Below are 70,526 nucleotides of genomic sequence, written 5' to 3' on the forward strand. Positions count from 1 at the left end.
ATTATTTGAAATATATAGTATTAGAGCTTAAATTAAATTTTGAATTGTATATTATAAAATTTATTCAAAAATAAAACTTTCAATAATTTTTATTTTTCATATTTAAAATTTGATTCTAAAATTTCTAATTAAGAATGAAATAATTTTACTTATCGCTTAATAATTCCTGTACTGGTAATGTGCTGTTGTTCTATTCTTATGAAAAATTTGATAGGGAATAGGCATATGTGACGATTGGTCTGTTTTGGGTATTTATCTCCTCAAAATTAATTAGGAAGTGATTGTTCACTCTTAACTCAAAATATAGTACGTATTTTGTTTGAAAACGAAATTTATGTGTGCCTCCCTCTCTCTATTTTAATTACGATATGATAGATCGAGTTTATATGTTAAAAATAATAAATAAAAATTTATTTTTGAAATAACAATCAAGTAAAAATGAACGAAAATGTTATTATTCTGTTATAATATTTAACACACTTTTCTATTTTAGTTTTGTCTTTAAAAAAATATTACGAATCAATTTAACTAGTTTTGATACACAAAATTTTCTAATATCTGTTATTAGTGAGAAATAACATATATCTCATATCCAGGCAAAAGCTATTTCGAACACCACAAACATCAAAAAGAAAAAAACAATTCAAATTTTAAAAATTTTCTTTATCCTTAATCATAATGAAATGATCATAACTATACAAATTGTATTGTCAAAATTTATTTTGAACTACAATTGTTGCTACTATGTGTCGTGTTTAATAACATCACATAAATTAAAAGAGAAAGAAAATACTATCTTTGTTTTAATTTATATAACACGTTTCATTTTTCGAGAGCGAAACAATTAATTACAATCGAAAATTTGCATATGCTATCTTCAAATTTTTGGAATGAAATTTATTTTATAAACTATGTAAAAGTACTATAAATTACAGTGATCAATAATTAAAAACGTTAAAAAAATCTATAAAAAAATTACTATCAAAAATAATTTTTTTTTGAATATCGAAATCTGAAAAATGTCATTTACGAACTAAATGAATATATTATTTCCCTATATAAAGCATATATCACTTGCAACTTTCCATACCACCAAACACATCTATCTTATTTCTGCATTATTTCTTTGGAATTAATTTCATTTGTTCATCACCATGACCATACCTGAAAAAATTGAGAAGCCTCACGTAGCCTTCCTCCCAAGCCCCGGCATGGGACACATTACTCCGTTATTCGAATTCGCCAAACGCCTCGTCATACACCATGGCTTCCACGTCAGCTTCTTCGTCATCACCACCGCAGCTTCCGCTGCTCAGAACGAACTTTTCCGACCGGAGAATCTCCCGGCCGATTTCACCGCCGTTGAAATCCCGCCGGTGGAAAATATCTCCTCGTTTCTCACCGACGATATGAAAGTAGTCACGCAACTGTGTATCATGGTCCGCGAGTCACTTAAACATCTCCCTTCACTCTTAATGAAGAACCGCCCAAAAGCGTTAATCATCGATTTGTTCTGTACTGACGCTTTTGAGATTTGCGAAAAGCTTTCGATTCCTGTTTACTCTTTTTTCACTGCTTCAACTATTTTAATGGCGTTCTCTTTGTACTTACCAACGCTTGATAGTGAAGTTGAAGGCGAATTTGTTGATCTTACTGAAACTATTCAAACTCCCGGATGTAGCCCAATTTACCCACACGATATCCTCGATCAGGTAAAGTTGTCTATGAAAACGATTAGTTTCACGTGAATACATAACACTAATAAGTTTTGAACTTGTACTTCTAATAAATTCAAGTATTAAGTTGAATTCATCAAGTTTAAATTTGAATTCGTATTTTACAGGTGAAAGATAGGAAGAACGAAGAGTACAATTGGTATTTGCTTAACGTGAGCAGGTTGCCATTAGCAGTGGGGATATTTGTGAACAGTTGGGATGATCTCGAACCTGTATCTCTTAAAGCTCTTAGAGAAAATTTGTTTTTCCAAAATATACCTCTTCCTCCTGTTTACACAATCGGGCCTTTGATCAAACAAGATGAAGTTGTTACAGAAAAAGATGCAGAGATTTTGGCATGGCTGGATGATCAGCCACCTGATTCTGTTCTTTTTGTGGTCTTTGGTAGTGGCGGCACCTTGACGAGTGAACAACTCACTGAGTTAGCTTGGGGTCTCGAAATGAGTCAACAAAGGTGATATTTTATTCGTTTTATTATGTGATTGAATCATTTCAAAATAAAATTAAATTATTATTAAATATAAATATATATTATTTATTTTTAAATGAATTAAAAAGATAGAGAATCGAATAAATTCGGACAGAGAAAATTTCATTTATCAATTCAATTGGAACATAATACATAAATGTATTATTTAACTTGATCTCATCGATATTTATGCCCTCCAATTTTTGATTGGTACAAGTAGACAATTATATTAACTAACCAAATTTAATTAAGTAGACGCATGTGTCTTATATGTCGTTCTATCAACATGCATGTATTATGTCCAGGGGCGGATTCACTCTTCCTCGAAAAGTTACATTGTAAATAGAGGTTGACGGTTGATTTAATATATATATATATATATATATATATTTATTTATTTATTTATTTATTTTCATGCGATATTGTATATTTTTTTTAACTATAATTGTATTATCATATAATAGGTTCATTTTAGTGGCGCGCAAACCAAGTGACGCAAGTGCCTCAGCAGCATTTTTCAACGTGGGAAGCGATGAAAATGACCCATTACTGTACTTGCCTGAAGGATTCGTTAGCAGAACAGAAGGGAGAGGCTTAGTGGTCCCATCATGGGCCCCACAAACATTAATTCTCAATCACCGATCTACCGGAGCATTTTTATCTCACTGTGGATGGAATTCAACTTTAGAAAGCGTAACTAATGGTGTGCCTATTATAGCATGGCCACTTTACGCGGAGCAGAGGATGAACGCCACCTTCTTAGCGGAGGAGGCTGGCGTCGCTTTAAAGTTCTCGAAAAATCCCGGGGAAGAGCTCGTTGATCGGAATGAAATTGAGAAAAATGTGAGGATTGTTATGGAAGGAGAAAAAGGGAAAGACATGAGAAGGAGAGCTAAAGAGCTAAAAGAAAGTGCAAAAATTGCACTTAACAGTGGTGGGTCTTCTTATGAGTCGCTTTGTAGTGTTGTTGAGTTTTGGAAATCTCAGTGATTCATGTGTTTGCTGAAACGAATTTCGAAAATATGAACTCATAAGCTCCCAAGCAGTGAAAGGAGTCGAGGCTTTGACGATGTGCCTATGTTGTACGTGTCTTAAATAAATCAAATAAATAAATTTTTATTGTTTAATTTTATTTTCATATTTCTCGAATAGATTTCACGAGTGTGGAGTTAAAAGGGTAAAAAAGATTGTCAAAAATTCCAAAAGGGCATATTAATTTTTTTTTAAAACCAAAACGGTAAAATCGCTAGCGACTTGTACCTTTTGAAAAAGCGAAATCGCTCCACACGGAGCGATTTTCAAAATAAAAAAAAAATTCTACAAGTCGCTGCAGAAGCAGCGACTTCCATCAAATTTTTTTTTTATATTTTTTTTATTTATTTTTTGCTTTATTTAAAAGAAAAATTGATTCAATTTTTTTTTTAAAAAAAAATCATTGGCAACGATTTTTAATTAGTTTTTTTTTAAAAAAATCAAATCGCTGTAAAGGCAGCGATTTACACTAAATTTATATTTTTTTTAAAAAAAAATCAATTAAACGCTGCAAAAAAATTAGCCGATTAAATTAAGTTTTCAAAAAAAATTAAAATTTAAGTGTAAAGCAAAAAATGTGTTAATTAAGAATTCATAACATAAAATGAATTCTTAATTAACACATTTTTTGCTTTACACTTAAATTTTTATTTTTTTTTTGAAAACTTAATTTAATCGGCTAATTTTTTTTGTAGCGATTTAATTGATTTTTTTTAAAAAAAATATAAATTTAGTGTAAATCGCTGCCTTTACAGCGATTTGATTTTTTTTTAAAAAAAACTAATTAAAAATCGCTGCCAATGATTTTTTTTTAAAAAAAAATTAATCAATTTTTCTTTTAAATAAAGCAAAAAAAAAAAATTAAAAAAAAAACAAAAAATTTGATGGAAGTCGCTGCAGAAGCAGCGACTTATAGAAAAAAATAATATTTTTTTTTAAATTTTGAAAATCGCTCCGTGTGGAGCGATTTGTTTAATTTTTTTTTTTAAAAAAGAAAGGCAATTTTAAGAAATCGCTGCTATGGCAGCGATTTCGCTTTTTCAGAAGGTACAAGTCGCTAGCGTTTTTACCGTTTTAGTTTTAAAAGAAATTGATATGCCCTTTTGGAATTTTTGACAATTTTTTTTACCCTTTTAACTCCGCACTCTAGATTTCACTTGGAGGGTGTATAGGTATGATTTTTCAAATTATTTTTTCAAAATTGAACTTCGAAAAGCACCATAATCATCATATTTCAGAATTTTCAGAAATCAAAAAATACCAAAAACGTTTTCATGATTACTTACCTTTGGAAACAAAAGTGTTTTTTTCCTACTTTATAATGAATAATTTATTCGTGTTAAGTAGGTGTTTGGGCGATATCATATCATGATATGGTCTTGGGAAATAAAATTAGTGTTTGGATATACGATTTTACGTTGATTCCATCTCATGATTTCATATCATGAGATGTGATTCCATATTCTCCAAAAATCATGATATAGAATCATATGAGAATACCATATCACGATTTGAGTTATTTAAATACAAAATTTGATCAACGAGTTTATATTTTGTTAAAATAACCACACATTTATACTTACTAACCTTTTATTTCACATGTAATTAAAATTTATAATCACATCATTACCTTTTAACATTTATTATTCTCACCGACATAAAATTTATCATTCTCACCAACATATAGTCACTTTAACTCATACTTCATGATGGTTGAGTATAAAATCTTAAAGAGCTCGTGAAAGGTGTTTCATTTTAACTCAAATGTATTGATGAAACAATTAGTTAAGTGGAGAACAAATAACTTTGTAATAATTTATTTATACGATTTTATAATTATTTATTTATTTGATAAGATTGAATAAACAATTGATTATTTTAATAGTTTTAAAACTTATGAGATTTCTATATTTATGAGAAAATATACATTACTAAAATTTTATATCGCACGTCCAAAAAATTTCAATTTCATTTTATAATTCCATATTATGATATTATAATTTTATATCATGATATCATATTCATGATCAAACGGGCCCTAAAATCCCGACTCCATAGAGAATATTAATTTGTCCTTGTTCCTTTACTGGCTTCAATTGCATGGAACTTAAATAAGAAAAATATCAGAAATCTAAAATGATTCCATGCATAATAAATTGATTTTACCATTACAATTGCTCTTGAAATAATCGAATTTTTTGTATTATTTGACAACTTTATTCGGATTCCATCTATGAGAGATTACAACTTTAAACCCATTTTAAAAAATCTCAATTAAATGAGTCAAATACTAGTGGCAGAATAAAATTTTAAAGTTAAATAATGGATATTCGATTTTTCAATTCGATTTTCTTATATTTATTTTTTTTGTTTTTGGATTGATTCTTCAGTAATGTATGTGGAATCAACTTTTTTATTTGACTCAATTGATCTAATTCATTCGATTCAATCTTTTTTTATTTGATTCTTTAAAAGTGAGTTTGATATAATTAGTTTTTTTTCGGTTTTAAAATAGACTACTTTTTTTTTTTTTAAAAAAAAGGGCTGATTTGTGCTTTATATAGAAACTAACTACTAGCTTATGAAAATACATTACGATTAAAATTTCATCAATTATAATTTTTTACATTAAAATTAAACCAAATAGCAACATGTTAGAAGTTGAAAGTGATTTAAAGTGGAGGTGGAATCAGAAAGTTTAAAAATTAAATTTTGGGTCACAAAATGAAATTTCCGCTAATTAAAGAATCCGATTCCAAAATTAAAAATTTAACTTAAATCAATTTCGATTCGAAAAATCAAAATAGAATTAGTGCGATTCAGTATGATATTTCATATTTTTTTTAGTAATTATGCCTATCTTTACTTTCCATCACATGAAAAATATATATATTACCATTTAAATCTATCTAATTATTGCTATAAAAGATATCTTACAATTTTTTTGCATCATAATTCAAATCATTTTCGTTATCTATAGTTCTTCTATTCATCAAAACAAAATATTTCTTGATAGACTAAATTTATGTCAATTTAAAATAAATATAAAATATGTTATTTTATAAAAAGATATTATAAATCATAAAATAGATATCTTAGCATTTATATATTATACAAAAAGTATTGAGAATTTCTTTGCTATAAAATATATTAAAGAGAAGTAAAAGTTACACAAGCTTTTCCAAAAAAATTGTATAGAATTTATTTTTAAAAACAAAATGTTTATAGATTTGATCATGACTGAAATTGTGAAACTATAGAAGAACTCTTTTTATTCTAAAAGCTTGATGCTATTTAATTGAAGTAAGTTTATTTTTTCTCAAAATTTTAGAAAATGAATATTTTCTTATTAAAGTTTAGAAATCTTAACTATATTTTTTTAGATCGTGATTTATTGATATACTTATTTAATTAAGAAAACTAATTTAATTTAGATCTTTAATATCAATTAACATAGATGTCATACCTATATCTTTAATATTGAAGTAACACAGGTGTTATCCTTCTAAGTATGAACTTGAAGAAAATGAAAAGAAGCCGAATTCGCACGTGTCTAATTTCTTTTTTTCCTTTCGAATTTTTTTTTAATATCTAGTCCTTTATTTCCAAGGTCTTCCATATACTACCCTTAGCCTATCTTGTGATTTTAATTCTTAAACATATCACATAGAATAAAAAAATTAGCAAAGAAGAAAATAATTTCTTTTTAAAATGGCGGTTAATAAGACAAACAAATTAAAGCGAAAAGGGACGTAAATGGCATACTATAAACTTTAGGGACATAATTATAGTTATAATAAAAGAAGTGATGAGAAAATGTTATTAATTTAAACTTTTAATACTTCTATTGAAATTGTTTCTTTTTTATTTTTTTTTTCTGTAGAGAAAAAAATTATAGAGTTACCCAGATCTACGAACAAATTGCTTTTTCTGGAATAAAGCATTAACAACAATGGCTATCCAATAGAGAAGAATAAGAAGATAAAAGCATCCCGTTGAGAATCAATCACCGGGCACCGGGAAAAATGGAGTCCGAACTCCAGAAATTACCGCAACCCGAAACAACCCGACCATCACAACCCGAATCTATTGATGAAGGATCCACTAAAGATGATCGACCGCTTTTGAAACCCGACCCGACTAACCCTCAACTCCAAGTTCAATCGCAGTCATCTAGCCCTAGTATTGAGGAATTAGAGAAGAAGTACGCGCCATACGTGAGGCATGATGTGTACGGGGTAATGGGTCAGGGCGAACTGCCATGGACAGAGAAGGTGCTTTTGGGTATTGCATTGGTGACGATTGTTCCGATGAGAGTTATTGGGGCAACGACTGTTTTGGTGGTGTATTATTTGATTTGTAAGATTTGTACAGCGTTTTGGGCTCCGAATCGCGAGGATGAGCAGGAGGATTATGCACATACGGGTGGGTGGAGAAGGACTGTTATGATGCAGAGTGGGATGTTTCTTTCAAGAGTTATGCTTTTCGTTTTTGGATTCTATTGGATACAGGAAACTTATCAGCCTATTAATCTCAATGGCAACTCAAATAATGAGGTATATTAAATTTTGATGTTTAACTTTTAGGCGTAAATTTCCAAGTAGTTTGTCTTGCCCTTGTGTTTATTTACTCATTGGAAAACTCATTTATCTCCATGTATTAGATCAGGGAAGTCAAGGAGCTTACTTTGGTACTCCCTAGTATTTTTCAATTTATTTGTCTAGTTTTGATTTGCACAAATTTACCAAAGTGTGCTTTAATCTCGTAGGCTTAAACATGCATGGAAAATTGGAATTGAAAGAGTTACAAAAAAAGAGGAAAAATACATTCTTCTTTTTTGAACATATTAGAAAGGAAAGTAAGAAGTATAAATTGAAACATAAGGAGAACTTTTAAAAATTATGATTACTGCTTAGGTGCTGTTTTTTCTTCTTCTACTGAGTGTTGACCAAAGAAAAGGGGTGGGGGTGGGTGAAGGGTTTCCTAATGGAATGGATGTTGATCCATAAAGGCTACCCCACTAGTTTAAGGTTTGTATGTACTGATTTAGTTGTAGTTATTGAATGTTGATTTTTGTACTTCAATCTTGTGGTACATCACTTAAGTTGGGCATGCATAAGTTGAAACTGCTTGCTCCTGCTAAAAGTTTCTTTTTTTTGGGAACAGACCTAAAAGTTTTGGTATTTATTTTGGTTGCCCAGATATTTGGGATGGATGTGTGTGTTGAGGTGAGGGAGGGAGGGTTGCATAGTGTTGGCTTTGGGTAAGTGCTGCAGAAGAATTACTAGGGCACCTCTATATTACCAATATGCAATTGAATAACAAGTAGAAAAAAAGGAGAAGCCATAAACAATTGGTTATTGATGATCTTACCCTTACTTTTGGGTTGAGTAAAATAGTTGAACCAGTAGTACTTTGCAGTTTTACATGATTAAGTGCCTTTACTGGTTCATAAAGTAATACTGCCCTGTACCCTTATTTTCTGCTTATTCACACTAAAATATGGATGATTAGTAGATAAGCTTGATTCGTCTGATCTGTAGATTTGTAAACACATATTTTTCTTAGTTTTTCTTTTAACCAACAACAGTTGGACTGGTTAAATAAGGAACTTCTAGCAATTTTACATGAACTTACTCTTGTTCATAATAAAACAATGTTATAACCTAATTATGCTTATACACACGAACCTATAGAAGTTTGGTTCAATTGATCTGTATTGTCGATTGACTCAAGGTCAGCCTCTCTACCCCACCAAGGGTAGGGTTAAAGTCCGCGTAGATCCTACCCTCCCCAAATCCCACTTATGGGATTACACTGGTTATGTTGTTGGCTCATTTGATCGGTGGTTTTGTGAACAAATTTTCTTCTTAAATTGTTGTTTAACTAATATTCCTGGTTTTCACCTGCTTTGACATGTGACGTGATACATTTTTTTCTCTTTGTCAGGATGGATCAAAACAGCAGGCTGAAGAACTTGAAAGACCAGGGGCAATTGTGTCAAACCACATTTCGTACCTGGATATATTGTATCACATGTCTTGCTCATTTCCTAGCTTTGTTGCTAAGGTCTGTGACTTCTTTTACAATCTTGGTAAAATGAGATTGAGACAACTATTTTTTGTTTCGATGGAGCCACTTTTGGCACACTTTGCTTAATCTCCTGACCTTGCTTCTTTTTCTTTTTATTGCTGAAGAGATCAGTGGCTAAGCTTCCTCTGGTTGGTCTAATCAGGTTAGTTATAGTATTTATTAATATATGCAATGTACTTATTAGTGGTTATTACATATTCCTTTATCTGCTAGTATCAAATTGTTGAAAGAAAGAGAAAACATTAAAGAAGATATAGAGGGAATGTTTGAAGTCAAATGTCTTAAATCTAAGACTTTTTATTCATACCATTCAACGTATCTAGATACATCTACTAGATGTGGAGTACTTTTATACACTATTTATGATAGTACATCTAAGTAGAATTTTTATTCACTTACCCTCTCGAACAATACGTGAATCTGATATATTGAACTTTTCACATATGCTCGCATGTCATATATATGCTTGGTGTGCAAGAGTTGATTATTAATCACAAACTCCATATAATTGTTAGTGATTGTTGATTTTTTTTTTCAGCAAGTGCCTTGGCTGTGTCTATGTCCAGAGGGAATCTAAATCACCCGATTTTAAAGGTGTCTCAGGTAATAAAGATATTGCACTAGATTTGGTACAATAATATAGCTCGTTTGTTTGAGGAATAAGAGAAAGTAGTCTTGTATAGAACTCTGCATTATTGATTTGTCTAAGTCACACAATGAATGCAGAAATTTAGAATGATAATTTAGTTTCACTTTACATCATGCAAGCTTTTGCAGCCTTCTTGTCTTAGAAGATGGGGGAAGGATACCTTTTTACACCTTCGGTTATATGTATGACACTTTTGTATTTCTTGATGTTTGACAACGTATTAGTTATGATACAATTTTTACTTGGTTTTGAGGATTCAAATTGGTGACTTTTTACATTTTAACTGATATTTGTTTCATTAAACTACCTATTAAACCATTTAGGTAATTCCTTTGCAAACTTCTAAACCATTGGCTTAATTCCATCACTCCTATATGGTATACAAGAGAAAACAATAGTATCTTAAACATCAGGCTTACTGAAAAGAAGTTAGATAAAATGTGATAGAGGGAGTCGTTTCCAATCAAGGCGGTTGAATTTCTTTTACAAAATTATTTTGGAGTCATGGAAACGTTTATTTCTATATATAGATTTGGTGTGTCCGGAAACCTCAAGGTAAAATCTTCTGCACCATGACACTTCCAAGTAGAACCCTCTTCTTAATGGTATTTAACTTCAGTGTTAGGCTTTACACTTAGGTGACTAAAAGCAGTACGGATTTTATCTTCAGTGTCTTTTCTATAGTGGTTGTAAGCAAGCTGAATAGGGCAAAAATATAGCCTTTTCTCTTGTATTGGAATGTACAGTAGGATATTCTTTGATCATATAGTTTTTACCTCTTTCCAGCTTTCCCCTTTTCCTTTACCCTCTTCTCCTTTTCATATGAAATGCAGCTTTAATTTTTGCCATATCCTTGGTATTAAACTTATACAATTGCAGGTGTTGTAAATGAAAGGATTCGTGAAGCTCACCAGAACAAATCTGCACCAATCATGCTGCTTTTTCCAGGTCAATGTTGCTTTTAGTGCACCAACTGACTGACTTGCGCCTCACATTTTACTGCACATTTCTTCTACCAATATTTTTCTGCTAAACACTGATCAGTAAATAGATGAGCAATGGTTCTTTTGCACAGTGAAAGAGAGGTAGATAGAGAGGGATATCACATCTTTGGCATTTATTTAATGTTATGAGTATACCTAAAATTGTTCTACTGTTTGTACTTCACCGGACTTTATTCTTTTTGTCATGGACGTGATCTTCTTCTACTAATTTTTTTTTGGTAAAAGCTTTTACTAATTTGAATGATGTGAAGTTGTTCATTGAGTTGATAGATCAAGAATCTATTAGACTTGTTTAATGAATTCAAACATTCTTTAGTCAAATTATTTTTGGTCTTCTATTATATCTAAACCTTGGGTATAGTTGTAATATGATACTTCTTTAATACACTTAAAAATCTCTACCTGTATAGACTTGATCTGTGATTGACGTCCAGCATTTCAAGAACTCGTGTCAAAAACTTGATTTTGTTTTTTTTTTTTGCTTCAAAGAATGAAATGAATCAGCATTCATAACATTATGATTCGGTGTACATTTGAAAGAGAAGCTGAAGGATATTTTGGGGTTGTAAAAATGTTAAGGGATAATAAAGTAAACATTTGGTCAAACTTAAAGAGCTTTTATACTGAAGAGCCATAAGTTAGAGGTGTTTATATAATATATTTTGGCTTGTTTTAGTTTAAAAGCACTTGGCTTAAAGACCAAACACCAAAATAAGCCAAAAAGTGGTTTAAAGCTAGTTTGATGACCAGCTTTTAAGCTAGAGCTTTTAATTTATTTCTTAGATTCTCTTGCAAAAATCGACTTCTCATGGTTTACTACTGTTTTGATCTGTTATATTTTTCCTTGTAGAGGGCACAACCACAAATGGTGATTTTCTCCTTCCATTCAAGAGTGGCGCATTTCTCTCAGGGGCTCCAGTGCAACCTGTGATACTAAGATATCCGTACCAGAGATTAAGTCTTGCATGGGACTCTATATCTGGGGTAAGTATTTGGTGATTTGAAGCTTGCTTTGTCGTTTTAGGGACACTCTGTCATATGGTAGTACTCCATCTTCAGTGGATGATTCAGTTTCATAATACTGTGCTTTGTTACATATACAGGCTAATATTTATGCTCCCTCCTAACACCAATGATTGTCTTTTTTGTTCATCTTAAAACATGTTATGTTTCTTGTTTTGGTTTTAAGAATTATCATTTTCTTGCATTCAGGCATGTATTAATTGTTTTCCTGCTTTTGTGCAAATGTATACTACATTATAATTTTCCTGTTCTGACAGTTAGTGTAACAGAATACTGCTACGGATCATAGAATTGTACTACTTTGTCGGGATCTTGATTTCTTTACCACAAAATAGACAAATGATAGATTTTTAGATGAACTTTATGGCACCAAGTTAGCGTTACAGCAAGGAAAATTTAGTATCCAATACCTGAATATTTGTTCTGATAGATGAATATACAGCTGATTGCACAAAAGTTCTTGTATGCATCTAATTATGTGGTCAATTGGTTACATTTATAATAATTGTTCATAGTAATCAGTGTTATACTGTTAAATGAAGTCATGAATTCTATGAGACTGGTTCTTATTCTTAGGATGAAAATGCAATTCCTTTTGCAGGCTCGGCATGTGATTCTCCTTCTCTGTCAATTTGTAAATTACGTGGAGGCAACCTGGTTACCTGTTTACTACCCTTCTCAGCAAGAAAAGGATGACCCTAGACTTTATGCTGAGAATGTTCGGAGGTTGATGGCTCATGAGGTATGTTTTGGATGCAATTTTACCTTAATGACAAGCTCAATCTTCATATTTGAATAGTAGGAACATGAAGTAAATCTGGAGACCTGTTAGAAATATGATTTGCTAGTTTTATGCCCCTCTCCCCCACTACAATTAGAGGAACATACTTCATAGTTCATTGACCATTTTGTAAGAATGAAATTTCATTCAATCTTCCTGCTCATAAGATGTGGTTCTGTAGTAAGTGACTATTGAGCTTACGTTGAAATTTTCTGTAGAAATGTTGTTTAGAAAATAGGAGTCCTTCACAACCCATTATTTCTGTGCTCTTATGTTTGTATTCCTTGAAAGTAAGAGCGAAGTATCATGATCTTTGCACTGCAAACAACAGATGCTTATCTTTATAAAAGTAGTATTCTTTTTACCTCCCCTTGTGTTCTCCCTACGCATGCAAAGTAAATAAATGAATCTAGTACAGGGTAATTTCAATCCTCTGTATACTTGTGTGCGGATTGATGATCTCATTCCTCTGGTCTTGCAGGGTAATTTGTTACTTTCAGATATTGGTTTGGCAGAGAAGCGAGTATATCATGCTGCTCTCAATGGTAATAATAGCATGCCTACTGTTTTCCATCAGAAAGACGATTGATAATTTCATCGCCTGGGCACTGAAAAAGATATCTAATCCAAGTGTGATGCTAGTTATGTTGTTTCTGAATATAATGACAGTGCGGTTGTCTAAAATAAGAAAATTTGGGTGTTCTGTCTTTGTTGATAATCCTGGGTGGACATTTGTTGTTCAGGTTTCCAGTTTGAGAGGTTGTATGTGTTGTGTATATCATGTGTTACATGAAAATTAGGCAATGTTTTAACAAGCATCTTTGGACATTTGTTTATCTGAAGAATCTCTTTGGTGTTCCTGCAGGTTTGTTTTGTCAACAATAATTCGGGTTCGCCATCTGTATATTCATTCTGTGATTCTATTATTTGCAAAAGTTATATGAAGATAGCTTATCCAGATGAAGCATTCTTTGTGTCTATATCAATGAAAATGGACCTATGGACAACATTCTTTGGCCACAGCCAGTGGTTACATGCTCAATTATCTATGTTTCCTATTCATTTTACCTTCCGTTTTGACACCCGAAAAGGTGAATTCAGTGTAGCAGCTAGTGCTGCTGGCTGGGTTGAATGTAACTCCCAAGGTTAGGTTAGTGTCTTCCCTCTTTTCTGGTATGTGAATAGACTCCCCACTAATTTTCCTTGACGATTGCTCCTGAGCTAGACACTAAAGCCGCCTCTTCACCTGCTACTTGGTTTCAGGAGTACTAAAGGTTCTTGTTCATTTTTGTTTTTTTGGCTAAATGTATTCAAAGATCAGAAAATCAAGTATGTTGGAGGCACATCAACACTATCTCAAATATCATTTCTCACATCTTCAAGTGTTTATTTCTCTTTTTGTGTCTCTTTTCTGTATGCCTTGTATGCTACTGAAGATTGTCACTGGTGGGAGACGCGGTTGCTGGGTGGGTGGGTGGGTGGGTGTTGTGAAGATGCAATGCCATTAATATATTTTATATGCTGTTGAAGATTGTCATTCAGAGATGCCATTGATGTTATCATCTCATGTTCTGTAAATTTGGTCCAGTAATTCTTAGCATCACATTTTTCTTGGGTTTCTCCCTATGATGAACTAATTTGATCAAATATATTATGCCAAAGTTCATAACACAAAAACGTGAGCTTATGTGGGTAAGGAGTGCACGAGTAACAAGCTGTTTATAACACGATTTCATCACGGTAACTAGAAAATATAACGCGATAATGTAAAGCTTTGTCTTTCTCCGCGAAATAATGAGCAACGATAAGGTAAAACTTATATGATCTCACATATTGCCTTACAATGTTTGAACATTTTTCAACATGTTGCATCTCTTAGTGAAACGGCGTGTAAAGTGGATTGTTATTTTATGTGGATGCATACTCGTGTGATCAATCGATGAATGAACCAGAAAATTAGTCAAGATAAAAGGGACCAAACAAGGGACGCCCAAATTGTATATACTGGCAATGCCACATTACACATAGTATACCTTCTTAAACAATGTTAATTTTATCATTCTATAGTTTTCTCAAAATACCATATAGGGTAGCCTTCACAATTTTGAGAGTAAATTATGTTTACTTTTCCTTTGAAGTGCATTTGGTAGACTTTCTCAACTCCAAAGAAGGTAAGCAACCTTTAACGGGTGACTGTAGAAATAACGAAGACGTAGATAGCTTCTGTTGTCTCGTTGAAATCGAAGAAAAACAACTGAAAGCACTTCTCAGCCTTCTCTTCTCACTATCATACTCTGGGCCATTTGGTTCGTCTTCGACAGCAGCAACTTTCAAAGCCTCAGGTAACATGCAGTTGAATGCTGAACCTATGCAGACAAAAAAGAGCAGCACCATATCATGCACAATACTCCTTTCATTTTATTTAAACCGCGGTGTTTATTAGGGAACAAGTATAAGATAAAATTATAGAAATAAAGACTTCTGTCACATACCAAAAGTACTTTTGTAACGCATGGTCAGCTACGACACTTTTATGGCTACAAGAGCATGCCATTAGGGGTAAAGAGTTCTCAATAAAAATGTGTCATTCTTAGATGCCTAAAGCTTTTAGTTTTGATCATTTGACGTTGAGTAAAACTGTTCCTCACTAGATAAACCAAAATTTTACTACAACCAAGGAAAAAGATAGATAACATCTTGGGAACAGACTAAAAAGGAAAATATGCAAACACGAAATGGAATAGGAGTAGTTAATAAGCTTTTCTAGAAAATATGATCACTGAATCGATGTTTTTTCTTTTCAAATTAGGACATCAAAAAGGAGCATATATCTGTACATTTAGGAGGTGAGACTCATCCACAATGGCTAAATGGCAATATCATCTCAAGTAGCATCATCATAAGCAGATAATGTGCTTGAGATTGCGCAAGTATATAAGACAGTTTTTCTCAAGGTCTGATTAGGTCCAGTGACATATAAATCTCATAGCTACTGTTGACAAACTTATGGAAACAAAATTGTATAATGCTTTTAGCTATACTTTCCATGAAAGGAAAACCAAAATATGGACAAAGATATACCTATTTAAAGAGATGTAAATGTTCTATTTCAGGAAAGTTGTGTTCTAAAAATGAAGAGTTCTATCTCTAAAATGGAAATTCGAGATTAATTACTTGCCCTACATATGCAATAGTATCATATAGAGCAAGAGAAGCCACCAAATTTGTGTACTATAACTGAACCAATGGAAAATGGAACCTTTGATATGTAATTAATACTGCATGTACCGACTTGAGTGCCAAGATGGCAGGAAAATGGATTTTTGTTGTGGAACACAGAAAGAAACAAAAGATGGGATTTATTTCTCTATGAACCACAGATATTGATGATAATTAAAAGCTAGAACGCATTCTGGGCAATATTAACTGTAGACACAGCAAAATAAAGAGGGGTGGGGAATGGCAAAGGTTACCTAATTTTGCAAGCCTGTTCACCCATTTTGGAATCTTTTTCCCTGTCAGCTTGTGGCATATATCCTTGCAAAAATGGTTGCAGTTCTTCACAATCAAGTGATAGGAGTCACCATTGTAGGCAGCAGCTTGATGCTCAATGAACTCTCTAACCTGATTCGGATCCAGCTTTGTAGTCCCAACAAATATTGACTTCCTAAACTTAAATCCTGGACATTTTCGCGGTTCAACTTCAAAGACACCACTGGTTGGGTAATCATGAGCTCCAAATGCGTACTCTACACCATGGACTGTTGTAAAATAAATGTTACATTAGTTGAAGTTCAAAAATACGAGGCATAGAAGAAAATTGTTGATGCGTCCAAGATTTGAGTTAGAGACGTGTCTTTTCTTAGCAGTAGCACGAAATTATTTTCATCTCAAGTTTCACATGCTAGTGTAATATTAGGAGAACCTTGAGGGTTCATCCCAATCGACTCAAAGAACTTGCAGAAACTGCATTTTTTCAATGAGAAACAGATTGCAGGTACCAAGTAAACACTCTAGATGATAGGAGGTGATTAGTCTATTTGCTATCTATAGCACCAAAACTGCTAAGTATCTTCTTCAGGAAGCATTCAAAGATGAACCCACAGGTGTCAAATGCTATATCACGTCAAAAGTAGAAATCTACTAACAAACTGTGATGCAAACCAAATATTTATTAGACATGAAAATGTTACGAATAAGCTCCAATGCATGCTCATATATTTACCAATCATAAAGAGATTCAAACTGAGAATGAAACAGTTCTAGGGTATACTACATGAACATACCCTAGACAGTACGTGACGCACCTGCAACTTGCCGAGGACATGATCCAAGATAGGAGGATATGGAGGTCGATTATTATGGTAAAAGGTTAGTAGGTAGTAAAGTATTATCTAGTTCCCCTATCAATATTATTACTCTCCTACTGTCTCATTCTTCGATTTTATTGTTACATGTTGTTTCCTTTGCTTCTTATCGTACATTTTGTTGTTGCTACTTGTTCTCTTCTAAAATATGTTTAGCATGGCTGATACGTTACTATATTTGTTTTACTCACTTGTCTTCTTGAATCTGCTTTTACTTGAGTCAAGGGTCTAAAGGAAACAATCTCTTCACCTTCATAAGATAGGGGTAAGGCTGTGTACACACTACCCTTCCCAAACCCCATTTGTGAGATTACAATGGTAAGTTGTTGTTTTCGTTACATGAATAACCCTAGAGGCAAGTTTCAGATCCTGAATTTAAGCATCACAAACATTTTTGATCTCATTAAAGTTAAATGAAATTTATGACAGATAAACATATGATAATGTGGTAGATATCATCTTGTAGATGCAATTCTCTCATTAATCGATTAGTAAAATCGAGGTTTAGAATAGGAAAACAAATCCATATAGAACCATATATTTACAAGGAAAGGATAATTTCCCTAGGTGCACACTTAAATAATAACTCTTACCTTCCACACCAGAATGGAAGATGCCAAAACCAGCCCAGTAGACATAGTTGTTCATCGGTGTCAAGTCATAAACATTGAGACAAACTGGTGTCTCACCAGGAGCAAAACGATCCGACTTCGTTTTGGGGAGCAAACAAAAATGTGCTGATGATTTGGTCTTCAGACGGAGGGGCACGACTGATTTCCATCCTTTCTTTGATTGTAATGACATTTTCCTTTTACTATGCAAAATAAGATTCACTCAAAGCCCACCAGCGTCTTGTACATCTGCATTAACAGAAATGCATAAGGCTTCATACTAAAGTTTAAGAAGTCAGTCTTCAGAACAAGAAAAGAAAAAATGCAAAGGGAAAATTAGTAATGTACCAAAGAAAGAATCTTGCACCAAGATAAATAATCATAGCTCTTTTCTCACAATACAATTCCAACAATTTAATAGAAAACCAGATGAAGTTTAATCATGCCAATGTTTCTATGTATCAACCAATGATATCAGTTAAATATGAGACCAGCAAAGCAAAAGGATAAATCACTAGGGCATGTTTTCCATCTAAAAGAACATATCATTCTAGTTTTTCACCTCCATAAATCGAGTTAAAATACAGATTCTGATCATATACAAGTCCGTCTCAAATTAGAACTAGTAACCATATGATAATGGTAAGTACGAAAACTAGTTATTTTCATGTGAGCCAGTACACTAGTACAAAAACAAGACCAACCCATTTGAAGAAAACATTAGCCTTGTGCTTTCAAGAAATTTCCTTATTTAAACTACTATGCTTAACAAAATCACTGGGTTTCTATAAAATGATTTAGAGGGAAACATGAAATGTTTCATAGTTGACCACGTATAACATGGCACATACTGCTTGCTAACCTGAAAGCTGTCTTCTGAGAGATCTAATGATTATATATGAAACCAGAGGGAAGAACAACATGCTGGTAACAAACTACAATATGCTTGCTTTATCTGACTACATATCGTCCATCCAAAACCAACTTTTTTTATTAGCATGCCATGAAATATGTGAATTATAATTTATTACCAATTCTTCCGTACCAAATGTTCTCCATCCAACTTCACATCAGAACATTACAACAATTGTACTTGACGTAGCACATTACATTCCTTTGTCCATGCACTTTTAGTTCCTTAAAACAGACATATCACACAATTCCAGACTCCTTTTGTGTAATACAATGGAAGATATTTAGTTAACAGCCTGCTTTTACTAGTCATGCTAGCTATTCTATGATACAGCTTGATCCTTTGAGGATAATATATAATATATAGCTGCTGCCACCTTCCACTTAATCACCATTGCGACAAGGCCCTACTATGACTTCTCAAAGTTTGAATTGTTCAATTAACAAATGAGTATTTAAACAAACAAAGGTAAGTGAACATATAACAGTTGTGAGGAACTTCCCATAAAAGATAATTTCAGAAGGAATCTTCAGTTGGGAGAGACCGAGAGAGAGGAGAGAGGGAAGTTAAAGAAAAGCAAGAATATATCCATCTCTTTCATTTCCAAGAAAGTCAACTTTGTGGCATAAGTTGGAAACAGCTAACTCTAGTATGTAATCCTCAGTAGTCTGCATCAATTATTGCAGCTCTTTCTTACATCTACATACTTTAATTCAAGAGCAGAACTGGAAGTTCAATTTTAATTAGCTCATTTAATAGATATTTGCTAATACACAACAGGGTCGTTTGGTCGTTGATTAGGAAGGGAATTATTTATGTATTAAAACTAGCATAACTAATACAATATCATGTTTGGTAGCTTTTTAGTTGCTTTGTATAAGAATTAGCACACCAAATATGGTGTTTGGTTATTAAAACAAGTATAAGTTATGAGTCAATTTCATGTATTATTATATGCGAGATTGAAGATAGACTAACTAATACAAGGACTAATAATACATGAATACTTAAACGTTAAATTAAGCCTTGTATAACTAATCATGAGTAACTCTAACCAGCAATTAGACAACCCCGTACTGATATAGACAATCTAATTGTCTGTTCGTACAAGCATAAATCAGACAGATTATTCATTAACTATTAACCATAACTAGCGTTCCTCAAACAAAACAAAAACAAGAAGAAACATTAATTATTATAATATTTAACTATATAATGTCAATTTCTACCTAAGTTGAAAAGCATTAAATGGAGTTGACACTTCTTCATCTTAGCCGACGTACTGGTTTTAACTGTATACTTACGTAAGCTCCTAATCCTCATTCTGATGATTTTCTAGTCCAAAACTAGGTCAAATAATCTATGTTGCTTTGACTCTTCAAAAAAATCTAACGGGTGTGTGGGTGTGTGTCGGCTACTTCAAAAGTAGTGCTTTTGCGGAGATCCGATACGGGTGAAGCAACATTTTTGGAGAGTCCAAGCAACATAGGTCAAAGTAGGGAAAGGAAAAAAATGACAGTTCTAAAAAGGAACTCAGGAAGTAGTTCGACTAAAGTGTTGTCTTACACAATTATTGAAGATATTGATATGATTAATAACTCCCACATTTGGAAATGCATAGAGAAGAAGGGATTGATAGTTCAAAAGTCAAATGAAAAGCTATGAAGTAAGCGGATCCCACAAATTATAAAAATATCCCCAAAATAACATAAATTAAAAGAAATTAGACTTCTGCCTTTTTTGGACAAGTAATCACCAGATAGCAAAGAAACAAACAGTTCACTATTCCTTCAAATAAAAAAAGAGCTATTTATGTGACTCTTATCATTAGGGGTGGAGCCGGGGTAGTGGAAAGGGTCATCCAAATCCTTTCGACGGAAAAATACGTACTATATGTAAGATCAAATCTGATAATTATGTGTATATATTGCATATTAAACCACCTCGACACAACTGAGAATCTATTCCGAACCTCCTTAGTGAAAATCCTCTCTGCGCACCTATAATTAGATTCAAACATGTACAGTAAACTTTATTCCTCCAAATATACATACAAATCCCAGTTCTGAAATGCTGCTTTCTAAAGAGAAGGCCAATAAAATTCATGTAGGAAGCCAAAAAAAGGTGCAAAAAGAATATAAAACTGAAACTCAGAAGAAAAAAGAAGAAATAATGACAGAATCACAGCTTCAACATGTAAAAAGACCAGTACTATATCAGATCTTACAGCAAGATTGAAACTTTTGCAGTGAACAAAAAGATTCAACCAATTCTTGAACAAGAAATAGCAGGTTCACAAAATTTCAAATGCGGACATAACTCAACCACATAAAATTAAGAAAAATCCAAACTTTGCACAACAATAAAATTCAAAAGCCACAGCATTTGATTAAACATCAAGAAACTCATATGGGGATCCAGGATTTGAACTCAACAAAAGATTCAATCTTTAAGAATTACAGCAATCTCTACTATTTATCATAATCTTAACGAACACGTCAAAAGTACTGAGTTCAGATAAACTCGATAACTTAAACCTGCATCCACCCTGAATTAAAAACATTTATACGACAAAAAAAAAGAGGAAGATGGAAATTTAAAATGAAAGACTTACAATTTTCCATTAGAAGTGATACCAAAGACTCCACCTTTAAGCTTTTCTTGACCATACACACACACACAACTATAATGCAAATGGTGAAAAAACAAACAAACAGAACATCCCTAGTTGTGTATCTTCATGAGTATTTCACACACATTCATGTTTTTCTGAAAAGATTTAGAGTGAAAAAAGCTAAGATTTTTCAGAATAAAGTAAAATTCTGCTTTGGTTAATATAAGTAAAAGAACTGAAAAAAACAGAGAGAGAGGAATTTGAAGGGACCCTAAATTTCAGAAGCTAAGCAGAAACTGACAAAAGAAAGAAAATACAGAGACACACACCCTGTCTCTCTTTTCTTAATTTTTATTGGGATTAATAACATATTTAGTCCTTTGATTATTGATAAAATTTAATTTTAATCCTTATAATATCTGATTAATTACATTTAATCTTTAATAACTTAAAAAAGTTCAATTTTAATTCCTTAACTTGTGGATATTCACAAATTTTCTAAATTCTAAATTAATAATTGTTCCTCTTAGCTTATAGCTCATTTGTCCGATAATAGTTATTCATTATTGACTAGAAGCAGGAATAATAGCGATAATTTTATCAAATCACTCTTATTAAATATAAGTCATATATTTAAACGTTGAATGAATTGTATGTAATAGTAAGGATAAAATAGATACAAAATGAATACTTCTTCATTGGTTTTATAAATGCACAAGTATTGTTGGATATCTCAAAATAACATAGTGAACAAGTAAAGATGAACGAAAAAAATATTTGATAATAACATGCTTAAAGATCGGCTAGATTTTTTTCTTTAAAGACGATTTTTATTATATTGTGATATGATATACGATCCTTTGTCTTTTATCACTTTGGTCTAGAACCAGTCTAGAGTGTAGGTTTACTTCATATTACTTGGTTTGGTGAAATATGTATTCACCGATTAATAGACAACATAACATGATTTTTAGTCTCATTATAAAAAGAAAATAAGTGTATATGGATGTTACATGATTTGAAAATCAACCCAATACGATATATTTCATGTATGAGGAGATCAAAAGACATATATGTTAGTTAATAATTGAAAGTTAAATATATTAATTCATATATTATTATAATTGAAATAAAAATTTATCAATAAGTGAAGGACCAAAATTGCTATTATCCTTTTTTTCTGTGGTCTCTAAAAGCTCTAAAGAATCTATTTATATTTTTATTCCTTTACTGTGTGTTTTTAAAGCTCTTGGAATAAAGTTAAAATCAGACTAGAAAAGTCACAAGCTAAATTGACCAATAATTTAATGAAAAAAAATGTGGATTTTTTTTGCAAAAAAAGAAAAAAAGCATAATTTATTCTACATTTAAAGAAGAAAGAAAACAATATATTATGATCTATTTTAATCCTTCAAACAAGTATTAATTTTAATTTTATAGGGTAAAGATTCAAATTTATCACTGAACTTATGCAAAATGGTTTTAATTTTATCATTAATTAATAGTTGAAGGTTAAATACAATTTATCATTAATTAATAGTTCTAAATAAAATCCTTCATTGTACTTTACCAAATTAACTCAAATATGCCCTTATATATATATTTACAAATGAAACAATAATGGTTCCTAAAGTTTCTGTTTATTATGTCTTTTTTTTATAGTTATTTAGTAAATGTCTTTTTTTTAAAAATAAATAAATTATAATCTAAAAATCCTTTTCGAACAAACTAAAATTTTCATAAAAAAAATGTTAGATGATCATCTAAAATTTTGTAAACTAATACGACAATCTAATATATTATGATGGCCTTAAAAAATATTTGTGAAAATAACGACTAAATTCTAAATACATTGATTAGCACATTTGGACTACCACGTGCCCCATATATAGCGAAATTTTAGTCCATTCCTTTTCTTTTTGGTTTATCGTTCAATATTCAATATCCATTTTTAAAGTTTAACTAATTTACGTTAAAACTTTACACTTTAGAATGTCAAGCGTTTTTTATTCAAAACTCAAACCTTAAACCTTGGATTCGAGTTTTAAATATGAAATCGTCCAAAACACGTTGATTTTTCAACGCAAATCTAAATTAGTTGAATCACAATATCAAACACCGAAATTTTTATTTTTTTAGGATAGGATGAAGTAACAAGATTAGTTTTTTTTCTTCGCCATGACACCTCTAAGTAAATTCAAATCAACCGAGTCCATCAAAATTTACTATATATTTAAAACTCAAATTTAAAACTTTTGATTAAAAATAGAGAAGTCCCGCCCGTTGAATATATTTATATAATATGGTCCTAAATTTCCTATTGCCTAAACCCTAAGATAAATAAATAATTTATAATAGCTCAGCAACGTGCCATCTCGTATTTGTATCCTTAGAAAAAGGCAGGTTGGCCATAGAGACCAAGGTCATTTGGCCTCTTCTACCAACCAGTCCCTACATACATTATTTTTCTTTTATTTTCTCTGGTGTACTCGTATTTGAATTCGATTAATTAAATTTTTATTATATAAATCCAGAAAATTTCCGCACCAATTTTTTTTTCAAGCTCAAACAAAATTTCCGATTAATAATGAAGAAATTTTATTCATAGCACTATTGAGCTAAGAAATATTATTCACTTCTTTTGAAAAAAAATTATTTTGTGAGTCAGACATTTTAGATAGCAAATGGTAAAGACAGTGACAATGTTACTCTATCACATCAGGCCAATTTTAAAACTTATGACATTTTTCTCACAAATTGTTTTATAAATACAATAAATTAAAAAAGAAATCTACACTTTTTTTGCTGCTTTTGCTCAAAATATTCAAGAAAAGAACATGTCTAAGCTAAGTGAAACAATAGTGTTTGCTTTGAATTCCCTATCATTAACAAGTTGACTTTAAATTTTGTGAGTCACATGGAGGACCAAAACCAATTGGATAGGTGAGGATGTATAGACAAATAGTATCGAAAAAATTTCAAATATATATATATATCGTTCGATCGATTTGTTTTATCAACATAGTTTACTAGTGTATATATTATGTATAAATATGTATACCACATATACAATATAGTAATTTGTAAGCTAAACCACCCAAAAACATTGAGCAATAATCATTCCTTAAATTATGAGTAATATATCGTGCTTGTTGATTCATCAGAACTCAACTCCTTTATATATATATATATTAGAATTAGAATCTTTAAATTCTAAATTTGTCATTATTTGCTTATAGAAAGTAGAGCCTATGTTCATTGAGTCACTTTTACAACAGACTTTATGACTTTAGAATATGATACCTTATGACATTAGTGGGGGGCAACTATGAAGTTGATTGTTTAAGGATTTGAATTTTCTACTACTAGTTATTTAGGCTTATCCCATTTAGGTCACAACAAGGGGTCCAAAATCTTGATTTTTCAATATTTCACTCAAAACATTATTTTATTTTTTTGGAGTAGGGGACCAGTATTGTAGCCAATTACAAAAGGGCATGGATCTTTGGAAAATTAAATATTTATGTACCATTAAGGATTAGTTTATTGCAAGTACTAGTTCTTGCTCTACTACAATAATGCAAGTCAATTTCATCATGCACATTTTACAAGATTGACAGCTTTATCATGAAGAAGTACAGCTGCTTGTGTCTCTTGTTTCTAAAACCAACATTAAAATCTGTTATATCAAGTAGACAAACACCAACTTTTTAGTGATTCAGTTTTCGTGAACGTTTATTTGTGGTTATTTTTCAATTGATTTGGTTGTGTGAAAATTCAACAACATCAATATATTCAATGTAGTTCCACGACTAGAGCCTGGGGAGGGTGGTGTGTACGTAGCCTAACCTGAGGATTCCTCAGAGTTGTGTAGATGTTACAGATAGTGATTTATAATCCAACTATATTCACAGTTCCCCAAGGAATCTTTCTATTTAAGTCGAAAGGAGGGCTTTGGGAAATGAGCAACTCGAAAGTACTTTACTTCAATCCTAGTACTGAAAGACTTGACTTCAGGAGTAGACTTCGGAATTACATCCATCCTCCCTCTTTTCGGGGAATGGTTGCAATCACAAGCAAGTGAAGCTAGGAATCTATTGACAAAGTTCATGCCATGACGATCTATATGGAAGGGTAGTTTTGTATAATAAGGCTAGCTTCCTGCTGCCTACTATCAGATGTTGTAACAATTACCACTAACTCATAACTCTGCTGTAGAAAAAGAATATATGAACTTTGAGTAAAGTCTGTTGTCTATGTATAACTATAGAAAAGCCAGATTTTGGTATGTTGTATGGAGAGGATATGTATGACATATTTGCCTGGTATGTACACAGATGAATAGAGTTTTTTCGTTTCTGCGCCTCCTCGGATACCACATTGCATATCTGAGTGTTACATAGGAGCAATTAAGTTGAAATGATCCCAAGCTTCCTGCACCAAACATACTTAGCACTTTTATGATTCAACAATACAAGCAAAAGATTTAGTCTCATGAATTATGGGGCAATTTAGTAGCATGGCCACAGTAATACTCCCTCCAATTTAATTTATTTGCTTAATTTCCTTTTTTTAGTTTGTTTCAGAAAGAATGCCTTTTTATTTTTTGAGGAACTCTTTAAATCTAGCTTAGCACATGACATGTTTGAAACCACAGGACTAAGAACATTTTCATACATTCTACCTATCTTAAATTTAAGATGACGACATTCAAAAAGTTTTCTTTACTTTCTTAAACTCCATGCTAAATTAAAACTGGATAAACAGTTTGAAACGGAGGGATTAGTAGTAGAATTATGATGTATAGAACAAGCATTGACTTATATGTTTAAGCTTGCATGATTTTCTGCAAACTTCAGTTGCATGGTGGTTTCGTGTAGGGTTCATATGCTACACAGAAATGTCACAAGAGGAAATGTTGCCGTTGTGTTCACATGATAATGAAAGTTGTAATACTTGGCTTCTCAAACCAGTAACCAGTGGATCCTAGATTTTACCGTAGACTAAATTTAGGCTCACCGATAACCCCTCTTCATGGTTCAAATCAAAGCACTATCACGTACAGTTGCCGACCCCAATTTGTTTGGGAATGAGAGTTAGTATTGATCGAACTAGGAAAGTACGATACTAGATGGGATAAGAGAGTTAATGGGCCGCTCTAGTTAAATATTAGTTTTCGTATGTCTAGTGCAGATACTGGACTTTTGGCTGTGGAATAAGTACTACTTGACAAAATTATAAGGTACCTGCAGAATATCAAAAACTTTTGCTGCAATGTATTTCTGGTGAGCAGCAGCTCCCTTTTGTTGGAGCTTATCTGGATGTATGTAGAGTAACGCTCTCTGATAAGCTCTCTTCACTTGATTTCCTTCGATTAAATCCATTAAGGCCACAGGCTTCCATCCGCTCTCGGGCCATAAAACCTGTTTAAAAATGATTGTGCTTTAAGAATTAGCAAATCCTGACCTTAAGCAAAGACATGTTTCTTTCCACGAATATAACAATAGAAACAAATTTTATAAAACTTCAAATTATAATCATCAACTGAATCCTCAACATAAGCTACAGGAATTGTTAAGTAAAAGAGGAAACAATCTTACTAATTGTAACGTTGAGAGCAATGAACGAATATTTCCTTTCCTCCCTTGTGACCATTGCTTAATTTTAGCATCTGAAGCCTATAAGTTCATAGCAAATGATTACAACCACGTTATGGATGCTCAAATGCTACAGAGTTACTGAGAAAAAAGAAATAAGTTACTTGGTTGTCCTCGGTTTTTCCATTAGTTTGTGAAGCTGTGTCCTGATCTTCAAATAATTCTTCCACCTGTTAAAAGGTAAACTATCTCATCAGTATTAATTTTATAACTGAGCGATTCCACAAGTATTGCAACGATCTGAAGTCATATTGCCTGACCTACTAAGGCATCAAACTGTACAAGTTGCAGACTCTAAAATTGGATTTTTCAGTTTTCTCTAATATCATTTCCCTCTTCTAGTCCTAGCATTATTATTGTTTTTTGGTTATGGCATAAAATTTCAATGCCAGATACATAAATCCTCACGAACAGTCAATTAGAAACTTAGAGAAGTATACATACCACAAAATTTCCACCAAAGAGATCATCCATGTTTCCAACTGAGACTTTTCGATCATCTCGTCTTGACTCTGAAATAAACATAGAAATGTGGAATTGATTTAAGGACCAGAATTGCAAGCGGTGATGCTGCCAGTACCAACGCTTCAGTAACATGTGCAAGGATACTGTGGAAATGAACTATTGAAATTGAAAGAAAAAAACTAATTTAACTAATTTTAGAACAATAATGAAGTGTTAGCTGCTTATAGTTAACCTGAAATGGTTTACCAACTTTTCTCTTTAGCAATATATTTTTCAGAAGAGAATAGGATTGGACATTCTCATGTATCAACCAAGGTAGAAGCAGGTATAATATAAGTAAAGAAACTGAAACAAATTTCATCATTCAGTGGGTCGGGATTCTTGTTTCAACTAAATAAATATTCCCTCTGTTTCAATTAGTTTGTCTTACTTTCCTTTTTGTCTGTTTAATAAAGAATGTCTCTTTCCTATTTTGGAATTTAGTTATAATTTTACATATGACATGTTTAAGACCATAACATTAAAGGATATTTTCGTACATTCTATATATCTTTATAACCACAAGATTCAAACGTCTTCTTTACTTTCTTAAACTCTATGCCAAGTCAAAACTAGACAAACAAATTGAAACGGAGGGAGTATAACTTACCATTAGTTGACGGAGCAGCCTTTTGATCTGAATAGTCTTTAGTCTTAGGAATCTCTGTTTTCCTTTGGGAATATTTAGTTGTTTTCTCCAGCTTGTCAAAATTTTTGTCTACCTGCAAAAAGCAAGACACAGAATCAAAAATTTTACACATCACTACCAATAGAGCAACAATGAACCTACTGTCCCCGTGCCTCCATAAGTTGGGACCTCAAAATGGAAGTCTAATCCAATAAAGGAAGATTTTAGAAATCATAGGTGTACTAAGGAGGAGTTTGGTACATTAGGGGTTGCATCTTGTGTCTTGTTAATCGTTGGCAACTGAACTTTCTCATTTGCTTTTGGCATGCTATAACTCTTTTCACTTTCAACTCCACTATTGCTGCTAGCTTTCCATTTATAGCTTTTACTTCTACTATCGCCTTCTTGGGGCGTTGAATGAACCTCGTGGTTGAACATCTTTACAAAGTCTTGAACCTTTCCTTTAATTCCAGCTTTAGTAGAATTCTCGGCAGATCTTTTTGGAGAACTTGGCGGACTACTTCTGTTTACTCCTGTATCTACTACAATTTTTTTATCAGGACCTCTCTTCCCTTTTCTCTTAGCTTGTGAATCTCTTTTTTGTGTGTTCTCGCTAACTTCAACATCATCTTTCTTCAACTTCTTATCAGCCTCATCATCAATTTTCTTCACATTTTCCTTGACTTTAACATTTGTTTTTGCTGCTTGCGTAACTTTAACAGTGTTACTCTTCCTTTCTGTTTCTTGTGCCATATTAACGTCCCCTGCAAAGCAATAAGAGACATTTGTTTGTGTAAAGCAAGTACAAGTGTCTGTAGTTTCCAGGTTGCAAATCAGAAAGTACCTTTTTCCTCAGCCACATTAACTAAAAATGCACGTAGAGGCTTCAGCTGTGCTTTCTTGGTTTCTTCCGAGTTCTTTTTAATTTCTATCTGGATTCCGTCACTTAAACCTGTCTTCTTTCTGAATTGATGTTCTTCTACTTCTCTTTCAGTTGGTAACATAGTGTCATAAACTCCAACATCATCTTTAAAACTCTGAACAGATTTTGACTTTGGAATGCCGAGAGTTTCCCCAACGATACCATTTCCCTTGTCACTGCTCTCAGGATTCTTACTTCTCGTACTGAAGGAGTGAAAATTCGCATCCCTGGAGAAGTTGACGTTTCCACCTAATGGCGAGCTGGTAAACGTGTTGTCTTTCTCCATCCTTGCATTGGAGCTGGAACATTTTTCAAATTTTATCTTCTCTTTAGACTTGAAATGCTTCCCTCCCTTCAGTGACACAAGCATAGGAACTCCTTTGCCTGCCCACTTGTATATGGAGAAATGAAATTGATATTCACTACTCGAATCTTCCATGTTTTCTCCGCTCTTCTTTAGATGCCCTCCTATATCTTGCTCATCGGATTCAGACATGTATCTTAAATCATCACCAATAACAGTACCTTCACGTGATAATGGACTTTGACGATAGAATACAGGAACATCATTTTTCATCTCTTTTTCTCGCTTCCTGTGTGGACTATGACTTCCCGAAGCAAACGTGGGAAGATCTGTGGCTTTCGTCAACTTGGCAGGAAGGCTGGACAGGAAACAAACACTTACAACCAATCTATGAAGCAACAATATGACAATTGCACTACTGCTTCTTAGAAAATCCGACCACTATTACTACTAAAGGTAGAACTAGATTTGATCGGTTTCTTTGACAGCTAGAGACAGCAGTTCGGAACAATTCAATAGACATACAATCGGCATATACCGAAAACAACACACCCAGTTTAGTCCTACATGTGAGGTCTGGATAGGGTAGAGTGTAAGCAGACCTTACTCCTACCTAATGAGGCAGAGAGGCTGTTTCCGAACAACCCTAAGCTCAACAACAGCAAATCAAAACACTTACGAAATAAGGAAATATGACAGTAAAACAGACACGCCAACTAATAAGAGAAACAGTTCAGAGCATCCTGAGAAAAAGAACAGCAGCAGCAACAAAACAATGCAAAACAGAACCAGCACATACCATTATTCAATACTAGCATGGTGCCCAAAAATGGACAGCTAAAGAAATATATAATTTTTAGATTTATAGGCCTACATGCACACCTAACTGAGAAAACAGAATCCATGTAGAATTTAATTTATATGTACGGATATGTATAGATTTTTTACACTATTTAGGTTAAGTTGACCTACAACAACACATAACATTTCACAGCAACCATGACATAACCTATAAAATATCATAATCACGCATACAAAAAAATGAACTTTTAGTCTCAGTCAACTCCAAAAGCTAGCTCATGAGATGGACCAATCCTTCCTCATCTCACCGATTTGAGACTCAACACACCCTCCCCCTCCCCCTCCCCTCACCCATCCCACACCCAAGACTGAACATCTAGAACGTGGACAAATATAAGATGAGACCCAACATCAGGTAAACAATGAATTGAGATGAGTCTGGCTCTGATACCATGATAAAAGAAATGGACTTTGGGCCGAAATGAACTGCAGAAATCATATAAAGAGATCACTTTTCTTTCATTCCACCATTGTGTGACTCAAAATAACACCACTACTAGCGTAAAAAATTTGTACACTGACCGTATATATAACTTAAATACTTTTATATAAAAGAAAAGAGGTACTTTACCTGAATTGAGCTGGGAGTGAAGTACCAAAAGCTTCAATTTTTGGTGACAAAGGTCGAACAGGGCTTGAGCTGTAAGATTTTTCATCAACTTTAAATATATCATCATAGAAATCACCACCTTTATTTCGCCTCCTGTTAACATTTTCTTCCCCAAAAACTGGCTTTTCATTGAATCCATTCCACGAATTTCGCGATACACCTTCTGAATCCTCTTCAGATTCTACTGAATCATTGAAACTGTGCCTTGTTCTTGCTTCTTGTACTGAAAATCGCCTCGGTGGACCTCCGAAAACATCGTTAAAATCCATGTCCATATCACTTGGTGAACCCTCAAAAGATCTCTGTGGACCATAATCAACTAAAACATGTTCCTTTTGTGAAATTCTCTCCATAGAAAAAACACTTAAACTAATTATAACCGCCAGATGTATATAATCAGTGCATAATCTATGTATATCAGCCCGCTATCGCAAATTCAAATACAAAAATTGGCGGGAATTTGTTGAAATTCCAATTTCATTGAAGAACATATGGTGGAAGCCATTAATGCATGTTCAAAGTGTACTATGATTTTCGAATGGTATGATTGTTGATGAAAATGATATGTTTTTTTTTTTTGTTTAAATGCAAAACTATGAAAATTATGTGGATGGAACTTTTTTTTGTGAACAGAACAGAAAACAGGTAAGTGGGGTTAGCACATTATGTGAATAGACAACATATCCAATACTTGAAGTTTAGTGCCAAATTGAAGCCACACAGTATATGTTGGTGAGATAATGTTGTGGTTGTAAATAGTGGATGAGAAAAGAAGAAAATATTGCAAAGAAAAGACAAAAGGAAGAAAGAATAATAGCCTCACTTGCAAATGTCAATTCTATTTTTTCATTGCCAAATTTGCACTAAAGTTTGGTGAGACAATTTATTGAGTGTTTTTGAGTTTTTTTAGTTTTAGTTTGTGATGAATTTTTAGGACCACTTATTGTACATGTGAAGGGAGTTCCAAGTGTTTTTGTTCCATTTACAAAACAATACTTTCTTTCTCTTAAACTCACAATCAAAGTTAAAAAGGTGATGGATACTTACCATCCGAGCAACGCCTCTCTCGAATAACTCTCTAATTTCAAAGTTTTACATAGCATGATTAGGTCAACATTTTGGTGCATATTTTTAGTTTAAGATCATGAAATTCAAGAATCTTTTTTTTTTTTTTAAAAATACTCTTCAAAATACTGGAAAAAAAGTAGGGACAAATGCTATATTTATAAAGTGATCAATAATGTAAAATAACATAAGAAGTTCAAGACATTAAAACCCTACGACTACTAGCACCTGACACAACAGGAGTGAATTATCATGTTTAGGAGAAACTGAAAGTACAAAAGCAACTAATAAATATTCCCAAAAGTCTCAATCTATCAAAAAATTCAGATGTTCTGTCATTTTCACAGTTTTCCAGCACTTGATACTAGGATCTCATCAATACTAATGAACTATAAATTCCAGCATGATTTGCTGTACGAAAAAATGAAATAATCTCGAGATACCATAAAGTTCAAAACATTTACCTCAAAAATAGGCATTAGTATCTAACAAAAAAATGATTTAAATGCCCAACAAAGAGTTAACTACGAGGGATTAATTTCCCCGAAAAGGAATGCTGGTTGAATCTTGTAGTTTATCTAATGTCTCTTGACCTGCAAGGTCGTACTATACTATTGACAAGAAATTCTGGTATCATAAAGAGGAAAAATGGGATCCCATAAAACCTTTCTGCCTGATTTGAAGAAAGTTGTTCAGTTGACTCCAATGAAGTTGGAAGGATCTGTAATGTTCCATAGTCTATACACTGTAACCATTTGGGTCGAGTAATTTTTGTTCATCATTTGGCTTGTCAATCGTGGAGAGTTGAATATTTTGTTTAGAGTTCATCTTATTCCACTCATTCTCTACACGGAAGAAAGCCCACTGGAAACGACGGAAGATCTCAAGTGCAGTTATTGCAAACACTGTGAGATAATTGTGTCTGAGATGGGAAGAAAGCTTGTATGTCCACGTGCACCGGAGGATGAGGTTGGTTCCAATTACCCAAAAGTAGACCTGCAAGTTCCCAATGGTCAAAGAACTACACCCTCAATACTTTATGATAAGAAATTTATATCAGAAATGCCAACTTAGAGGCTAACAAGATCTTCATCTATGGAGGGTAATGTAATTGTTAAAATTATCAAGAAATCTAACATCATTTCCAGCTTCAATCAGATTTATGAAAATAAAGGGACCACCAGTAGAATCATCGAATTTTCCCTTAACTTAGTCTAGAAAAAAAAATGTCAATGTGTATTACACAAGAAACTGGTAAACTGATCAACCAGTAGAATGAACTTACAGAGTTATGGAAGCAGTAGGTATAAGCAAAAGACATAAAGCTTACCCATTTCCGCCCGTATAACAAGTATGATAATGCATTTGGTCTGCTGAACTTGAAAATCCGAGTGAAGCAACTAGCAGAAAGAAGAAGTATATTTGAGTTAACAAAAGTAACAAGAGAACAATCTCAGAAAGACTCATCTAATAAAAGTAACAAGTGGTATGTGGCAGACTATTATAAATGTGTTGATGAAAGTTAAAAACATGGGAATTGATTTTTTACACATCCCCTCCAAGTCATCATTTTAACCATTACCGTGATTCACCCTTCCTCCTTTAACCCTTTTGTCTCCATCTCCTATAGCCTCTTTGTAAACCAAGAAATCCCCCAGGCCAAACTGGCCAAGTTTTGAAACTCAGCGAACAATGAGCCCACCCCTTTATCCATCTCCACTTAATTACCCAGTTTTGTGTTCGTGGTAGGGAACGAACATGTGAGGTGCGCCTAAACCACATATCACACTGGGCTCTGAACAAAGCCCTTGGGGCCCATCTCCTATAACTTTTTTGTCACACCAATCCCTCACTATTTCCATTTCAAGTGGAATTTATGCTTAAATGGTGATTTAGTAAAGAAAATACAGATCTGATAAGATTTTATTTCCTTACAATTTCTTGGTTGTTTGCAAAAAGTAGCACATGCTTACTCCTGTCATACTCGATAACATGCTGTGAAGTTCAACTCAACTTCAAAATTTTCATTCTCTTTTTTTCTCTTTTGAACATAGAAGTGGTGTCCATGTTAGTTTGTGTGCAACTCATCCAGTCCATCAACACAAACTGCCCACAATCCAGATAATCAAACCCACAAATGTTGGAGCAGATGGACTCATGCCGAGTGTTGTAGCTGGGATTCAAACCTAGGATCTTTAGGTTGTTACTCCCATGCCTCGACCAATCAGACATCCCCTTGGAGACAACATTTCATTGTCTTGTAATCTTATATTCTAGCATCTCTGTCAACCTTTCTCTTTAAGGTAGTACTTTTGTCATTTTTGTTTCAATTTTTTGTGTGAACTGAAGTGTTAACAATTCTTAATTTGATGAGCCTTCACCCCTTATTTTATTGTCCGAGTTTGTGAAATGTATATGCTCCTTTAACAACTTTAGGAATTCAGTTAAAAAAACATAGATTTCAAGAAGGGTTCTTTTGTGTAGAATAGTGGAAGTAGATGAAGCAGGCATCAAGAGAGAGAGATTAAGGAAATAGATGGAAGGAGGCATCAATAGAGAGAAAAGGTATTAGGACACAGTGGTAGAGTAGGAAAGTGCAGTGTACGATCAAATTACACAAGATTCTATGCAAAATAGGGCAAACCACAAACATGAGAACTCATATCCACTCTCTATGCAGTACTTTGCAAAGCTTAAGAGTAATATATGTTTTAATAGATTACCCAATCAAATTTCTAGGAGTATGTTTAATAAAGTAATAAACATGTAATTTAAATTGTGGGAAGGTAGAGGAGTTTGATTGGAAGGATGCTACATCAATAAAAGGTGGTACTTTGTCATATTTGTCATTTTAAAATCAATGTCAGCATTTGAGATGCTAAAATATAAGGCATGTCAGTTGAAACAGTTGAAAGGCAGCAAAATGAAAGAAAAATATAGATAACCAAAATAAAGTGTGAGTCAGATGAGCAATAACTGGGTAAATAACAACTAAAGCATTAGTGCCCGCATGCAGTCCGAAAAATTAGCTAAAAGCTCCGAAGAATTAGAATGAAAAAGATGTCACTGACCTCAAGTCCCAATCTCTTGTCAGATCCCAATAGAATGAGTAGAGCGAGTTCACCACACCAGACAGAAGCCATAAAGGACGATAAATATTAACCCAGTTGTCAGGGAAGACGTGATACTTAAGGGCTGAGAGAAATATCACAGGTACTGCAGTCGAATATTTCAACGCTGAAATGAAATGTTAATGATTAGCACTATTAATTATTGACCCAATGTTAAGCTTAAACCTGAACAAGTAAAAGCAAGTTGAAGAGAAAGCTTATGTATAAGACCACCCTTAACAAATGAAAAACTTAAAACATTACTACTTTTCGTATGGTCAACATTGAAATGGAGTAACACTGTGAATTATGTGAGACACTCCAGGTTACTTCAGAGACATTTTTCTTTTAGGGAGCAAAAGATGTAAGCAAAGAACGAAACCAATATGACAAAGAGCAGGGTAAGCAAAGCATTAAACTATTCATCATCTTTCACTCCATTCTCCCAACAGTTACTGTTCACAATGAATCAGACTTCTTCCAAGTCTTCAGGCTTTAATCTTCAAATCAGCACTAAAACTTTCTACCACTATAAAAACCCTCAAAGCCAACCCATTTCCAGAAAATTTCAGTCCACCAAATGAGCCTCAATGCCAACCAGGTATTCTTAGTTCCACAGTTAAATGAAGGCTAGTGATCTCCCTCCCCACTTTTCTTCATCAGCTCTTGGAGTTATAATCATTGTTGAAAGCGACTAATCTGCACTATCTATTCAGAGAGAAATTGTTCCTTTCAAAGTACAGCATTAAAAAAAACCTTTTAAGAGAAAATGCTGACTGGCATTTACCGACAAAGCAACTCACTCTTCCTTAGCAACAAAAAGACGAAAGACAAGACAGGAAGTTACCATTCAACAGGGTAGTCTTCTCTTTAGTGTCCTTATATTGCCGAAGACATTGAAACAGACGGAAAAGATAAGGCAAGACAAGAACAATGGGAATTGCAACAGCATGACTGCCACAAACAGAATCGGCTTCAAACCATGCAATGGTAGCAACCTGCTTATGCCATTGGTTATCTTTCAGGTAATAGAGCAAGCATTCACAAAAAAACTCTACAAGTTAGCCAAATTCTAAAAGATTCTCTATTACAGTGGCAGCAAAAATATCAGAGCCTGGTTACCTACTCTTATATGTAAATATAGACATATATAAACTGAATTATTTGTAGAAAACACTGTCCTACCACTTCCTCAAACCCAGGGAAACAACTGTCTTTCAATTATATAAATCCTTTCAAAGGGAGGATAATGCAGCTAAGTCTATACCTTTTACTTATCAAATAATAGTAATTATTATAATTATAATTATGCACTATATCTACAAATTGAGCAAGTCCCACTAATTTGACTGAGGAACAGAATGGAAGGATCATTTTGCATACATGTCAATCCAATTGTTCTTCCAGATTATTACGAGCCCTAAAAGAACTAATCATATCTTGACTTGAGTGAACCATAACAAGAAGACAGTTGGTCACTTAGTCCATCAAAAATTTCTTAAACTTCAGACTGTAACACTGCACAGATACTGATCTAAAGCTGCATTTTTTTGTTGAAATATTAGTGCACTGATCATAACTTCTGAATGAATGGACAAGTGATGGGTGGACATAATTTTACAGCAAGTGATGCTGTGAATCATACATCATAGCTGGAACCTAGAAAGACAGTAATTCAACTAAATGAAGCACTGTTTTTTCTTGTCAAAATAGTAGATTCCAACTCCCCATGAACCAATAGTAGTGTTTCCCCCTTGGTGACTTGAATGCCAAACTTCATCTGAGGTGGAGGTCTCTTCCACTAGACCAACCTTCTCTTGTTGATACCACTAAATGCAATTTGTATTATCACAAAAAAGAAAAATCTAGCAATGACATGTCAGTTATCCTTCTTCTGACCAAAAGCATAGAACGGAGAGGAACTAACCTGGCGATGAACCATTCTACAAACTGAACGCTCCAAATCTGAAAATACCTGCACAAAAGAATGAAATTATTGGGCACTGCACATCAAGTGACAGAAGTTATGCAATAACACACTCTATGAGAAGCTACAACAATAGGTTTTTTTTTTTGAGAAGGACCAAGCTACAACAATAGGTATTGACAGAAGAAGGTGAAAGTTTGTACATCTACAAGGGCTTTGATCACCAAATATGTAAGCTTCCAAAAAAAAAACAGTAACAGACTGTATAATGGAATAGATAATCTTTCACTTGCCTAACCTATTCAAGACAAATGTATATGAGATTGATTTGTCTGGATTCACAGTTTTGGTTTATGCCCAAAGTGAAGCAGACAACTCATCGTTCACCATCTAAAGGACAAACTAAATCTGGGACCAATCACTCTGGGAATGGATCATCGAATCGGCTTGTAACAACGTAACTTAGTCTAATGGTTTTCTTCAGGCTCAATCGACAATAGACAAAAGAAGGAGGTTCCAGGAGGATCAATTGCTTTAGGAAAGAATTTAATCAGCATATCAACCACGTTGATGGTATAGGTAGTTAATAAAGAATCACTTTAATCTCAGAAGACAAGAGGATGAACAAAGATGACAGAAAGTTAGAAAAGCTGGCAGCTTTCGAAAGGGTTAAAAGGACCAAGTCTCAGAGCATTGACATGAGAAAACTTCATAGCTTCTTGCTTTACTTTTGGACTTATTGTGGTTCACTCAAGAGTCAAAGAATTGAACCCAAACTAGCAGAACCTAAAGTTAAATCAACTCTCTGTTTTCATGACACGAAATTGACCTGCTCAGGAGGTAACATCTTCTATAAGCAAATCCATCAAGATATTTCATGAGATATCAACTAAAGATTTCGCCCGTCCGCAAATGATGGTACAACCTGACCAATGCATTAATATGATGATAAATCTGAAGTCAGAAGTTTATGCAGCTTGGAATATGGTCCTACACTGCTTCCAAAAGGTAGTAAAGCTAACTAACAATATCAAATACTAAAGTACGAATTGAGAAAAATGAGGAAACATTTATGATTTTCCAGATATATTTTCCCACCAAGCTAGTAATGGACTAATCCTAAAGAAATATATGTGACATACTTCATCAAAAAAAAATAGATGTGACAAACTGGTTGTATCGAAAAGAAATGTGTACTAGAAAACAAAAAAAAAAGGTACTTAATCCTACTTGGAAACAAAATTGTTTAGTTGAAAATATGAACTAAGCTATGCCACATTATACAAAAATATGCACATAAAACTAATGAGTTATGTGTCCTCTTTTCTTTTGGGGCGAGAAGAAGAGGATGCATACCTTGGACATAGAAGTGAATATATCAGCCAGAAAGAAGTCAGCAAATGATATTGCCTGCATCCACACCAAAAAGAAACAATGCATGACATCAGACAAATAATATTATGGAACCCCTCTATCAAAATTAGCATGACATTTAATTCTTGACATTAATTTCAGGAATCTTTGCAAGCATGATTGACAAGATGATTCGAATTTTGAATGTGAGTGGTTAATCCTCTAAAAGGTGCTTCGTGATATTGCAAAACTAACATGGAAATGCTCAGAAGCAGTATATATACTTCGAGAAGTCAAACAAGAATCCACTTAAGGGAAGAAGGAATATTTTCTGCCAAAAGAAACCAGATCTATGTGGAATGGTTGGCGTTTGAAGACAATAAAACTCTATTTAAAAGATACCTAGTTCTGCTATATCACCTATTGCTGAAGTACTCGATTACTTCGAAATTCTAACTAAAATGCCAGTGAAGGTTACATGGAAATTTGTAATAATGAAATAATCACCCATGCTGATAATGATATTAATGGTTTCAATTGAAAGTAAGTGCCGTACAATATAGAAATAAACGAATTAAAAAGTTTTTTAGGAAAAATATAAAGACCTTCATATCATAATGATTTTTAAAATTGATAGATCAACAGGGCAATTATTATGGCTAAAAGTCAGAAGTATTTCTCAAAGTAGCAATTAGATTAACAGAAACATACCTGGAATGGGAAAACTATCCGCCAAACAGTCCTTAAAAAAAAGTAGCGAGATGACAAATAGAATATATCAAATGGAAAAATCAGAGCCATGGCAAAAGCAGCATATAAGAGCACCTGCAATGACATAAGGTTCATTACAATAGTAGAAAAGAAGCATCACATTTACAGGACTGCTGTGGTACCTGCCAATTAATGGAGTGATTACACTAAATATAAGCAAGATTTTGCTACAATAGTTGCCCCTAAAACCAGGAGCATTTGGCACAGCTTTCAAAATAGAAGTGTTGAAATATAAATGCTGATGCCAAATTTTCTGGTTAAGAGGAGAATTAGAAGTTTTGAATCCTTAAAAGGATAATACTTCTGATTCAATGCAACTGCAAGACTTGCGCATTTTGTATGACAGTATGGGCAAGCTGAAGAACTTGATTTGAACTCTTCCAAGCCCTAACAAAAGTTGGGCAATTATTATGAACCAAAAATGCTCCTCTTCCCTTTTAATAATTTGATCAGAAGCTTTTCCAGGAATACGACAATAATTCAGGTTGAATATGACTTAAATCGGATAAAGTAAAACCGTTAACAATCAAATGGGAAGGAAGCATCTATTACACTGGTTGAGATGCAGCTAACGAAACTTCTCCATGTGAGTAGAGATACAGATAAGCTGTCATGCTTGTCGGCACAATCATCGTCATCCAAGTAGCACACTGCATTATCAAGGGACTTCTAATTTATTTCTGTTTGTACAAGGAAAACAAAAATCTAACAGCCAGTTCAAGGAGAACTAAGGAAGCGAAAGTCATGCAATAGAGATTAGTTTCTCCTTCTACCTCTTCTTTCCTTCAATCTGATTGGAATGAGGCAAACATACCGCAACACTCTCATCAAGTCCCTTATACTTCACGTACCATGGCTTATCAATGCAAGTGACATGATGCATCGCATAAAAACAGACAGCTTTATTTAACACATGACATCTGATCTGGTATTCAAATCTTACTGCAATATTTTTGAAAAGCCTGTACAATCTTCTCTGACAAACAGGCTTATATTGCCAAGCCTTAATGCTCAAAGCTCCACAATTAGCTATTAAGACAAAAGTAAGCTCAAATAATAGTTACCCATGCTTAAATATGTAGTGTAAATCCACATATTGCACTTTAAGTGAGCATATGATATTTCCCTAGAAAGTTTAACGAGCACATTATTGCAACAAATACATCAGCACAAAAGCATTTAAGTAAAATATGAGTTGGTTAATAGATGCATCAACATCGAGACTATATAGGCTCATGACAAGTGTAAGCTACCTGAAAAGTTTAACGAGCACATTATTGCAACAAATGCATCAGCACAAAAGCATTTAAGTGAAATATGAGTTGGCTAATAGATGCATCAATTTACAAGACTATATAAGCGCATGGCAATTGACAAGTGTAAGTTACCTTCCAAATTTCTCTGTGAGAGAGATGATTCTGATCAAGGTCAAAAATTTTAGAGTAGTTGACATTAGCCTGTGCAAAAACCCATAGGTTTATGCCCCAAAACCAAACCATCATGGTCTGCAGCACCAAAACCAAATAAATGCAAATAAGAGGAATATTGCTGAAAGGGCTACTGCATAACCTAGTATTATAATGATCTTCACTAACCATAAGGAGAAGAGGATTGTAATAGAGAAAAGCCTCATATAGGAATAGATCGCGAAGGTTTGCGCTCATTCTCATGACTGAATCCCAGCTGATCTGCAAATTAAAAGAAAATACTCATTATAGATAATACAAATATGTGAACCTAGTACATAACCGAAGAAAGTTGGCCTTACTAACCTTGCAACAACTGACACCCCAAATGAGGAACAGAAGTACCTGACACAATAACATACATAGAATCATAAGTGAAATTTCATTATCTTCAGAGAAGAATAAGAAAACAAATAAAAGAAAACAGCAACAACAACAAACAGAAAAGCAGGAAAAGAGGACCCATGGTATGATTAAAGTTGAAGAAATAACAAAGGGAAGTAAACCAACATTTTTTGATTATATATGCATATATATATAAGTCAACTTACCACTCTTGGAATGCCCTAAATGAAAATTACACAATCATTTTTTACGGGCAACATTCCTAAGATACTGTCTTCAATGAAATAATACTGATGAGCCCCATTACTATGTCAAAGTAAGTTACTAAATTCTAGATGAAGTAATAGATTATTTCTAGAAACAGAACAGCTTCAGGTGGGCAATGGTGCCATAATTCACTGTTTTGTCCAAAATCCTAATCTATTTTCCTTCTAAAGAAACAAAATGCTATCAGATGCAGGAACTTATGGAGAAAGCGAAAATCGAAGCATCATCCCAGTAGTGTTGGGAGACACTCCAAAGTCCAGACTGGTTTGAGTTTTTCTATGAAAAGCTATACTTAAGCGACGGTGAGATCCTACTGAAATTTGGTTATAGGATGTCTCAAATGAAAATTGGGCTTGTCCTGATTTACTTTAGGTTAAAAAAGAACATACTTTCTCTTCTTTTTTAAGCTGGTAAACAGTTAAATTTCATAAAAACAAAAGGCCAAAGTCAGCCGTCTACAATAAGTATACCAAAAGATAAAGAACCTCCAAATAGATATGGTTCTCTACAAAAGACACCCAATTCTCTATACATCACAGAATACATGGGTGCACCAAAAATAAATAAGAAATAGGAAAGTACTCCTCAACTGGACAAAACTCATTTCTACCCCTTCAAAAGCCCTCGTATTTCTCTCTATATGATCCACAGTAAAGCTAGAGGAACAACATCCCATGCCCTGCTCTTACCCCTGCTTCTTCCAGCTTTCCAGCAAAACAGCAGGTGCTTCACAGCCTTGGCATCACTCAAGACATACCAAAACAATTAAACATAGCTCACCATAGTCTCGTGGCCAGACAACAATATAGCAGAAGTTGACTGACTCTCTCTTTCTCCCTGATATATTCCCTTGCGTCATTTTGCTTCCTAATTTTCACTCTCTCTTTTTTCCGTTTTTTTCATACTTTTATAAATTAATATTACTTTTTTAAACATCTATCCCAAAAAATTATAACCACGAAATCCCCGAGGGGCGCAAGGCACCCCTCTACCTTTTTTCTATTTAACTACCAGGCTGAAACAGAAATCATCCACGTGACATCATTTCTTATCTTTGTCGATGTTTGACACCATTCTGGAAATAATACGCAAGATTTAAAATTCAAATTCATCTAACTATTTGGATTGAACGTTGATGTGATGTTTCCTCTACAATATAAGCTTAACTAGTACTTAATTATTTTCTACTATATATTATACACAAGTCAAGCTGATATCTTAATGGTCTGACAAGTGTTGTTGCATAAGATAGGCCAGAGAGAGTACAATTTATGAAGCAAGCTTAATGCCATCAATTTTGTGGAAAATTGCATTTTAATAGGATGTTTTCTAGGTTATTGTTTTTCATTATGTTGTTTAGAAATTATAAATAATTTATGTACAAATTTGTGCTACAAAGATTGCTATTGCGTGTTTTTCTTTTTCATCAGCTCCAGCATGGAGAATAATTCGTCAAACTTTTGTCTTACTCGTGTTAAAAATTGCAAATCCAGCCATAGATTTTTCGAACTAGGAACGAATTGAATCCTAACTTCAAGTTCAAACAATGACAACAAATATCAAACATGAACCATAAAACTAGCTTTAGATCACTAGTGACCCATTTTTGACTTTGGCTAAGAATATATTGGACAACGCCAGGAAACACTAGTGACCTCTAGAAAACTGGAATTATGAGTGAAGGGGGGCAAAACATAAGAAATGGTGGAGTATTATCCCAACTTGCATTCGGTGGATCATATGAAACAAAAGGAACAATAGATGTTTTGAAAAAATAGGACTAGTTCTAGTCAAGTAGTTAAAATTAATTGTATTTCTAAATTTACATTTTTGGTGCAAAGAATCTTCTGTAGAGGATTGCTGAATCCATTCTACAATTTTTGGAAGCCTAGTAATGTGTAAGGGCTCAAGCTTGTAAATATTGCTAACAGCATAGTCGTTCTGCTGATGAATAAAAGTTACCATTCTCAAAAAAAAAAAAAGTAGCTTTAGATCAGTTTCAAACCATATTACAGATCTCGATAACTTAGGCCTGTTCCTGACCTTAAAATCATAAACATTACATAAAGATCAAAAGCTCATATACTGAAAGTCATAAAAGATCATACCTTAAATCTCCATAAAAGAACAGGAGATGGCATTATGGCTGCGGTGCTCAAAGGTGCAGTTACACCCTTCATTTCATTGACCTCTATGCTGTGCAATAGGGCTTCTACAGGACTCCCTCCAAGCTCAACCGTACCTAGCAGATTACAACTATTTACAGTCTATTTGAAAACCACTGAACAAAACAGAGAGCAAGCATCATAGAGCACATCAAAAGGAGAACTTCTCTTACCAATATCAGAAACAACCGCTCGACTTCCAGACCTTCGTAGATGTGGACTGTTAACAGGAGCATCCACAAGACTCCCAAACATAGATGAACGGAAGCAGACAATGAGTATGATAATTTAAGCAACTGGGATCACCTTGAAAGCTGCAATTACAATAAAGATAGCACTTTAAGAATGCAAATAGGAAGACGCATACAGACAACAAGAACATAAAATAAATTCCAAAAAGGAAGGGATGAAAGAGGACAGATGCAAGGGGATCAAAAGGTAAAACTCATCAATTTGTGAAGAAAACTCACCAGAACTGTGGACTAGACTTGAAACCCACCCCCCACCCCCCAAAAAAGAAGAAATCGACTTCTGAAAGCCAATGTCCATTAAGCACTTCTCCGAGGAAAGTAGAAGCACAAAGGTTTTCACCAGAATGACGAAACCCCAAGAAGTGAAAGCAAATGCATGTAAGGAGAATTTTCTGTCTCTTAATAAAATAATAAGAAAATTTTTCTAAGTCCTGCTAGGGCCATATTAAATATCTAACACTAACAAAACCAACTGTGCTTTCACCAAATACAGAAGAATAAATGATTCTCTTCCCATTCCCAGTTTAGTGGGTTACATCTTTTGCAGTGTTCAGATTATGCCAGTACTTTGTAGTTTGTACCCATATTAGCTGAGTATAGTCTTTTTCTGTCAAAGGACCATCTCAATGAATCATTTGCTTCCAGTTGTGATGCTCTCTTATCCAATATACACATCAAGTGCAGCAAACTGTCTATCTCCCAATCCTCGACATTTCACCTGAGTTTAATGATCCAACTATTTTTTTGGAACTGTTTAGTGATCCAACTATTATCAACCTCATTGAGCTAGAAGGAGCTGTGGCACTTTCGGTAGGGGGAATCAGACTAGGCTGTCACTGTTCTAGGCCCCGGAGATAGTATTTCCAACTCTCAATCGACGTGACAATAATGCCTGCTTGACAAAGCCTTTTTCATTCAGTCTCCCAATAAATGAAAAAGGATTTCTGGTGACACGAAAGCTGTGCTGGCACCTACGCTCCGCCATCCATTCCAAGTTTAGGAATCTAGGTAATAGTATCCCGATCAAAGAGCTGACGAAGGGGATGAGTGGAAGAGGGAGTCTACTGGACGCGGTTCAACTAGCGGAGACTCTTGGAACAGCTGGATGAGGCTTTTGGATTTAAAGCCTCTTTGGATTGGCTTATTTTAGAAAAATCAAAACTTTAGGGACTACACTAATATATATTGCAAAATTCATACTGACCACCCTCAAATAACCGAGCAAAAGATAAATTAATCAATTTTCTATGTCTTTAGTTGAAATCAACACTATAATATGAATCCTCTATAGTCTGCGTCCTCCTTATAACTCCCATTGTGGCTGAACCTGACGTTAACCTAATGCACTCGCCCTCCTTCTCTTCTTATTTGATCAGTAAACAACAGTTCAATTAATTTCTAGCAACAAGCAATATTGGAAATTGAATTCCTTTATCCGGGCATAATCGAAGCTCTTTAGATCCAAAAATCAAACGAACAAACAAACAAAACTCTCGAATCACCCAACAATTCAAAAACTCTACAGTAACAAAACAAAAAAAAACTAACAGACACAGGAAAGTGAGCATACCTGATGAAACAACAGATATGTAGCAGTGGATCTGATGAAAATCGATTCACATGCAAATGTGAATTGCTCTTGTTATACAGAAATCGAAGAAGAGAGAGAAGACGGAGAGCTCCGTTAGACAAGATCCGGATTGTGATACGAACACTTGATATAGAAGTAAAGGGGAATATGGATTTGCTTCTAAGGAAAAATTATAGTTCTTTTAGCCTAGCAATTTCAAATACTAAAATTCTATTAGCAAACAGTCCAAATTATAATATACTATATAGTAAAACCAAAAAAAAAATGTTTTTGCTGAAAGCAATTTTAAAGGAAAAGAAAATACCATAGTAAAGCAATTTTATAAATGGACCCTTTTTGGATTTTGAAATTGAAATAATTTTAAATACTTTAAATTATAAATTAGTGTTATTTATACTAACACAGTAGTAAAATTATTCGTGTCTCGCTTTGAAAATTTAATAGGATAGAATTTATAAAATAATACTTGAAATATATCGGTCTTTAAAAGTAAAATATTATATTATCTTACTTATAGATTACATAGTAACGAACATTAATAATGTAAAGGAAAATGATAATTATAGCATCTTATCATTTATCCTTTAATCAATCATCTTTAATTTGATTTTATAGTTTATCCTTTTGCTTCTAGAAAATGTATAACTATTTGATATTTTGGGGAGTCAAATGAATATCAACCTGAGATGTTAAATTTTCAAATAAATAAATAATCGTTTTTTACGATAAATAAATTTTAAAATGTCAAAAAAAATGAACAAATATTTTGATACTAACGTGTAAAAAGTTCAACCCTACCTTTTGCTTTACACATATCATTTTAAAGTTCTCCATTTAAATGTATTATAAGTTATTATTAAAATAAAAATTATAGAGATAATGTATCATATCGGACAAGAATTCAACTTTTTATCTATACTTGAGAAAAACAAAACTATTCAGTTTGTTTAGGTGTTTTTTATAATCAACATACCAGAATGATGGAGTTTATTTTGAAACTATACTTCTATTCAAATAGCAGTGTCGAAAAACACATTAATTACTTCAAGAAAAGTTTTTACAACTTGTAATAAACTTGATAATCTGTTCATACTTCATATTGAAATGAACAATAAATTTATTATGTAGTTATTTATGTCTAGGGATTAAAAGAGGCTTCAACCTAGTTATATTCCTCTATAGGCGGCACGTGTCAAATGTTTATTAATGCTTGTCACACATCAAGGTGTTTTTAAGGTCTTTATGTCCTTACAATGGCATACCAAATTTGAATTTTGTCTTCAAGAGATGGTAGTATAGATCTTTAAGGAACTTTTTATTGTACTTCTCACAATTTCATAGAGAAAGCTTGTGTGGATACTCAATTAACGTGTATTATTTTATTTGTACTAACAAATACTTATAACAATAACTTTATAGAAATATAAACGACGAAGTTAAAAACATGTACTCAAAAACAACAATTAATATCATAAGCATAAATTAATGGTTGTAAAAACATACCACGATTTGTAACGATCAAATGAAACTGGAAGAAAAAATTGAGCCCACAAAATGTACAATGTACCCTTAAGAAAATGATTTTCCTCTAGCACCACGGTTTAAAGGAATAGATCTTCTCAGGATGGAACAATTATATTCATCAGTGTATTGATACAAAAATAATGGCGTCAGTGAGCATTCAACAAGAACAAAGTGCACGAATTTTTAGTTATTCATAAGAAGAGGTACTTCAGAATTTTCTTGTTTTAAAATGAGAAGAAATCTCACTATTTATAGACAACAAATGGTGGTGTGAAAAAAATGTTTATTGTGCCTTATCAGAAAGTTCACAATTCTTTGAAAAAGTTAAAATCCTTCGAAAAGATCATAACATTTCATAAATGTAAAACCTCGCAATTTGGAAGAACTAGAAAGAATTAGAATTAGAAAGAATTAGAATTAGAAAGAAGCTTTATTTTTTGGAAATAATTAAATTTGAAAAGTTTGACCAAGTTAAGTTAAGTATGAGTTTTTGGTCAACTTCAAACGATTATAACTCCTAACTCAGAATGATTTAGGTGTGCAATAAGATATCATAGGAAATATCTTTGAATTATATAGTCCACCATCTTTTCTGGTGATCCGAAATTTTGAGATATTTTTTGCCAAAAATTTACACGGACGTTCGTTAAGACCTTATCTATGGAGACAGTTGGTCACCACGGCCAAAACGATCCATTTTCAAGGTCAAACGAGCCCCAAAGCAGGTAAAACCCCCATTTTGTCGACTTTCCTGTGCTATAGTCCACCATCTTTTTTGGTGACCCGAAATTTCACGATGATTTTTGTCAAAAATTTACACGGACGTCCGTTAAAATCTTATCTATAGATACTATTGGTCACCACTGTGAAATTGAATAAAAATATTATTAATTAATAATTTAATTGAAAATTTTCTTTTTCGTCAATTGATTTGATTTAAAAATATCTTGCTAATACGTACTTTGGAAAATGACCAAAATGTTGCTTAATGTATTTGGGTTTTGGTCCTTATATATATATTAGTTCTCGAACACGTACGTTGCACGTGCATTTCATGTTATTTAATACTAAACATTTCAAATGATATAATTATTTTAGAATAATATGCATTATACAATATTTAAAAGGTAAAAATGATGTTTCTGGTAAAACATTCAAATAAGGTTGCAACTTGCAAAGATCAATAGAATTTTAAAATTTTCTGATTGTATTGATAAAAACTTTTTATTTAATCATGTGGGATACACTATATTTATTGGTAAAAAAAAAGATTACTACTTCAATTATGTGATTTGTCAAGATTGTCAAATATCTAACACTATATTTCCATACAAATGAAAGAAGTTAATTAAACAAAGCAATATATCAATAAGAAAAAAAAAAGACCATATTGAATAAAAGATTACATAAGAACTATAAGATGTGAAAATATAAATTGTAAAGGACTAACATTTTTTTATTTAACTTATAAAGAGAGAAATTGTGTATATGAAAGGTTGTGAATGAATGTATTTAATTGTAGAAGCTAAAAAGTTTAGCAATTAAAGTCATAAAAAAGTGAAAAATAATAAATTGTGACATCTAACCATGTATTCTCTTCAATTAAATATTGATATTGTATGAATCTCTCATATGCTTAAACCTCTCTCTTCATATGCTTTAATGTTCAAGTTTTTTTAATCTAAAACGGTAATTATTTTAAGTGCTCAAAATTCAGCAATTAAGAAGAAAAATTGTTAATGCAACTCAATGATAATGGCAAAAGGAATACTCATAAATGCACTTTAAATTATTACAGTAACATTTTAGTGGTATGTAAAAAGTTTTCTGTTATGAAACTTAAATTAGTATTTAATAATAATAATAATAATAATAATAATAATAATATAATGGTATTATTGTAGTAACTCAACTATAGAGGGTTATTTTGGTATTTCAACTTTCAAACTTTTTTGTTCCCACTTATAATAATATATGATATATACATATATATATATATACACTCCACGTAAATATCGAATTTGGATTTGAATGGTGTGGGGCTTGAACCTACGATCTAAGCCACAAATTCTCCACCTTTTATCATTCGAATTAGACCTTGGGGGTGATCCTAACACAAATCCTCCACCTTTTATCACTCTAGTTAGGCCTTGGGGGCGGTCCTTAATAAATTTTACTAGATTAAAATGATTATTAATATATAACAAAAATATTTATTTTGTCCTTAGTATATTCCACTTAATTGAAATGGTCCTTATGTATAGCAAAAAATATCCATTTTAGTTCTTTACCTTAAATCTAATAGATTATTGATTAAAAAAAATAATAATTTAGCTGGTTCCTACGTAGCAAACAATATTCGTCATTATTATTTTTATATCAGTCGCTCTATAGAATCACTAGGAATACAAGAATTTGGTTCAACTTCAAAGGTGGTGCTGTGAGGAACAATGTAGCACTTCTATTTTCGTGTAAAAAATTGTATGCTCATATGTCAACGAATCGGAGGGAGCAGACCACTATAGTTGATTCAATTACATTCCATGTTGCAAAGAAATCAATCTTATTCGTTCTGTTGATTAAAAGATGTGAGCCTGTATGTAATTTAATTTACATTTATTGTTTACTTCTTATTTTATCTAATTTATTTTTATTTGAATCAATCATATTCTAACATTGACTTTGTAAAATTGTCTTCAATTATTTGAGGTGTCTTCTTAGAAATGTAAAGCTCAAACTAACAAGATTCAAACCATCAAATCTATAAAGACATTTTCTTAATTTTTGAGTGTCTTCTAAAATATATCAATCACTACGATACTAATTATTTAGACCTATTTTTATAATTCAAAATATTATGAAATGTCATACAAATTAAAAATGATACTCAGACTTAATCAAGTGAAGTCTTAATTCGATTTTTAAATACTTCTAGAATAATATTGATAGTTTAGGTAACAATTGATTCAATTGAAAAGGTTTTCAAAATTGTAATCAATAGGAATTTACTTAACATGCGTAGTGTTATGTAACCTATAATAATTTTACATATGTTTTATCAATATTATAAAAAATTATATTGTCAATTGAAAAGCATAAAAATAGACCCGATAGCATTATGAATGAAGTGTCATACTTTTCAATATATATCATCAACTCAGTTCTATTCATAATATTAATACACGCGATAGACTCTCCATTTCTAATCTCCTTAAAAAACCAATCTTCATGTACCGGTGCTAATCAATCCCAATTGGCTCCACTATAAGGTAGTCGGAAGATGCGCGATAGCATTATGAATGAAGTGTCATACTTTTCAATGTATATCATCAACTCAGTTCTATTCATAATATTAATACACGCGATAGACTCTCCATTTCTAATCTCCCTAAGAAACCACTCTTCATGTACCGGTGCTATCAATGCATCTTCCACCCAAGTGTAATCAATCTCAATTGGCTCCACTATAGGGTTGGGTAGTCGGAAAATGAAATCATTTTTTATTCTTCACACCAACTTTGTATTCGAATTCACATTAGATTAGAACCCATTTAGGCAATACGGAGCACACAACAACATGAAACTGAAACAAACTTAATTTCCGATATAAACACGAAGAATTTATCTAACATGTGTAGTGTTATTTAACCTATAATGATTTTATATATGTCTATTATGTCTTACCAATATTACAAGAAATTTATATGGTCAACTGAAAAGCATAACAATAATATTCAAACAACATTTCAAACCCCACATTTTGACCTCTCTATGTACTCTATTACTTGCAAGATCACTGAAGGTATGGAATCAAATTAAAGTATCAGAAAATGTGAAATGGAAAAAATGGGAATGAAGTGACGAAGAAGAAAGAAACTTGAAAATGAATGAGTTCTATTCATCTGGTTTTGATGTTTATTGGGAAGATGACGATACTGATTCTGCTTCATGTTCCGATTATAAATTTTTATAAAATAAAATTAAAAAATTAGCTAAAAGGAAAAATTTTAATATTACCCAAAAAATATTTTTCTTCCAAAAATGTCGTATAAAAACTTAGAGTTGTCAATATAGGCTTACCTACCCAATATGGGCTAAAATATACAAACTTTGAAATTTTAAGGATCAGATTGTGATAGCCCATTTTTTGGTGAAGTCAAAAAAATGGTCGGTCCAACCCATAAGCACGTGGTCTACGGGTTGGCCGGGTTGACTTCTTCTCTTAAAAAGAATATTTTTCATAATTTTTTGAATTAAATTATATATAAAAATATTATCATAAATATCGATAAGATAATATTAAATAGTTTTGGTGTTGTTGTTTGTTAATCAAATCCACAAATAGAATTATCTTTATAATATTTATTAAGTTTGTTTTCAAGTAGAAAATATAAATATCTAAATAAAAATGTTAACCTAACTATTTTCAATTATTAATCAAGTCCTAAAAATTGACGGACTTATTTAGGCTGAAAAATAACTCTTTTCTTAAATGGACTCCAAAAATGTAGTCCAATCTTATCAAATCACGATTTAGGTCAGGCCGATCCAGCATGCCTAACACATATTGAAGAGTCTATAAAAACTCATCGATATCAGGAAATTTCAACTGCATTCAATTTCGTGTGCTCGCGCACATATCAAGAGCTTACCGACTCCCACGATGCAATTGGTGTAATTCACTTTCTATATACATAATGAATGAACCGTCATACTTTTCAATATATATTAATAACTCAGTTGTATTCATAATATTAATACACGCGATAGACTCTTTATAATATTAATACATGCGATATTCTCCATTTTTAATCTTCCTAAGAAACCATTCTTCACCGGTGCTATCAATGCATCTTCCGCCCAAGTGTAATCAAACCCAAATGGCTCCACTATAGGGTAGTCGGAAGATGAAATCATTTTTTATTCTTCACACCCAACTCACATCAACTTTGTATTCGAACTCACACTGGATTTGAACTCATTAAGGCAATAAACTCGATTTTCAATACAAACACTAGTAGATGTTATTCACAAAATACAAATTACAAGTTAGAATACACAGAACAAAGTAATAATACACAAACTAACGAGAGATTAGTCGAGAAAGAAGTAATCAAAAGAGATGAGATACAAGACCATAGAAAGGAGTTGAGGGGATTCGAAAGCCTAAACTTCGACATAATGTTTGCATAACCATTCTTCTAAATCCTAATACTTTTTAATAAATGGTTATTGGGCCTAAATTCCAAATAAGAATCTCTAATATCACACGGATCCTTACGGAGTCACCTTGATTCATAAGAAAAGTTCATATTATCTCAAAAAAAATAATACATATGCATTAATGTGCAAAATTTGCTAATACATCAAGCAAGAAGAGAACAATTTCAAATGTAACTATCCAAAAGGTGGAAAAAAAGTTTAAGACCATAAAATGGTAAAACTACTTTCTTCATCCCATAATAGAACATACTTTCTACTTTACATAATAATTAAGAAATTATTAATAGATTGATCAACTTTATTAATTTGCCCTTAATTCATATTAACTAGTCTCCTGAATAAAAAAAATTGCAACGTCGAAATTTGTTAACGTCTAAAAACCATATTAATTATAGGGATAAAATGAAAAAAAAAACTTAATTATTCTGATTTTAGTAAGTGATTAAGTAAAATGAGACATCTATTTTCGGCGAGATATTTTACTCCTATATATGAATGAGACTTGGGACGAACTCTGCACTCGTACATTGTACCAACTACCAAGAGTAATTTAAAGAGAAGAGATATAAAGTGACACCTGAAGTTGTCTCAAATTTTCAAAAAGACACCTTAATTATGCAGACGTCCTATTACCCCTAAATAATTCTGAACAGATTACATCATTTTTTGATAAATTCCAGATTTTAAACGACAAGTGTTATCACACACCAATCATTGAGTGACACGTGTTAGTTTAATTTGAAATATATTTTTTTTTATTTTAAATTTTTCTTTATTTCTCTATCTTACTTTTTGACTTATTTTAATTTTAATTTCATTTCAATTTTTACTTCATCTTCCACCCTTACTTTCAAGCTCCCTCCATTTTCTTTCTTTCTTTCTTCTTCTTCACCTCTCACCCTCACCTAACCTCACCCCCACGTCAAGTTGAGCCCCTCCATTTTCTTTCTCTTTTCTTCTTCTTATTCAGTCAATTTCTTACTTTCCAAAATTATACTATTTACTAGACTTTGAGTTATTGATAACAAAACTAATTATTTTTCTAAGAAAGATCATAATTTCGAAGGTATCATTATTTAATTTATCTGATTTTCAAATAAATTCAAAACTAGAAATGATAATTTTGAAAGCATAAGAATTCTCCGAAGATTAAAAAAATTTAATTGAAATTTGGATAAAAAACTAAATAATGTCTACTAATCATATTGAAATCTAATGATTTTATCAAATGTTCGAAATGTAATGAAATATCTAGATATAATTTTGACTTACTCTCAATAGAATTATACTATTCCACCAATTAGAAATATATGTTTTTCTTAATATAAACTTAATGTATGGATCTTTTAAATAAGCTTTACTCATTCTCATTTATTTCTATTTCTATTTTTTTATCAGACGAAATAGATTTTGTTAATAGTTTTCAGTAGATGTTTTACGTGACTTAAAGATTGATTAGATCGAGATCACATTACCTTTTTTAGCAAGACTTTTGCTATTTGAATCTTTTTCAGAATTAGAATCGATGATTTATCTCTTTAACATCTAATCTTTATTCCTGTAAACTTTACATGTTATTGTGCAGTGTAAACTCTCGAATCGTAGAAACAGATAGCTGATGTTACCTAAATTACTTTGTCAAAGAGTACAAATTCTCAAATTATAATTAACAGATAGCTGATGAAACAAATTAACAAGTATAATAAATTGAATAAAATTACATTAATAGAAGTTGATGTTCATGCGTGACTGTTTTCTATTAAATTAATAACATTTTTTTTTGTAATTTAAATTAAGACAAAATAAATAAATAATATAATAATAAAATTAGTTATCCAAAAAATTATGTGTTTAATGTTGCTAATGATGTGGTCGTGAAATGAAACACTTCTAATTAGAACATTATATAAGTCATAAAAGTTGGATTCATCTTTTTCTTTTGGATTTAACTTTAAATTTTTTTCAATTAAACAGTCTAACTTCTAAATATAAAAATAATGAATCCTGTATCTTGAACTCCTTATTATTTCTCTATTTTATATAATGTTTATTGAAAAAAAAAACACATCAATCATAAATTTGGAAGTGCTATTTTAAGCTCATGCACATAGTAAAACATAATTAAATAAATTGAAATAATGAAAAATTTACCATAAAAGTTCATAAATTTAATTTAAAACATTACTATAATATTTAAAATTATTAGCGCGTTACGAATACTACTAGTTACCTATAAAAGGAGAGAAAGGACAGTTGTAGCATGTAAGGGTTAAATCAAACATCAGTAAACTAAACTTTTCTCCCGAATACTATCTAACTATGTACCGTACTATTCAAACACCAGTAAACTAAAGTTCACGTTGCCAATCAATATTGGCACATGCACATTTTGGAAAGCTAAAGAAATTTGAAAGTTTTCAAACTTGTTTAAGCTTTAGAAAGAAAAATCATTTCTTGTATAATATATATGGATTATTTAAACAAAAAATTATATAAATACACGATTTAAAATATCTCAATTTCTAAAATTCACTAAAATATTAAAGGATTACAAAAACTTCTTCTCGAATACATTTCTATCCCCTCTTAAATACATCCTGAATTTCTGATTCCTCTCAGATATATATTATTTGCAATATATTGGACAAAATCAAGAATATGTCTGAGAGCACTAAAAATTCTGAAATTTCTGTAATCGAAAAACTTTCGGGATATGATATAATTAACTCCCGAATACATGATATTTTTTGTAGACTTGAAAAAAAAAGTAAACAATAATTTTGGTCGGGTGAAGATCCAAAAGGCTGGGCTCTCACATAATTCAGAGGCCCATCATAACACGGTTGGGCCTCTTTCCTCATACAAGCCCACATAAGCTAAGGTATGTCAGTGAAGTCTCTCGTTCTTCTTCTCTCCGATGTTGAGCTCGGAGCTGCGATGGCTTTAAGAAATCGTCAGCTATGGCAGCAAACGAAGATGATTTACAAAGTGACGATGGAGTATTATAGATTCTTCAGTTCGAAACCGAAAGTAGATTTGAGGAAGCTAAGGCCAATGATTCTGAAAAGGATTGAGGATCGGGCGAAAGATTATCCAGTAAAATCCATGGTTCCTGTTGCTGAAGGCGTCTTTAAGGCTCGAACCATACTCTACCATGGAGTTTCCGCATTAATGCAACGTTTCCCAACTTGGGCATGCAAGTAATTTCGTCCCCTTTTCCTTTTTCTTTTTGGAAAAATTAACAAGTTTTGGGCAGAGATTTGTGTTAAAGCTGTTATCTTTATTGAATTAGATCTAAGGGTAGTTTTTTTTATGCGTAATTGTGCGATTTAGAAATTACTCCATGAAGGTACTTTTCTGATTCTATACTTTATAGTTGTGTGATGTTGCATTTTGGAGAGTAAATTTGACTTATCTTCAAAGTTAAACTAGATTACCTTGATTCGATATTTTAAAATGGAAGTTTAGATATTCAAAAAGTATAACGAAAGTACTATCAGTTGCCATCTTTTCTTATCAATGTGATAAAAGTTACATCTTTATATGATAAGGAATACAGTAAAGAAGAAATTTTCAGAGCTTATGTAAGCATTCTTGTTATCATAAATAAGAACAATTGAAAGTGAATTATCATAAATAAGCATTAGGTGGTGGTTGAGCAATGCAACAACAATGTTTGCTCACATCACATCCACAACTTTCATAATGAAAATGATCTCTACAATAGGCCACACAGTCTTCACCAGTTGAACATTCCGATTTATCATACAAATGATTCTGTTTTTCAACCTCCAAAGATTTTACCATTTGGCTGAAAGTACAAAAAACCAAGCAAACCAAAACAAGGAAAATCAATGTACCCTTTGCCATCACAAGTTTGAAGAAAGTGTAAGCAAGGGTTATGGGTATTTTTTCCTATAATAAACTCTTAATGTTATACATGTATTTATACAATATGAAAGATAGCAACATATACATTATTGAAGAATTTGTCGAAAAAATATTATTAGTATCTCAAAAATAATAAGAATTATATCTGCTATTAATTTTGGTCAAAAGAATTTATATATTGTTGAATAATATTATTAGTATCTCAAAAATAATAAGAATTATATCTGCTCTTAATTTTGGTCAAAACAATTAATAATGTATTTCTTAGCATTAATAACAACATTGTCTGCTCTTATTTTTTGTCAAAATGTAACTGATTGCAAGCTTGCCATTAATAGGTTGGGTTTTGGAGATTGTGTGGGTCCTCATGGACATACACAATTTGTCTGCTTCTGAATGAAATAAGTTGGTATAGCCAAATATTAATGAGATGCATTGAACATTATGTAGCATTGTGAGTGTTTAGACACAACATGACATAGTTTCAGCTTATCGTGGACATGACCTTAGACATGAGGTAGTGGACGACAAGGGTTTGGGTAGAAGGTTAGTAGGTAGTGGTGCGCTATCTTGTTATCCGCCTGTACTTGTAGTTGTAGTATTGTTTAGTTTCTTGTCCTTTGATCTCTTCTATTACTATATGATATTCTTGTTCTTCAATTATTGTATAATTTCGCTGTAGTTACTGCTTAGTATGCTTTGGCCTTTGTGATGCTTCACTTCCGTTCATTCTCTTTCTAGACTGCTTTGGACTGCTTTTCTTGAGCTGATGGTTTATCGAAAAAACAATCTCTATATCTGTAAGGTAGGGGTAGGGTTTGCTGACCCTACTCTGTGGCTATATTGAGTATTTTGTTGTAGCTTTTTGAGTGTAAATATGAGTGAAGTAGGTTAAGAAAGAAACAATTAGTTATTGTAGGTTTCTAAAAAGCTTATGTAGCTGGAGAAACAAAATAGTGAAAAGAACCTGGAGAACTGAGTCCATATGAGGCCAAGATTTTGCATTTGACTTGTAAATTCAAAGTTTTTGATTTTTAGTTCATTGGAGACCTGTTTAGTGTAATCTTGCGCTGTTTTGTCAATCAATTTTACTAGTTAAATATGTTATTTTGTTGAAGATTTTAATTTTGAAAGAAGATATCACAAGGTTTGTATGGTGAAAGTATGCGTAGGGATGTATGGTAAGTAACCTGCTTGAATTTGATATATTGATGTTGAAGCAAGAGGTACTTCAAATATTTTCAGGCTTTGGATTTAATAAATTAAAAGGGGGCATTTGAACCTTTAAATAAGTACAAGTGTAAGTGCAAGACAGCACAAAGAGAACGGAGTAAACGCAAGACAACAAGATGGCAAGATAAATGCGAAAAAGGGATTAAATCTATACAACAAGAAAAAGTGAAGGCACTAAGCGAAGTATTGCGATGTCTACAACTGAAGATTTGGTTATACCTGGGGATGCCCATCCCCATGTTTATCACATCTCTTTTTAGTAGAAGTTAGGGAAAGCTGACATGTCCGACTTGTTTCTTCATAATATTTATCTGACAATATTAGCTTTGGAAATTGAGGCACTGGTGTTGAGTGTTGCTCTAATAAGGTCAAGAATTATAATTTATTTAGCAGTTGGATCATCTGTTGTGTAAATGCTTTTATTTGATTTGGCTCTCTTTGGCATCTTTATGTGTGAATTCTAGTTATAAAAAGCCATCATTCGATACAATTGCATTTGGCACAATATTTTTCTTCTTTCAATGGTAGTGAGCGAAAGGTGGTACCTGGGCGATACTTTTTTCTAACCTCCAAAGAGTTATTTTGTTGTAGATACTGTCCAGAAGTATATATTGGTGAGAATGGTCATTTGATACAAACTTGTCACGGTTACCGGCGGCGCGCTAAGAACCAGGCTCATGAGTGGATTAGAGGAAGCTTGAATGATATTCTAGTTCCAGTAGAGGCATTTCATTTGCGAACTATGTTTCAGAATATAATCAATCACCAAGAAAGATTTGATTATGATCGCATCCCAGCAGTTGTGGAACTGTGCTTGCAAGCAGGGGCTATTCCAAGTGAAGAAATTGTATGCGGAAGTAGTTTGCCCTCAAGTGTTCCTTTTCAAGCTGACTCTTTGTCTGGCGATGATTTGATGTTGTTGGGAAGAGAAACCTTGAAGGCATGGGAAGCACTTAGATCTGGAGTTCAGAGGCTATTGTTAGTATATCCAGCAAAGGTCTGTGAACATTGCTCAGAAGTTCATATAGGGCCTTCTGGACATAAGGCTCGTCTTTGTGGTGTATTTAAGTTTGAAAGTTGGCGAGGAAGTCACTTTTGGAAGAAGGCAGAAGTGGATCATTTGGTCCCTTCAAAAACCGTGTGGTACCGCCGACCCCAGGATCCTCCATTACTTCTGGATGACGGGCGGAATTATTATGGGCATGCTCCCGCTGTTGTTGATCTGTGTACTAAGGCTGGTATTATTGCTCCTTCCAAGTACCATTGCATGATGAAACTTGAAGGTCTATCAGCCCCGTCTCTGTGAAAGGAATGATGGGATCTTTTCCTGCTCTTATTAATGCAGTTTAAACAACAACCGCAAGGTGGGTCTAAATTGGTTAATTCTTCTGAAGCCAAACTTACTTTTGTTATTCAGGCAACCCTAAAACTTGGATATAGAATGAAGATTGGGTGGGGTTGTGTTGCGCTCAAAATCGTCTCTAACACCAAAATATTTCATGAGGACAGGAATATCTTGTTGATATTCACAGGAGAATTACTTGTGTAATACTTGAGCAATTCTCATCAATGGAGCATTATATTTGGTTGACTAGGCACTTAAATCCGTCTCTGGGTTCTTCAAGATCCAAATAGAGAAAATCGAAAGGAAGTACATTGATGCAGAAGGAAGAGAAAATGCAGCAGAAAGTGTACTCCTCATGGTCAGGAACACCATTGCTCAGGCAATATAGTTCCCATTGCATAGATTATGCATCATTAAGCATTTTTTAGTTAAATATGCATAAACTTTTTATGAGCGAAAGCAGTTTTAAGTTGATTGTCTCACAACAACTGTTCTTCAAGATAACTTTTGATACTCCTCTCTGCTTTAGTGGAGTGAGGATGAAGCCTAACTAGGCTAAGGAAATTGTCATCCTGTGTCAGATTCCTATACTTCCTGGTGATATGTAACATGATATCTGTAAGCAGGTGATTTGCAGTGAAATCGAAGTGGTGGATCTCTGTTTCGAAGAAACTATCTTTACAGGTTGAGTGTGTCCTCCAAGTGTCCAACGGCTCACATAGTTTAGAGTCATTCTGTAATAGATAGTATCAACCCAGTGTCGTGTCTTTTGAACTCTTGAGATGTTTTAATACTTATAGTAACTTTTGTCGGTATAATGCAATAGGTTTTGTACTGTTAAGTTTTAAGTTGTCAAGTAGGATTGACTGAGCGTACTTTGGCAGCTCCGAATTATGCCATGTTTCAATACTTGTTAAAAAGAAAGTTAAAAAGAAAGTCATATCGCGGGAATTGCTTTCATCACTAATCAGTTCAGTTTCGCTAGTGGGCTTTCTGTCGTTGAGTGACAAATGGGAAATTTATTATCAGCTAAATCTGTTAGGACTAAGGTGGTTGTTTTTCTAACCCAAAGTTATCTGAGCTCTTGATGCCAATTGAAAAGTTTAACCACCATTCATTTAGAGCAAGACTTGTAAAGCCCAAATAACAAAATTTAATATGATAATTGACTGCCTCCTAATATCAACAATTTTCCAATTGTATCTTGAAAGCGTCACATTTTGTATTGAAGTTCCCACTGCATAATTTTGCAGCCAACAAAATGACTGTCTGACATAACCTCATTTGATATTTGTGATATAATTTCTGGTCAATATTCATGTAAAGTTAACTAACTATATTGACCAATACAACAGTGTAACATGAAGAAGATGAAATGCTCCTGCTTTAACTTACATGAGTTGAGTTCTCACAAGTATGCTATTTTTCAGGCAATGCAAATAGCAAGACTCAAGATTGCAGTTCCTGTGAAAACCTTCTTTATAATCCATGGAAATCACCCTCAGAACAAGCAATAAACACAAACAAGAGAAAAAATGCAGGTGGTAGTCGAGATTATGATGGGGACAATCTTCCACATCCAAGTAGGTGACGATGCAACAGTGTTAGATTTGAAGATAGCAATACACAATCAAGAAAATGTTCCAGCTAATCGCATCCTCCTGCTACTCGACATAGGTGATGATCATCTTTTAATGAATGATGATCAAAGACCCCTTAGTGAATACAGTGTCCAAGATGGATCTCGTTTTCAGCTGATCTTTAAACCCTTTGAAACTGAAAAAGACGATGATGATGCTGAACCTGAAAAAGACGATGATGACACTGAAGCTGAAAAAGAAAATGATGATGCTGAAAAAGACGATGATGACACTGAAGCTGAAAAAGACAATGATGATGCTGAAGCTGAAAAAGACGATGCTGCTGCTGCTGCTCATTATGATACTTTTGCTGCTGCTTATGCTGCTCTTGTTGGTAGTCCTCTTCCTGATATTGCTGATCCTGGTGATGACATGAGCAGAGAGGATGAAAGCAATGACAATAGTAGTGATGACAGTGGCAGCACAACTCCTAAAACTCCACATGAAGAGAGTACTGCTGAATCACCCGAGTATATATCAATCTCAGATTAGCTATATGAATGAACTCCTATAGTATCCATTCTGCCTTTTCCAGTCTTATTTCACTCCAAGACTATTCTGTTACAGCAACTAAGTTATGAAGTCTAGAACTACTTCTTAACTATTTTCTTCTTATGTTAACTCAGAAACATGTATTACGTAATTCCGAAAACAGGCCTCATATTGGTATCTGTATCGGGCATCTCCCTTTTTCTAGTATTTTAATGAAAATGATGCTCTCAACACTTCATATTTCACTGTCCACAAAATGTGAATCTACCAACCTAAGATGCATATGTTAAGAGATCATGATAATCGATTAGCAATATCATGATGCAGGTGGTATAAATAATAGTAATACATAATATAGTAAGTCAATTGTACGCGATATAATCAACACCAACCAGCATTTAAGTACCAAACACTAAACTTATTCAGGTGCAACACCCTAAACCACACTAATTGAGTAAAAACTTTTGTTATATATATATATATATATATATATACACATCCATATATAAGTTCTACTTTGAAGTACCTAATCAGGAAATAACCTTTACAAACGCCGGCCAAGTGATTTGTAACTATTGCTCAAACAAATCCATGAAGTCTCATGCCAAACAGCAAGGGACAGTACCAGTTTGTCATAGGATACCACAACACAGGGTTGAAGCTGCATCACAAACTCTAGTGCTAAAAGAAGTTAAGATGCCAAAATACCTAAACTAAATAATAGTCATCTAAAATGTCTATGCATCATAAAAAGAACAATATCAAATAATAGCTATATGACTTTAAATAAGGACGATAACTAAATAGGCTTGTAAGGTGATTATTTCTTTTTGCAAACAGAGTCGTTACTTCAATGCCCTTGCTGCTAGAATCCCGCGGTGCTTCCAGTAGTCACTCAAGAGACAACATGAACCAAAAATATAATACGAAAGCTACATATTAGCAAGTCACTAAATAAGAAAGGAACAAATACTGCAAAATTTTCAAATAGAAGTACTACTGTGGTGAAAGAGATGCAAGTCTGAATGTAGTTGATAAGAAGTTGGTATTACACATTGAGTTCTCAAAAAAGAGGTTGGTATTACACATTGATCCAAAAGGGGAATCAACTGAGCCTACCTGTATGAAAAGACAAATAGCAAGACATAGAATATCACTGGCCTAGATCTCAATCGAAGGACCATTTTTAGCAGCTGCTACTATACTGAACCATCTGGGAATGCATCCAGAGCATCCTGCTTGCCATTGACGTAGTACTCAACAACTGCTTTCATTCTAGGAAATTTGTCCGGGTGATAGTTTACATGAACTATAACTGGTTTCAACTTCTTCAGATTAGCATCTTTTCTTACAGTCTTGAATAGGACCTTGCTATTCATGAACAGGTAGATATCCATTGTTCTCCTGGAAGCATAAAGGCCAATATACCCAGGATGTGATGGAAAAGCCAGCTCTTCATTGAAAACTGCCTGGTCCCAGGAATTTGGCTGAGTAGTAAGCCGATCAGCAACCCGATCTAAGAGCTCGATTGAAGGAATTGTTGGCCGAATATAAAAGAAACCAGAATTATAAACCCATATCCTCATTGTATGTGCATATCGAGCCCAACCCATTGATGGTTCATCAAAAACATCATTATAACCATAAGCTGTCATATTATTGTGACCATCTGACATTGATTCAACATCTGAATCACGATATAAATGATCAAAAGGATTTTGCAAATACACAATATCGACATCAGAAAGGAGGACACCGTAACCAAGCTGCAAAAACTCCCTCAAAATTCGGAACTTCAACCCTGAGACAGCGTGGTTGCCTCCACTTTTTCCAATAAAATCAACATTCTCATCAGGGTCCCTTTTATAAACTGGGACGTCATTTTCCTTGCAGAACTCCACTATAGCATCATCTAAAGCCACGACCAGATAATTGGGAATACCCACTTTTTTAATACTGTTGAACCAAACCTCCAACATGGATTTCACATTTGAATTAGCAAGTGCAACTATGACCTCTTTGCCAACTGCAATCTCTGCCAAGAGCTTTGCTAATCTTGGGTTCACTGACTCATCAGGCATAACAGGAGGGTTAGTTCTCAAACTTTTGACAGTTCCAAAAGGTCCAGCTTTCTGAGGTTGACTCGACACCACCAGTTGCTCCTGTGTACGACCATTTCCCTGCTGAGCCGCCTGAAGCTTTTGATTTAGCTCTCTTACCTGCTTTTGCAACTCTGCATTCTTTTCAGTCAACTTCCTATTTTCAGATTTCATCATGTTTACCCCCTCCGTGGATTCACAGTTGGGCGAGTCAACCTAGGAATCAAATTGAATCTCTAATTAAGGAGCTATAAAAATAATTCAACACTTATCAAGCAACATCCACACGTTATATCCAGTTCTAACATAAAAACGACAACCATAATTAACATTTGTCCTTTTATATATAAATGAAGATATACACATGCAATCTAACAAAGGCTACCAGCTGACTAAATTCCTAATAACTTCATACACGCCACCTAAATGCAATTCAAAGACAGAGTAACAATACAACTCTAAGAAACAACTACATTAATTAACCTCAAGAAAAACAAAACTCCCCTAAGCTCTTACAACAACATACCGACGTAACCAGTGTAATCCCATAATTGAGGTCTGAGAAGGGTAATATGTACATAAACCTTTGCTCTTACTTATTCAGTACAACTACAACAACAACAACACCACACCCAGTGTAATCCTCAATTGGAGACTGCGACGGTAGGATGTATGCTCACCTTGCCCCGTCTTCGCTCTTTCTTAGTCTAGTACAGCAACAACACACCGAATATAATCGCACAAGTGGAGACTGGAAGGGTAGGATGTACGCACACCTTACTACATCTTTGGTCTTACTTAGTCTACTACAACAACAACAACAATATACCCATTGTAACCACGGAAATGGAGTCTGGGAGAGGTACACAGACCTTACACCCCACCACCTTTGCTCTTAGTCTAGTAACCAGACATGTCAATACAAGTAAATAACACAATTCTATCACAACCCCATTATATAAGTAACCCAAATTAACTGAAAACTCACCTGAAGATTAGATTTAGAAACAGGGTGACTTTGAGACCTTGGATCGGGAGAAAAAAATCCATTAGGATACAAGAAAGCAAACACACAACCCAATAAAACTCCGATCGCAATTGCTCCAGCAATTCGAGATCCTCTTATAGATTGACCATACTTCTCCCTACGACCCGCCATTTTCTCTTCACTTTTCAAGACAAAATATCCCTTTTTTTCTCTTTCTTTTTCTATAACATGAAGTAAAGATTACTCAAAACATTAAACAACAAAAAAATTCAAATGGGTCTTCAAGATTTAAGCCCAAGATGCAAAAAAGTTTGGATCTTGGTGATCTTTGATTATTATTATTGAAAATAAATCCAAGTATTTGAAAATTTTTTTTGTATGTAAGAAGTGAGTGAGTCGTCGGAAGGGGGGCTCAGTGGTTAGTGGCACCGTTGTGGTAAGAATATTTTATACAATTTGGGTTTATATTTGGTGTTTTGCGGAGCAGAGTATAGGTGAATTGAATAGTTGTAATATTCTCTGTTTTATAAAAATGGAAAATTATTTTTATCGGAATAACTATTTATAAAATAATTTACTTTTAAGTAAAATAGAGAGTGATTTATCATGTCATGTTATAGTTTTGGGTGTTTTTTTGGTGATCTTCTGGCCTAAGAAGAAGTTGAGTTCGTCTTAGGTACATGCATTGTCCTCTTCCAATAAGTTAATTTAGGAGAATTTTTTTTAAAAAAATTATTTAGTGACATTTAGGGTCACCTCCGTTGAATTATTTGAATTTGAATTACAATTCTAATCAAAAAGTAAAATAAGCTGAAAAAATTACAATATCATGTTGATATTGAATCTATTTACTTAGAAAGTCATTAATATTGATATTTATTTTTGAATTTTGCTCAATAAATAGGTTAAAATAGCATTTTTTTTTTATAAAAAAAGGTTTTTATCGAGGCACCAATGACGAATGCCCTAAAATATTTGGCCAATTACAAGACGTACGTTTAAACAATTTAAAAAATATAAGTAAAAATTAAGTGACGATGTTAAAAAAAAAAGAAATATGTGCATAAATCAACATTTTTTCATCATTCAGTATTTGATTCAAATTCAAGTCAAAGTATTTTAATTTAAGAATAAAATATTTTTAAGTCAAAGATTTCTAATTTAAGATGACTCTCTAATTACGTTGTTATGGAAAATTATTAAATGATTTGCTAAATTTGAGGATTAGGTGGTGGTTTTGATTTTTTTAAATAGATTTCCTTATTCAAAAAGCACATTTAGGTGGTTGCTTCCATTTAGGTCATATTTAATTGCCATATTGACACTTTTTTTAATTAAATATTACAATCTAAAAAGAGAATTATCATATAAATTTTGAAATTCTCTACTTATAAAACTATACGAAGTATATTATTGTATAAATTCTGAAACTATGACTAACTATATTATATGACGCTATCTAAAATTAGGAAGAGCTAGAAATTAAGACCAACTTGTATCAATTATATGTTTAATTATATAATTTAACTATTTGAATTCCTCACTTATAAATCATGTGATAATTATATCGTTTTGACTAATTATATTAGTTTATTAAAGAAAAGTTGTACATATTTTGCCAGTTGTCTTTAGTACTGGCTGCTTTTAGAGTTAGGCAGCCTTCTAGTACTAGTTTTTTTTATATAATTATTATGATCTTTTGATAGTGGAATTTCACATAAATGAAATACTATCAAAGGTCAAACTTAAATTTCCAAAAAATACATAACAATGATAATTTAGTTTCATATGAATGAATATTACTCTCTCAGTTTTAGTTCTTTTCACGTCCATTAAAAAAAGAAATTATAAGGTTATATATTTTATGAAAATATTCCTAGTTGAAAAAAGTAGACTGTTTTTTCCTCTTAAGTATTTTGCATACTTCTTAAATATTTATGTAATAATTAGAGAAAAAAATGTAAGAAACCCAATAAGATGTGGCCTAATGAATAGGGAAGTCATTGAAGTCGATATATTTCCACGTATGGGGCACAGAAAGAGCTAAGTGTACACAGACATTACCCCTTTTACCTCGTAGAGATAAAAGAAACTGTTGGCGAAAGAAACTCAGAAGGTTGACACAAATTAAAATTCCAATAAAGAATGAAGATATATGCTGTAAGTTTCGTATAGCCTTAATGGCAATTCCAAAATGTACAAAAATATTACCAGTAAATTGCCAAAAGAACAATATATACATGTGGAAAAACACTTAAATGGCTACGCATGAACTCATCCATTCTGCATCAAGCACCAAAACTGACTGCCATGCCAAGCCAAGCAATTTGAATTTCACAAAGACCGAAACTGTTAGTCGATATAGGTATACAACAATCTAAGTTGCGCAGAATCTTCACTTACGTTGCTGAAGCAGTGTCAGATTCTTCAAAAGTACACTACATATGGAGAATCCAACACGCACACTACACATTTTTGAAGAGTCTTAGCAACATAGTATAAAATCTCTCTAACTAAATCTTCAAGCTGTTGGAGTTTTCCTGCATACAACAGAAAGTAAAAGCATCAGGTTCCTTCTTGTTTGAGAGTTTTGAAGCTGCACACAAGTAACATATAGCAAAAGATCAGCTTCTAACATTTTGGAAGTTGAGTACCTGTTCATTGTGCAAGCGGATTCAGAAGGTAATCAGAAAGTGAGTTTCTCCTGTCATAGAAAAATTAAAATAAGTACGCAGTGGCGAAGAACATGTGCCATCTACCGGTTGAAAGCAATACTCTGCACAAAGTTTGACAAAACACTAGACAAAGAGCTATTTTCATTCTTCTGCACAGATAACATACAGTGTGCACTACTAAACAACTATCTCCTTTTTCAATCAACAAATTCTTCCCAGGATTGAACTCCGAGGCTATAGTGAAAAGATAAGACTGAGATACTTGTGTTTCTGGCAGGAAAATGAACCGAGCAAATAATGAACATAATGAGTTGACATGTCAGTTGGTCAGAGTATAGTTTCCTCGTACATTTTTGTCACTGCTTATGTAAGACACCACCACTGTTACGTCGTCCAACTTCCCACCATAGAAACGGATGCCAGCATCTTGGGCTGCAGCAGAGAAAGGGGATTGCCTGTTTTTGTCGAGTGCTCTTTCCCGAGCCAATGCAGCTATCTTCTGAGCTACAACCTGAGGTGGTAAGTGAGCTCTCCTAGCGTGCACCACTACTGCAGTTATATCGCTGGTATACAAATTGTCAAACAACCCATCAGTTCCAGCAATGATGACATCTCCTGGAGCAACAGGTATTTTAAACACCTGCACCAGAAGCCAACCATTCAGTTTTATAGAGATAGACTACAGATCGACTGAATGGGAGAAAGAAAAATTCAAGCGACAGTCATAAGTCAACAACAACCCACATTTATAGTTGACAGAATATTAAACTAGGTATAAACACAGGACAGTATTAGGTCAGATTGCAAAATACTGTCAGTCAGATCATCCAAAATTTAGGTCATCTAAGAGCACGTTAGTTCATCCAAGAAACAAAGGAGAGAGTGAGAAGGGTATTAACATAAGTTGATTAAAAAGAATGACAATGTTCCAGAGTGTGAAAGCACCTCTCCAGATTCGGCTCAATGAAGAAAATGAAAAATTTTATTTTCATAAGGTGTAATGAGGAAAATGAAAGATGAATTAAGATTGAGATACAAACAGGATTTTTCAACAATTATTTGATGATCACTATTTATCATAAACCAATCCCCAGTTCACAATTTTTATTTTTCTTATCATTGAAAAAATTCTTTAATTGTACGATTTAGATATTTCGCATTTCTTGAAAATGTGATTTGATTGATTGTGATTTGTCTCAATAACCATTTGTTCGAGTTGTAACTTGTCTACTAGGACAGATTATGGAAAGCAAGAACTGACCTCCCCCGAAGTTGGTGAATCACCGCCAGTACCACCACTCTCCAGCTGATATGTAAAATTGAAATCATGCTGCTGCACAGGGGATTTTAGAACAGTACATCCATCTCTAATCACCATAAATCCGCTATCTCCTAAGTTAATGGCATGGAGACCCTGAGAAGATAGAAAAATGATAAATTTAGCATACATAAAGATATAAACTTCTAAATAGCTTAACATCTTTTTAAGTTCTTCGCCATTTTACTCGCTAAACTACTTCTCCATACCTAATTCTGGTTGTAAACAATGGCTAATAGGTCCAAAAGTTTTTTGTCTAAAAGAAACTTAATTATTAATGGACATCTCAGCATCTAACTGAACCAACTAAAAACCGTTTAGTCTTATATCTGAACTCCATCATGCTACTCTTGTGTCCCAGAAAGGCAGTGTCACTTTTATCTTTGGTCCATCTGAAAGTAGTATCCACATTCCTGAAAGGGAAGGTTTTATCACATGTATAGAGCTCAAAAAGTTATCATGGATGGACCCATGTGTTTCCTCAATAAAATTTTCTTGCTTCTATTTCAGAAACCCCAACATGTTCCACTAACAAATAAGTACCAGATAACTCCAATCCACAACCATTCTCTTAATAACATTCCGGTGCTGAAGCACAAGTAGTCAAGTACTAAATATTAAATTGGGAAATCATTTCTCTCGTAATGCATCTAAGGCCAAGAATAGTAGATAGAGAATTACTTATATACCTGATCTGTAAGGGCAATAATGCAGGCAGTTGAGGACCCTTTGGCTCTTGTGAGTGTATAAGCTTTCTCCAGGACCCTGGCTGGATCTACTGAACCTTTTGGTTCCTCGCGGATTGCCATTACTGCGTTTGCCATCAGTTCTCGAGAGTATTCTCCAGCATCAACACCAACATCAGCCCATCCACCAACACCATCAGCTATGCCAATTACTTGTTCATCAATGCAAATAAAATGAGCATCCTCTCCACCTTTTTCTTCTTTATCAGGGTGAGGCAGGTAAGACGATCCTGAATCAAGCTTCAGGCTTCTGTCAATATGGATTTTCCTGAAATATGACAGTAGAACCCAATTACTAAGTACAAATTCGTAGAACTCCAAAGCTGACACCTCAATAGCATGCTCTCATTTAGTGATAGTTCTGTGGTGCTACATATAAATTGGCAGTACGTGAAGCAACAAATTAGCATCTACACACTCAGCAATGGAAGTAATAGACGTAGAAATAAGCTTAAGAAAAGACAACGAGATGTGAAGGATTCTAGTGTCTGTCCAGTAAAAAAAAGTCAACTTGAGAAACTTCAGGATGAAACCTTAAATCCCATAGCAAAGTTGAGAGACATACTGTTCAGAAGAATTTGCTGAACTTGCACGTTGTACCTCACGCAGAGAGTTATCAAAGGACACATCAGGAGCAGCACCAGCAGAGATACATGCAGCTGAAGAACTGTGAAAACCCTTGAGCCCAAATGTACAAGGAATAGCACTGATCCCAGAAATATTCTTTCTTTGATTAACTATAATCAAATTTGTCTGTGCTGCAGCAAAAGCTCCAGACCTTACAAACACATGCAGGTCAGACAATCTTGCAGATGGCACAGAACAGAAGGACTTCCCCAACAACAACCGCTCTTCAGAAAAAATCTCCACCAATTGAAGCCCCCTTTCTTGCCCAGAAATGGATTTCCTAATTCCCTGCCTCAATGCACCACCTACTCTAAAAAGATAATTACTAGGCATATTGGTTTATCAACTACAACAAATTTGCTCGCACTCGTTTATAAGAGAAACACAACCAGTATCACAGAACACAGGAAATATCAGTACTCCCAGAACGTCTGTTAATACGCATCAATTTGGTCTTCGCTTGAAAACAACATAACCACCTGCAGAACAGGGTAACCAATATTAGGAGGAACAAGTAACAAAAATATAGTAGAGGATATAGGTAGGACATTGTTATATCCACTATATTTCATGTCAAACAATGGTTGCTTACAGTACCATCTTAATAAGCAAAAAACTCAAGAATTCTCTAAGAAACAAAGTGTGAGCACATCTATCTCGGCCTTGATGGGTAGTTACCCAAAATCCATGCTTGTGAACCATCCCGGCTCAAGACCAGAATTACTAAAAAATAATTTCAAACTAAAACCACATGAAAAAACTAGTCCATTATCTGCACCAAAAAGACATATAGTTGACTAGAAGCCTAGAACCCATAGAAGTGGGAAAATAAAATAAATGCCTAAGCTTGTCACTCAATCGGCCATCCTCATTGAAAAGCAAACATACACAATAATACAACAACAACACCAACATACTCAATGTAGTCCCGCAAAGTGAGGTCTGGGAAAGACATACACACACCTGACCTCTACCTCAGAGAAGGTTGTTTCCAATAGAAACTCAGCTCAAAATAAAAACAGCCAACAGAAATAACAGAACAGATAGTAGCAGAGCAATACTACACCAAAATAATACTGTAATCAACTACATGAAACTAACATATAATAACAGAAATCGAAGAAATAAACACAATACCTTATAAAGAATCAAAGCACAGAATATGATACCTCATATCAAAGCTCCAAACAGACTAAAGGAAAGATAATTTTATTCAGAATCTCATAAATCTCCACAATTTTCCGTTACAGGAAACATAGCCGTAACGTCCCTATCTGTAGGAAATCTAGTTTGACTAAAAAAAGCCTAGACATATCATTTCCTAAAGGAATCTGATTATAAATTCCATTCAAACAATTTAGGTCTCTTAAACAATAAAGGGGTTTCACAACAGAACATTTTCAGTGATTCGAGCTTATGAAGAATCACAAGAACTCAAAACATCAAAGCCCTTTAATTATAAAAATAGAAAATTTATTCCTGTTTGAATATCAAATCCCAAATTTCTAATTCTAAACAGTTAAGATTTCTTATTCGACTTCGAACAAACATTCAATAACAAAAACACCCAAAAACAAAAGAAAACAATAAAAGGGGTTTCAAGATAGCACCTTTTCAATCCAAATCACCCAGAAAA

General features: G+C 33.3%; 8 protein-coding genes across 12 annotated transcripts in view; 3 read left to right on the plus strand and 5 right to left on the minus strand.

Moving 5' to 3' along the window:
* The first annotated feature begins 1,076 nt into the window (after nt 1–1,076).
* Nucleotides 1,077–3,337, plus strand: LOC107015623 (anthocyanidin 3-O-glucosyltransferase 5-like). The gene is made up of 3 exons (XM_015215950.2): nt 1,077–1,712; nt 1,844–2,190; nt 2,670–3,337. Exons 1-3 carry the CDS (start codon nt 1,155–1,157, stop codon nt 3,193–3,195), a joined length of 1,431 nt encoding a protein of 476 aa, XP_015071436.1. The 5' UTR covers nt 1,077–1,154; the 3' UTR covers nt 3,196–3,337.
* Nucleotides 3,338–7,091: 3,754 nt separating this feature from the next.
* Nucleotides 7,092–14,176, plus strand: LOC107018261 (lysophospholipid acyltransferase LPEAT1). 2 transcript variants are annotated; one of them, XM_015218695.2, is made up of 9 exons: nt 7,101–7,793; nt 9,187–9,306; nt 9,435–9,472; nt 9,869–9,933; nt 10,859–10,927; nt 11,834–11,967; nt 12,608–12,748; nt 13,269–13,332; nt 13,653–14,176. In XM_015218695.2, exons 1-9 carry the CDS (start codon nt 7,263–7,265, stop codon nt 13,670–13,672), a joined length of 1,182 nt encoding a protein of 393 aa, XP_015074181.1. In that variant the 5' UTR covers nt 7,101–7,262; the 3' UTR covers nt 13,673–14,176. The 2 variants fall into 2 exon arrangements, with proteins under 2 accessions (XP_015074180.1, XP_015074181.1); XM_015218694.2 differs by lacking the exon at nt 13,653–14,176 and having other exon boundaries at nt 7,092–7,793; nt 13,269–13,651.
* Nucleotides 14,177–14,743: 567 nt separating this feature from the next.
* LOC107015757 (deSI-like protein At4g17486) lies at nt 14,744–21,625 on the minus strand. Its single transcript, XM_015216157.2, has 4 exons — nt 21,293–21,625; nt 17,748–18,014; nt 16,261–16,548; nt 14,744–15,153 (listed from the first exon to the last, which is right to left on the minus strand). Exons 2-4 carry the CDS (start codon nt 17,956–17,958, stop codon nt 14,909–14,911), a joined length of 744 nt encoding a protein of 247 aa, XP_015071643.1. The 5' UTR covers nt 17,959–18,014; nt 21,293–21,625; the 3' UTR covers nt 14,744–14,908.
* Nucleotides 21,626–25,199: 3,574 nt separating this feature from the next.
* LOC107018065 (J domain-containing protein required for chloroplast accumulation response 1) lies at nt 25,200–31,461 on the minus strand. Its single transcript, XM_015218429.2, has 9 exons — nt 30,740–31,461; nt 28,926–29,665; nt 28,343–28,845; nt 28,064–28,175; nt 27,394–27,461; nt 27,054–27,119; nt 26,893–26,970; nt 26,539–26,715; nt 25,200–25,726 (listed from the first exon to the last, which is right to left on the minus strand). Exons 1-9 carry the CDS (start codon nt 31,129–31,131, stop codon nt 25,688–25,690), a joined length of 2,175 nt encoding a protein of 724 aa, XP_015073915.1. The 5' UTR covers nt 31,132–31,461; the 3' UTR covers nt 25,200–25,687.
* A 676-nt stretch (nt 31,462–32,137) lies between these two features.
* On the minus strand, nt 32,138–45,306 carry LOC107018366 (SPX and EXS domain-containing protein 5-like). Its single transcript, XM_015218830.2, has 14 exons — nt 45,069–45,306; nt 43,421–43,561; nt 43,191–43,324; nt 40,777–40,815; nt 40,600–40,692; nt 40,393–40,509; nt 39,559–39,654; nt 38,945–39,058; nt 38,237–38,290; nt 36,881–36,928; nt 35,801–35,951; nt 34,915–35,080; nt 33,174–33,243; nt 32,138–32,839 (listed from the first exon to the last, which is right to left on the minus strand). Exons 2-14 carry the CDS (start codon nt 43,500–43,502, stop codon nt 32,582–32,584), a joined length of 1,422 nt encoding a protein of 473 aa, XP_015074316.1. The 5' UTR covers nt 43,503–43,561; nt 45,069–45,306; the 3' UTR covers nt 32,138–32,581.
* A 9,373-nt stretch (nt 45,307–54,679) lies between these two features.
* Nucleotides 54,680–58,399, plus strand: LOC107015724 (APO protein 4, mitochondrial). The gene is made up of 2 exons (XM_015216100.2): nt 54,680–55,036; nt 57,552–58,399. The coding sequence occupies exons 1-2, from the start codon at nt 54,720–54,722 to the stop codon at nt 58,264–58,266; spliced, it is 1,032 nt and encodes a 343-aa protein (XP_015071586.1). The 5' UTR covers nt 54,680–54,719; the 3' UTR covers nt 58,267–58,399.
* Nucleotides 58,400–61,407: 3,008 nt separating this feature from the next.
* On the minus strand, nt 61,408–64,047 carry LOC107015600 (arabinosyltransferase RRA3-like). The gene is made up of 2 exons (XM_015215922.2): nt 63,525–64,047; nt 61,408–62,752 (listed from the first exon to the last, which is right to left on the minus strand). Exons 1-2 carry the CDS (start codon nt 63,693–63,695, stop codon nt 61,637–61,639), a joined length of 1,287 nt encoding a protein of 428 aa, XP_015071408.1. The 5' UTR covers nt 63,696–64,047; the 3' UTR covers nt 61,408–61,636.
* A 1,594-nt stretch (nt 64,048–65,641) lies between these two features.
* The window catches only part of LOC107015684 (probable protein phosphatase 2C 55), a 5,159-nt gene continuing 274 nt past the window's right edge, over nt 65,642–70,526 (minus strand). The window contains exons 2-7 of one of the 4 annotated variants that reach the window (XM_015216027.2): nt 68,829–69,369; nt 68,207–68,531; nt 67,461–67,613; nt 66,549–66,839; nt 66,179–66,228; nt 65,642–66,064 (exon numbers count right to left, since the gene is read on the minus strand). In XM_015216027.2, coding sequence (XP_015071513.1) covers nt 66,211–66,228; nt 66,549–66,839; nt 67,461–67,613; nt 68,207–68,531; nt 68,829–69,223 — 1,182 coding nt within the window. In that variant the 5' untranslated portion in view covers nt 69,224–69,369 and the 3' untranslated portion in view covers nt 65,642–66,064; nt 66,179–66,210. Of the gene's footprint in view, nt 66,065–66,178; nt 66,229–66,280; nt 66,840–67,460; nt 67,614–68,206; nt 68,532–68,828; nt 70,016–70,500; nt 70,521–70,526 lie in introns of those variants that run through there. The other 3 variants (XM_015216024.2, XM_015216023.2, XM_015216026.2) reach the window with 3 other exon arrangements.

This window comes from Solanum pennellii, chromosome 4, assembly GCF_001406875.1.
Source record: "Solanum pennellii chromosome 4, SPENNV200".
NCBI lineage: Eukaryota > Viridiplantae > Streptophyta > Magnoliopsida > Solanales > Solanaceae > Solanum > Solanum pennellii.

Excerpts from the sequence above, each read along its gene's own strand:
- LOC107015600 (XM_015215922.2), bottom strand. The coding sequence starts at position 63,695 with ATGGCGGGTCGTAGGGAGAAGTATGGTCAATCTATAAGAGGATCTCGA. Across the intron at positions 62,753-63,524 it reads TTTCTAAATCTAATCTTCAG|GTTGACTCGCCCAACTGTGA; the intron begins GTGAGTTTTCAG and ends TTTGATTCCTAG.
- LOC107018366 (XM_015218830.2), bottom strand. The coding sequence starts at position 43,502 with ATGTTTGGGAGTCTTGTGGATGCTCCTGTTAACAGTCCACATCTACGA. Across the intron at positions 43,325-43,420 it reads AGCGGTTGTTTCTGATATTG|GTACGGTTGAGCTTGGAGGG; the intron begins GTAAGAGAAGTT and ends GTAATCTGCTAG. Across the intron at positions 40,510-40,599 it reads ACAATCCTCTTCTCCTTATG|ACCATGATGGTTTGGTTTTG; the intron begins GTTAGTGAAGAT and ends TTGGTGCTGCAG.
- LOC107018261 (XM_015218694.2), top strand. The coding sequence starts at position 7,263 with ATGGAGTCCGAACTCCAGAAATTACCGCAACCCGAAACAACCCGACCA. Across the intron at positions 9,307-9,434 it reads TTCCTAGCTTTGTTGCTAAG|AGATCAGTGGCTAAGCTTCC; the intron begins GTCTGTGACTTC and ends TTATTGCTGAAG. Across the intron at positions 12,749-13,268 it reads GGAGGTTGATGGCTCATGAG|GGTAATTTGTTACTTTCAGA; the intron begins GTATGTTTTGGA and ends CTGGTCTTGCAG.
- LOC107015724 (XM_015216100.2), top strand. The coding sequence starts at position 54,720 with ATGTCAGTGAAGTCTCTCGTTCTTCTTCTCTCCGATGTTGAGCTCGGA. Across the intron at positions 55,037-57,551 it reads TTCCCAACTTGGGCATGCAA|ATACTGTCCAGAAGTATATA; the intron begins GTAATTTCGTCC and ends ATTTTGTTGTAG.
- LOC107018065 (XM_015218429.2), bottom strand. The coding sequence starts at position 31,131 with ATGGAGAGAATTTCACAAAAGGAACATGTTTTAGTTGATTATGGTCCA. Across the intron at positions 27,120-27,393 it reads TCTTTGGTGGAAATTTTGTG|GTGGAAGAATTATTTGAAGA; the intron begins GTATGTATACTT and ends ACCTTTTAACAG. Across the intron at positions 26,716-26,892 it reads TGCTCTCAACGTTACAATTA|GTTTTATGGCCCGAGAGCGG; the intron begins GTAAGATTGTTT and ends ATTTTTAAACAG.
- LOC107015623 (XM_015215950.2), top strand. The coding sequence starts at position 1,155 with ATGACCATACCTGAAAAAATTGAGAAGCCTCACGTAGCCTTCCTCCCA. Across the intron at positions 1,713-1,843 it reads CACACGATATCCTCGATCAG|GTGAAAGATAGGAAGAACGA; the intron begins GTAAAGTTGTCT and ends CGTATTTTACAG. Across the intron at positions 2,191-2,669 it reads CTCGAAATGAGTCAACAAAG|GTTCATTTTAGTGGCGCGCA; the intron begins GTGATATTTTAT and ends ATCATATAATAG.
- LOC107015757 (XM_015216157.2), bottom strand. The coding sequence starts at position 17,958 with ATGTCATTACAATCAAAGAAAGGATGGAAATCAGTCGTGCCCCTCCGT. Across the intron at positions 16,549-17,747 it reads CTTCCATTCTGGTGTGGAAG|TCCATGGTGTAGAGTACGCA; the intron begins GTAAGAGTTATT and ends ATTTTACAACAG. Across the intron at positions 15,154-16,260 it reads GAACAGGCTTGCAAAATTAG|GTTCAGCATTCAACTGCATG; the intron begins GTAACCTTTGCC and ends TTGTCTGCATAG.